General features: G+C 37.7%; 1 protein-coding gene across 8 annotated transcripts; it reads left to right on the forward strand.

Annotated features, from left to right (window-relative positions):
- Nucleotides 1–22,871: 22,871 nt before the first annotated feature.
- LOC132131516 (target of Nesh-SH3-like) lies at nt 22,872–48,903 on the forward strand. Of its 8 annotated transcripts, XM_059543562.1 has the most exons (22): nt 22,872–23,158; nt 28,476–28,651; nt 33,471–33,539; nt 33,803–33,935; nt 34,670–34,851; nt 34,969–35,021; nt 35,770–35,806; nt 36,469–36,540; nt 36,750–36,824; nt 38,572–38,772; nt 40,189–40,362; nt 41,127–41,192; nt 43,527–43,595; nt 43,785–43,898; nt 44,016–44,105; nt 44,228–44,437; nt 45,013–45,118; nt 45,682–45,761; nt 46,528–46,557; nt 47,175–47,333; nt 47,431–47,553; nt 47,993–48,903. In XM_059543562.1, exons 1-22 carry the CDS (start codon nt 22,887–22,889, stop codon nt 48,106–48,108), a joined length of 2,607 nt encoding a protein of 868 aa, XP_059399545.1. In that variant the 5' UTR covers nt 22,872–22,886; the 3' UTR covers nt 48,109–48,903. The 8 variants fall into 8 exon arrangements, with proteins under 8 accessions (XP_059399545.1, XP_059399546.1, XP_059399548.1 ...); XM_059543563.1 differs by lacking the exon at nt 41,127–41,192; XM_059543565.1 differs by lacking the exon at nt 38,572–38,772.
- Nucleotides 48,904–72,089: the final 23,186 nt, after the last annotated feature.

The following is a 72,089-nucleotide window of genomic DNA, read 5'->3' on the forward strand; positions in this document are numbered from 1 at the left end:
GCGTTACTGTTGTGAGGTCATGGTTTCAGAATTACATAAGATGACAGTATCAGGGTCAATGAAAACTCTTTTTAAAATCACATTATGTTCTTAGAAATGTACTCTGTATTAAAGTTGGTTTCTATGTTTTTGAAAAACGCTTAGAATTTTAAGCAAAAGCTTATAATCAATTACTCAAGTATTGAGTAAATAACTCAACCTCCAGTTGCAACTTCGAAGTCAAAGTTGAAGTTAAAATATATATTGAATTGATTCTTCCAAAAATACCACAATACATTTTAATTCAAAAATGAAACAAATGTTTATATTACTAGAGTTGTATTTAAATCATTAAATGCATGAATTGCATTTGAATGTATTTTATTATTAAATCCACTGATTCATTGATCACAGTGATCATCATTTTCCTCACGCGAGAGAATCAGGTGATTCCTGTTGCTTTGAGGTTTAAACAAGAGGCTCTAGTTCAAGGAGGTGTTTTTATCACCCCTCTGGGAGAGCGGTGTCTTATGTAATGTCAGATTATACAGAGAATGTAAACCTTATGGTGGTAACAGGGCACTTTTCATTCAGCAATCACTGTTGTTCATCACTGGTCCCTCAGTGGGTAATATCTGTGGTATCCCAGCATAAATTAGCTATGATCTCACTGCATACATTTCAGTACTGGGGTTTGATGCTCTGCTACAACATTTTAGAAATTTCGGCACACATACAGTAACTGACCAACCTGGTCTACATTAACAACCCAAATGCAAGATAACATTTCAGATACAATAATTCAAGAGACAAAAAATATATATATATATTGTGAGGAACTTAAATACATTATTGCGTAATGGTCTTTAATCTGCTGTGCATTGCTATTGGGGCCTGGCCAGTCCGGGGCAGCCATAATGGCCCCTGCAGACTCCTCTATAAACTGGAAGCTGGAGCGTGCCAAACGTCTGGAGCTCAAGCTGACCATAAAACCCATCGAACTGGCAGCACATTATCCTATCAAAAAGGCATAAATGACGAGAGAACGAGATATGGAAATTATGGTAAAGTAAAGATGTGAAAGGCAACAAAGAGTTTCAACTGATTTTCAACGTACGACGGCAAACAAAATCAGACATTATACAGGTCAAAGTCCACAGGCCATACGTTTTCTCTCAAGATTGACACACTGTATGTAGATCTCATGACTTCAGAAAGCACGGATGCCTGGTCTATACTACCCGATACCCCCATAAATCAAGAATGAACACATCCCAGGAGAGACGTTTCAGTTTGGCACTGATCTGCTAGCTTCTCTTACACAAATCGTGACCTTAAAGAAACAGTTCATCCAAAAATGAACATTCTGTCATCATTTACTCAACCTCATGTCGTTCCAAACCTATATGATTTTTTGTGGAACATAAAATATGATATTGTACAGAACTGTTTCTTCCATATAATTATCCATATAATGTTATAAAAATCCATGTATCTTCACAACGATTATACAAAGCATAAGACAATTTCATGTAACTATCTTCTATCTGGCAAGCCTAACCCTCTTAATTCAAAACAAACATTTCTTTAGATCCTAGCACCAGAAAGGAGTTACACATCTTGAATACATTGTGTATGATGGTAACAGCTCCAAGAAAAGTCTAAAAAAGACTTGACAATGATCTCTAAACACCTTTTGTTTCTGTTCACTATTAAATCCAGACATGAATGAATTCATAACAAAACATCACACCTTTACACTGAGACTGCATGTAATAGATAATTAGCATGCTAAGCTAAGCTAATCATCATTTAAGTTACATTAGGGTGACCAAATGTTCAATTTTCCCAGGAAATGTCCTGGTCATGATTTCTATATTGCCTAAAATATCAAAGTTTTGGCTTTGTTTGTGCTGCACAGACCAATTGTTGTATAACAAAGCACCGTGAGAGCTCTAGAGAGCAGATGGCTTCTTGTGCTTTTGAACTGCTCTCACAGTACTTTGATGTCATACACCGATCTGTATGCTCAGTGCTGCTTCAAGTCAAACACTAATATGTACATGTATTTGCATTGCTTTGTTCTCTGTAGATCCCAACTTCTCCCAACTTTGGTCCCGACGCACCACGACTGGTCAATTACTGTACGTACAATGTCTGCATGTTATTGGTTAAACCATTATTACCTTCATTGAGTATGACAACAGGAAACAAAAGCCATATAGGCAATTTAGGCAAAATAGAAATTCTGGCCAGAACGTGTCCTGGGAAAATAGCATGTTTGGTCACCCTAAGTTACACTTGTTGGAAGTGCATGCCGGTGCCTCCATTTATGCAAAATTATGTTAACTGGTCAAATTTAAACATTATGTTGTTGTTGTGAAATGTCCGGCGAGTGGTGCTAAAAGGTAATGTTGTATTGGGTTTGCAAATTACATACCTACTGTACAGACAATAATCCTAACCCTAAACCTAACTGATAGGATTAACATGAGATAAAAATTAATTTACCAAAGCAACCATGCCATTTCTGAGCTTTCAGCTTACTTAAACAAGTCTTTTAGCTCTTTTATGTTTCACAAGGCTCTAACTGAACACAATGCACTGCACATCATCAAGCTAGCAAACAAGTTTACTATGCCAGAACAGTCATACGAATGGAGCTGGTTATGTGATGCAAACGTTAAAATTGATTTGTTTACAAATCAAAAACACTTTGAGGTTGTGAAATAGTATTGTGGAAAGATATGCACATAAAAAAGCCTTTATTAATGTGCCCCTATAATAATTGTTGGTATTTTACTGCTATAGTGGTCATTTCAACTGGAAACTGCAGTGTATATTATTGTATTATGAATAGGTATGTTTTCTCAATGAGCATATGTTGGATTAGTTATCTAGACTTCAAGGGGGATATTTTAAAATATACATCTATCATATATATATAAACTATGAGCAACTTGGCAAGCTACGTTTCAAACTAGCTTCCCCAACACTAATAGCTGTCCTTGATAAATTTTAACTGAGTATAACATATACCTCATCCTGGGAAACACAATTTTTCTTGACTATCTTTAGATGGAAACCTGGAAATAACAATGAAAACCTTATTGCGCAGCAGCAGGATAATCTAAATCTCATAAGAAAACATCAGCTGTGTAAATACAGTACATACAGGACATCTCTGTGGAATGGAGGTATTACTAAAAGTTGGCTCCAGAGCAAATGTGCTTCTTTTGGAGACCGCCGTTTTCCCCAGCAACAAGTTGTTTTTATTGGCATTTGAAATTTAGAACATTAACATCTTGTGGTTTCTCATATTGTCATATAAGGTTAAATGGTTTTGGTATACAGTATTATTTGCAATATACGAACAAGCCTCTCTTAAAGGATATTACTGTCACTAACATAATAATCTTAAATTTGGATATAGCAACACTTATGAGACTGTTACATGTTAAGAAGAATGTCAAATGGAAATGAACAGTTTGGAGTTGGTAAGATGTTTTTAAAAGAATTGTTCCTTTTCAGGAACTCGAGCTGCGTCGAACGCTTTGGGGAACGTCCCTGACGAGACCGACTCTGAATATCGTGTGCAATCTGTCCAACGGAAGGGCGTGACGTCACGGGCGGGGTGACGTAGCGACCAGGAAGCTATAAAAGCACATGCCATGCAGCTGGCTTCAGCTTCGCGTCTGTTAGCAAGCGCTCTGTGTATGCATGTCAAAAGTCTGTCCCATTGGTCCTATTTATTTTTGTCTGTCTCTTAAGCATTAAAAAGATCGCTAGAACAGCTCAATATGCCTAAAGTAAAAGCAAAGACCAAACATGTGAGGGGCGATTCCAAGCCACGTTATAGATTGTGCGTTCCTCCCTGCCCTCGCTACATTACGAGTGGGGATACACACAGTTTATGCGTGGCTTGCCTGGGATCGAAGCACGCTGAGTCGGCTCTCGAGGGGACTGTCCGCATTGTGAACGATTGACAATGCGGACGCTTCGATCCCGGAGGGCTCTCTTCGAGGAGGGAGCCTTCACCAGCATTCCCCGCGGTGCTGGCCCCGCTTCTGCTGATGCAGAACGGCTGCTGCACTCGTGGGGTTCGCAGGTGGATCTGTCAGAGGGAATGGAGACGGGCCAGTCCTTATCTCCTTCCTCATCTGCCAGATCCGGTGCCCAAACCTTGGGTTCGGAAGCATGCTCGTCGGTTTCTTCCCCCCAGGGTGAGGGATCAGCTCTTCACCTCTCTTCCTCCGAGGAGGTCGATGTGGAGACTGTTGCTGGGGATTCGCCGCCCATGTCGCCCCAATATGAGGAGCTTTTGGAGGTATTTACACGCGCAGTTGATAAACTAAAAATTGAATGGCCTGCTGAAAAACATTCTGAGCCGCAGAGAAGCAAGTTAGATGAACGCTTTCTGCGGACGAGGCAACCAACTCCACGGCGGAGCCTATCATTCTTTCCCGATCTCCACAAAGAAATATAGAGATCGAGGAATCACCCTTATTCGACCCGCCTCTTTGGCCCCGATTCACTATACTATGGCAACATGATGGGGCTGGGAGAGCGAGGTTATAGAGCGGTGCTACGGGTCGAACAGACGCTCGCGGGCTATCTGTCGCCCAGGTCGGCATCATCTCTAAAGGCTCCGACGTTGCCCACCAAGCCTCTCAGAGTTACATCATCGCTGGTGGGCAAAGGTTATGTGGCAGTAGGTCAGGCTGGGGCTTGCCTTCACACCATGGCAGTCCTACAAGCTTATCAGGCTGACCTGCTGGGAGATATCGATGATGGAGAGGGGATCAAGTCTGAAGATATTGAAGAGCTTAGAAAGACCGCTGATCTCTCCCTCCAGGCCACTAAAGAGACCACTCGCACAATTGGGCGGTCTATGGCAGCCTTAGTGGCCGTGGAGAGGCATTTATGGCTGACCCTGTCAGAAATCAAAGAAAGAGACAGGGTCTGCCTCCTGGACGCCCCCGCTTCAGCCTTCTGGCCTGTTTGGTGACACAGTCAATACTGTCGTCGTTAGGTTCCAGGAGGCACGAAAGCAGGTGGCGGCGTTCCAGAATTTCCTCCCTCGTCGCTCTCGTGGTGCATCTGGGCAGGAGATGACCACGCCACATGCCGGCTCCTCATATAGGGAAGCGCAAAAACAGAGTGTCGCCACTCGTGCTCCCCCACGACGGGACCGAGTTGGGGACTTCCAAATCTAAAAAGCCAGATTTAAGAACAGTTATCGAGGCCCGGAAGTCCTTGACAAAAAAATCCTGACGCCAGTGGCTTAAGGATCCTGAGGATAGCCCCTACTGGGGTAGAGCGCGGTCCACCTCATTATACGGTGCCCGCCTCACCTCAGTGCCCTCAGGAGGTTGGTCTGCCAACCCTGCCAGAGTTTCAAGGTGCAGCGGCCTCCAGCGAGCACTGCTCCCAGTTATTTCCGCCCCGTGAGCGTAGCGGAGCTGGTATGCTCGCCGCCCCTTCGGGGGCCTCTTACACCAGAGGTCAGTCTCGAGAGACTGATTCCCTTAGTAGATTATTTAGCAGCATAGAAACTACTGCCAAATGTATCTCAGTGGGTCCTGCGTACAATAGAAAAAGGCTACTGCATTCAGTTCCGTCATCCACTGCTGAAATTCAACGGGGTTACACCGACAGTGGTCGGCCCCCGGCAGGCTCTGGTTATGGAACAAGAAGTGAATACCCTATTAAGGAAGGAGGCCATCGAAGTGGTCCCTCCTCTAGACAGGGAATCCGGGTTTTACAGCCGGTATTTCATAGTTTCAAAGAAGGATGGGGGGTTGCGTCCGATCCTAGACTTACGTCACCTGAACCGCTCAGTTATGCCACTGAAGTTCACAATGCTCACTGTGAAGCAGGTTGTAGCTCAAATCAGATCTGAGGACTGGTTTGTCACGATAGATCTCAAAGACGCATACTTCCACATATCCATCCTTCCACAACACAGGAAGTTTCTGAGGTTCGCTTTCGGGGGCAAAGCTTATCAATATCGAGTACTTCCCTTTGGCCTCACACTCTCACCCCGCACGTTCACGAAATGTGTAGATGCGGCTCTGGTATCCCTCCGTATGCAGGGCATCCGCATTCTAAATTATATCGACGATTGGTTGATTCTAGCTCAATCAGAGCAGATGGCGGTTCGACATCGAGATGTCGTTCTCGCACATATGGGGGAGATGGGTTCGAGACTAAACGCCAAGAAGAGTGTATTTTCTCCAGTTCAGAGAACCACCTATCTAGGCGTAGTGTGGAATTCGACCACGATGCAGGCACGTCTGTCTCCTGCTCGGATCGAGTCGATTCTCACATCAGTCGAGAGAGTCAAAGAGGGCCAGTCACTCACTGTCAAACAATTTCAGAGATTGTTAGGTCGGATGGCAGCTGCGTCCAACGTGATACCTTTTGGCCTGCTGTACATGAGACCCCTACAGTGGTGGCTCAAGTCCAAGGGCTTTTCCCTGAGGGGAAATCCACTTTGAGTTATCAAGGTCACGTGGCGATGCCTTCCTACCTTAGACATGTGGAAGAAACCTTGGTTCTTGAATCAGGGCCCGGTGCTGGGAGCTCCTTGTCGGCGTGTAACGCTAGCGACAGACGCGTCCCTCACCGGTTGGGGTGCAGTCATGAGTGGCCACCCTGCCCGCGGTCTGTGGAGTGGTCGCCATCTGACATGGCACATCAATTGCCTAGAGATGCTAGCAGTCTATCGAGCATTTAAACATTTCCTCCCAGACCTGAGAGGTCACCATGTGTTGGTGCGCACCGACAACACATCAGTGGTCTCTTATATCAATCACCAGGGGGGTCTGCATTCACGCCCCTTGTACAAGCTGGCACACCAGATCCTTCTGTGGTCCCAGGGCAAACTCCTCTCGCTCAGAGTAGTGTATATTCCTGGGAGATTGAATGTGGGAGCAGACATACTGTCGAGGCAGGGGCCGAGGCCCAGGGAATGGAAACTTCACCCCGAGGTGGTGAAGAAGATATGGAGAGTGTTTGGCACAGCCCAGGTGGACCTCTTTGCGACTCAGGAGACATCGCAATGTCCCCTCTGGTTCTCTCTAGTTCATCCAGCTCCTCTGGGACTGGACGCTATGGTACAGACCTGGCCGAGACTTCGTCTGTACGCATTTCCTGCTATCGCTTTGCTCCCGGGAGTTCTGGCGAGAGTACGCCGGGAGGGGGTCCATCTATTATTAGTAGCCCCGGAGATACCGATCAGGACAGACCTACTCTCACAGGCGCAGGGCATGATAATTCACCCTCGCCCGGAGCTGTGGAAACTGTGGGTGTGGCCCCTGAGGGGGCACAGCTCATAGAATCCGGTCTCTCAACTGAGGTTGTTGAGACCGTCCTCCAATCCAGAGCTCCATCTACGAGGAAACTGTACACCCTGAAGTGGAAACTCTTCACTTCATGGTGCAGAGACCGCCAGCTTGACCCTGTTAACTGCCCAGTTGGTACAGTTCTGGAGTTTCTACAAGCTAGGCTCTCTGCGGGGTTAACCCACTCCACCTTAAAGGTGTACGCGGCGACCATAGCTACTAACCATGTCCCTTTCAATGATCAGTCAGTGGGTAGACACCCCCTAGTTACACGTTTCCTCCATGGTGCGCTGAGGCTGAGACCTCCAGTACGATCCCGTGTTCCCCCCTGGGATTTGGTTGTGGTTTTAGAGGCTCTTTGTAAAGCTCCATTCGAGCCAATACAAGATATCTCAGATAGACATCTGACACTTAAAACTGCCCTGTTCCTGGCAATCACCTCACTTCAGAGAGAGAGTTGGAGATCTTCAGGCCCTTTCGGTGGCCCCTACTTATCTAGACTTTGCCCCAGGTATGGCCAAAGCATTCTTATACCCTCGAGCGGGTTATGTTCCGAAGGTTCCCTCTGTTACACCACAACCTATCGTACAGCAGGCCTTCTGTCCTCCTCCCTTTCGGGAGCCATACCAGGAGAAGCTAAATTGTATGTGTCCAGTGCGAGCACTGGACGCATACGTCCACAGAGCTGACCTCTGGAGAAAATCCGACCAATTGCTTGTTTGCTACGGTCCTCCTAAAAAGGGTTCTCCTGCATCCAAGCAGACCCTAAGTCATTGGATAGTCGAGGCTATCAACGTCTCCTATGAGTCCTCTGGTCTTCCACTTCCTTTGGGAGCCAAGGCTTCTCAGCAGGTGTGTCCCTCTTGGACATCTGCAATGCTGCGGGGTGGTCCACGCCCTCTACATTTGTCAGATTTTATGACCTTGACATGCGAGCCACTCCGGGCGCTTCTGTTTTCTCGCCTTAGCTGTGGTCTTCAGATACACACTAGGCAGGGATTTGGAAGTCTGGCAGCGTGGGCACATCGTTCCCCAAAGCGTTCAACGCAGCTCGAGTTCCTGAAAAGGAAAGTCTCAAGGTTACGAATGTAACCCTGGTTCCTTGAAGGAACGAGACACTGCGTCGCAGAGCCATAATCCCGGCACCCCTGCCGGCGCTTTTACCTCACCACCACAGACACACACAGTCCGGTGCGAGAAAACAACGTGTTTCATTTGTTGTGGAACTCCATAAGTCTAGCTTACTTTATTCACATTAAACATCGGATGACGTGATTATTTTCTCTTTAATATAGATGATGCTGAGTCATTAATAAGTCGTGTCCAAAAAATATTATTGTGTACCAATTTACTTTTGTCACCGATGTAGTCTGCACTGTTAGCGATTATAACAGGCGTTTTATACAGGTGTTTACCTAGCTTGTTTAATAACGTCTTACACACACCCATAGTGTACGCATGTACAAGTCTTGTACGTTAGATTAGACTAGTGCGGTTGCGCATTTAGATTTTCCCGCGTTCATTATGATTTAGTCGGTTTCAGTGGCGGCTCGTCGGGTGAGGCAGAGGAGGCACAGTTTCCCCCAAATTTTGAGATGAAAATTAGGAAGATTTAATGTTACTACAATTCACTATTAATTTCAGTTCATGTCTCAGAATGTATATATTTTTGTTTGTAATTTCACAGTTGTAATACCATTACATGAAAGCTCCGCTTTTCTATCGCGAATGTGCCGAATCTGCTGATGTAATTACAACCGCAAAGTGAAAGAGAAGGGGAGGGAGAGGCCAGGGGAACCAATCAGCATCGAGTGTTCACTTTCAGCGCTGAGGAGTGCTGAGAAAAGTAACACAGAGGATGCTAGCCTCCCTTCTGGAATATCAACCAACCATCATAGAGACATAAATTAGATGCTATTAGTTTGAACCTGTTTTTATTCAGTCTATGGTTTGAACGTCTCCCGGTGCGGCTGGGCTGATAATTTACCAAGTATTTATAATGAGTAGCGATATTGAATATATTTTCTTTACGGTTTCTGACTAAAAGCTGCCAAAAAGCCATTTTAAAGTGGTTAAGCAAATAATAATAATAATAACAATTGGCAGGGATCCCCAGACCAATACAATTAGTTTGCCTCCTCTATTTTAAAATTCATGAGCCGACACTGGTCGGTTTATTTCAGTTAATATAGTTTATTCTAATAAAACATCATAGTAAGAGTGCAGTTGTTCTCCAGATATTAGCATAACAAATGTGAATTTAAAATTTAATAAACAAGAAGTTAATATTAAGTGCATTTTAGGCACCATATTGCCTTTTTTAGCACTATTTCACCAACGAAAAAAGTTGAAAACTAAGCTACAGCAGTAACAGCACTAATTGCGTCTTTGAGAAACACACTGAGGAGGTGTTTCCTAACTGAATGAATCCACTTTTTGAACAAATCAATCATTGACGTAATAAATAATTATTTTTTTTTGTTTTTTCCCCTCTTTCACGTCTATACCGATCTCACTATACAGTTGTGTGAGGGTGTATGTCTAAGAGTGTGTATGCCTTCATTTTGCTAGGCATGGCAAATGTTTTTATATATGCATGTTTTAATTATAACTGTGAAGCAACAACATTGCTATTAAATGTACTATATAAATAAATAAAAGTTGAAGTTAAGTTCAAATTCCATTGTATTTTGGTGGCTTGATTGTGTAAACAACTTCAAAAACATTGCAACAAAAAAAAATTGTTTTGAAGAATGTTTTCGTCAATTTAGTCAGCTTTTTCATTGAACCAAAAATAAACTTTGAGAAGAGGGATAATGGTCTCCATGCAATAGTAAGGCTTTCCTCTCTGTAGACATATCCTTAAGTACAATTTTGCCTGTTTTATTGGTGTCCACTTCAAAACTTGCTCGTGAGAAATGTTATGTTTATTGCCCCCTCCCAACATTTAGATGAGATTTTCGCCCCTGACCCCGCCCGTGACGTCACGCCCTTCCGTTGGACAGATTGCACACGATATTCAGAGTCGGTCTCGTCAGGGACGTTCCACAAAGCGTTCGACGCAGCGTCTCGTTCCTTCAAGGAACCAGGGTTACATTCGTAACCTTGAGACGTTTTATGCCAATCAATCAATGCTGCAGTTCTTTCATCAAAAATAAATAATACAGTAAAAACTGTAATATTGTGAAATAGTATTACAATTTAAAAATAATTGAATATATTTTAAAATGTAATTTATTCCTGTGATGCAAAGCTGAATTTTCAGCATCATTACTCCATTTTTCTGTGTCACATGATCCTTCAGAAATCATTCTAATGTGCTGATTTGGTGCTCAAGAAAGATTTCTGATTATTATCAATGTTGAAAACAGCTGTGCTGCTCATATGGATTCAGCTTTGTGGTGCAAGTTCCTGGTATCCAGTTGTTCTGTAGCAAAAAATACAGGTTTTTTGACATGAGCGAAATATTCCTGTGGCTTTTTTAACAGATTTACAGGTAATTAAATATGAAAAGTCACATAACAACAAGCATCATGTCATTTACAGAACAATTCCCTCACTTACCCTGGTGTGTTTTGATTTCTGTGACCTTTCTGCTTGTCAAAAAACATCTTATAAACATCCAGTCGCATATAAAGACTGTTTATCTTTGTTTACCTTCACTTAATGTGTATGTCAGTCTGCAAACACTAATTTCCATGGTCCAATAAACACATCTGTCCAATTGTCTGTTACCTGTAAAGTGTGATAAGTCTTGTATCGATTGTTTTCCATTTTTCAGGTTTCACATCTGAGATCACTGTAAGCATATAATCTCCAGACTTACTTCACTAATGTTACACAATACAAAATGGGGGGAAAAATCTTGAATTGATTCCAAAGAGCACATGTGAGAGAACACCTTCCATGAACCCAAATATGAGGCCTTTAAGACGTTTGCCAATCAGCCACATCCATCCATGTGAAACCGACAGTGGCTAATGTTCTGGTGTGACAGCCGGTTGAAACAGGATTGGGAATTTGTTTAAGTAAAAAGACAAAATCCACTGGCTGGAGCAGGTGCTACACTTGGACATTTCGTATCAATCTTACGGTGGTTGGAAACTACCTACGACTGGCAGGTTGTTCTCTTTGGAACAGGAACAATGAAACTGCAAAAACAAGCGTCCCTCTACATCCTCACCCTGGAGTGATGATAAAAAAATAATAATAATAATTAAAAAAGCACAGATTTGCATCAAAACTGTCGTCGAGCTTCAGCTTCATCATCACTTGGTGCCAAAGTTGAATTATTTCTTCTGACCACATTCAAACAGTCAGAGGGTCTTTCCCTACCAGGTTTCTGTTGTTGATGAAACACTGTTAAATAACCACTGGTGCCTCTACGGTACATTAGGGTTATGTTGGATAAGTGATTAACACCATCTGTGCAGGAGTATCTTTTGTTTATGTCCATAATAGGTGTGAACTGTGACAATGAAGGCCACCATCAAACCTTTGGCAAAGGAAGTAAAAAATGAATGAACCAAAACAAACAAAAACACAATATTTCAGAAAAACTAAACATTTGCAAAATACCTGTTCTAATGTATGGAGCCCTGCACATGACACGCAGGAAAACATATAAGGCTAAATCGTGTGCACTATTTACTAATTTGTTCCCTCAATGTACTAAAACGTGCACACGATTACTATAGCGTTCCCTCGATTTACTATTGCATTCACTCGATTTATAAATTGTGCGCACGATTACTATAGTGTTCCCTCGATTTACTATTGCATTCACTCGATTTATAAATTGTGCGAAGGATTTACTAATTCGTTCCCTCGATTTGCTAAATCGTGCACACGATTTAGCAAATCGAGCGAACGCAATAGTAAATCGAGGGAACGCAATAGAAATCGTGTGCACGTTTTAGTACATTGAGGGAACTAATTAGTAAATCGTGCACACAATTTATTTATTTTTTCTTGCATGGCATCTGCGGGGCTCCGTACTAATGAGCATGTGCTTCTTCAGATTTATAAGCCAAGTGGATTTTGAACAAAAAAAGTACATTTAATTAAGATGCACAATATTGCAGGAAAAAACTAAAATGCTACAGGTGTATGCTCGCAATTTACACGTGCTGTATTTTTCAGTTTCACAGTTCAGTACAATAAGTTTGTACACCTGAAAAATCAGTATAATAAATAAACAAATAAAAAATTATTTAGTCATGTATTAGGTTGAGCAATAAATGATCCAGGACTGTGATGCATTGATAAAGATTTAGATCTATCTATCTATATATATATAATTTATTTATTTTTTCATTTAAAAATGTACACCCACATTTTTCCAAAAGCAGGCAAGCCTAAAATAGCAACATTACAAATACTGGACTGTAACGCAACTATAAAATTTTTGTCAATAATTCCAACTTCATCACAGCAGACATTTAATAACTCACTCATTGACATCCACTTACATACCTTTCTGGATGCACTGCAAGGAAATCTATGGTAGCTAATAGTAATCCAAGCCTTGATCTAAAAGTCTCTCTACAGCTGCTGAGGGGTTAGTCATGGCTATAGATAAGAAAACACACATGATGGGGTGAATTGTCCTTACTTCAAAAAACACTTCAAGATACTGCGTTTCTGTTTTTCTAAAAGGAATATAATAAAGTGCCTCTATTATGCCATTTTTAAGGTTTCTAATATTGTTTTGAGAGTCTCCAACAATAGGTTTACATTCATGCAAGGTTAAAAAAATGTTTTTGTTTTCTCAAAATATGCATTTACTATCACCTAATTTTACAACGATTCTCAAACTAATTGTTCAAAGCAGTTCTAAGATTCAAACCGAGATTTTACTTTCACAGCATAGGACACAGCGTCTTCTTGACTTGAACAAGCTACAGTGTTTGAGGGCAGGGTCAAGTTGTTCGCGGCCGGCTTATTAGATCATACGTGGGTATTATGCAAATGTGTTACCCAGTGAGGTGTAGCTGTGGGATTCTTATTGCTAATGACTCGTTTAGGCTGTTCAGAGCTGATTCTTTCTTTTGGGTGGCAATAACTTTATTTATTGTGCACTCTCGGATTTACAACTTTGCAGATCATTTAGATTCACATACAGCTACATTACACACTGCATGAAAGGCAATATTCAAAATGGCATAATAGGAGCACTTAGGAAACCAATAATGTCAATTCTGCCATCATTTACTCATCCTTGTGTCATGTAGAAGACATTTTGAATAATGTTCACGCTGCTCTTTTCCATATAATGAAAGCATATCACAACATGAGAATGATTAAATGATTAATGAATTTCATACACTAGAAATAGCTAACTATAAATGCATAGCCACTGTTTTACTAGCAGTGCGCACAGAAGCTCAGCTTCATCACAGCTGGCGTTTAACAAGCTTCTGACGAACAGAGCCCATTCACTGACGTGAACCTGCATCACTTACTGGATCCACCGCAAGGAAATATATGATAGCTAATCGTAATCCAAGCAATGAACTACATCTGCAGATCAGCCTACAGCAGCTGAGGAATTAGTCATGCCTGCAGATAAGAAAAACACACATGATAGCAATGAACCATCCATTCCTCAAAACACTCCAAGATAAAAAGTTTTTAAAGTCGTGCCTGGATTTATGATGGTAAATAGATTAAAATCACTTGCTGATTCTGTTTTTTACAGAGAGATTTAAAGGGATCATCAAGCTAGTTACAGCTAGAGCAACTTTTTTTGGTGGCTTTTGTATCTTGACAGGAAAAGAGAAACCTAAACATCCCTTAAAGTCTGCATTAAATGGAAATTCACCCTAAAATTCTTCTCATTGATCTTATTGTGAACAGTATACTGTATGTGGATACATTTTTTTTTTCTGATCTCATAATTGAATGAATCAAAATGTAACTTCAAGTGAAACAACAGACCTCTCTGATTATGTATGATGTACTTTTCCAATTTAATGATGTCCACTTCCATTTAAACCCCACTTTTTTACCATTGACTGCAAGGACATATGAACTTTTTTCTTTTTTAATAATCCGTTTCACTCAGATATACAGTATATTGCAATATGGAAGAACAGATCTGTTGCTACTTCCATGACATTATCAAGCGCCGAAGAACATTAATCAAATGATTTTGAAATAGAATGAATAAAGTAATCAAATTATTCACTAGCAATTTCCAAAAAAACAAAACAAAACAAAGTAGTAATGGTTAAATTTGCACTCTGCATGCAAATGAATGCCAACATACACTTCAAAATTACCATTAAAAACTCTTTCTTCAAGTTTCATCTATGATGAGGCAAATCATTACTGAACACATTAGATTGACCTTCACCCCCCGACACATTATAATTACGAATGATGATGGTCAAATTCAATTTATATATTTTATGCACTGTTAATGAATAACAGTATAAAGTTTGCCAGAAAACACTAATTTAGTTGCTTTATTAAGAGGAAACATTGTGCAACCAGACTACTTTTCCCATAATTCTCTGCTGCAGCATGGAAATCATAAGTATAAGACATCAGTTCCCCCTAATGTGCACCTATTTATGCTGCATTAGCATTTTGGAAAAGTCAAAATGAGAGAAAAAAGTTTAAAATAGTCCAGCAAGTCCATTTTATTCAGACAAAAATCAATGAATGAACATCATGTTGTAATTTCCGAACTCGTAATTAGGAACTTCCCTGGAGCACTTGGAAGATTACATGGCTTATTCCTTAATTCCTTGAATATGCTTTTTAATCTCTCTGCTGTCATAAGCTTCAATGGTGAAGTATGCTGGATAAGTAAAAGCCATTATTGTTTTAATATATAATCTTTTTTTTTAATATTTATTACATCAGCAGTATTTACTTTGCCATTGATAGGTTTTGCATATCATAACTGATCAATTGATCTTAATTTCAAACAAGCAGTATTGACAGTACCGCACATGCTCAAATACTTATAACAGTGAAAATATTAACTGTGAGTGGAAATCATTTACTTTACATCATTTAGTGTTTGCTTCCATAAAGCTCCATAAAACATTTGAGAGAATTCTTGGGTTAAGCGAATGATACTCCACAAATTTAACTACAAACTGTTCAGTGTTATTTTAATTGATAGAGAACTGTTCTGGTGTAACAAGACGTACCCAAATAATTCCTAGAAGTTGTTTCGTAGAAAACATTGCTGTGTTTTTACTACTTTCGAGACTCTGGTGAGGAAACCTAAACCTTTAGTGTTTCTTGATTGTTACGGTGGGCACTTGGAAGAAACTTGTCAACAGGCCATTGGAAACAAGAATCTTTAGCCAATGGAATATTATGTAGTGACAGCTGGTTTGACTGAAACCAAAAATATGTTTAAAAGGTGTGTATCCTTAATGTTATATCCTGAATCAACAGAAGAATTACCATTACAAATAACATGACTGAAATTCTTCAGCATTCAGTATTTGTGTATTGTGTTTTGTAAAATTTTTAGATGCATTCAGTATGTGGACCGTAGGGTTGGGACAGGGAACTTTGTAACTCTGGGTTGGGACTCCTGAAAATCAAAATACTGAAATCCATATCTGATAATTACATAGCACTAAATGGCTGGGAAGTATTATGGGATGGCTGTGGCTTAGTGGTAGTTGGTAATTGTAAGGTTGTTGGTTTAATCTCTAAGTGTGGTGCATGGGATACAATCATTGTACTTTTGTGTAGCCAGACCTTTAAAGAATGTCAAGAGGTCTGGTCCAAAGTGTACGTTATTCTGGAATTTAACAGGAAGGGACGCAAGTGCCTCACTCAAAACTCTTCAACTAAAATAATTCTTAATTGTACATTATCACTTGCAGCAAGGTTGCTTAAAGCTATTTCCATTTCCGCAGTAAGCCACTGTGTTGAGGAATGAATAATCTACAGTAAATGAAAGTATAACAAGTCCAGATGGTCCTCAACAAACTGTCCAAAATATAACTTGCAAATGGAGTTGTTGACAGGACCTACTTTGGGAGCATCTAGATGTGGTGTGATGGAGATTCTAGGTCACCACTGAATAAAAAAAGGCTGAATTTTAAGTAAACAAATGCTTCACTGCTCCAGTTTTGGTAAGAACAACCTCATCAGTTGTCTACCAACAGAGCACCACAAGTAAAGTCAATATTCAACAATCATAAATGAGGAGGCTGAAGCAGATTCGGACAAATTGTTCAAGACCAGACCATTTGGGTTAGCCTACATCTGGAACTAAACTGAAAAACCAGTTAACCAAAAAAATAATTTCCTGAAATTTGTTTATTTTGATTGCCTGCTTACTAGATCCAGTTTTGTCATATGCAACCACTTCTTAATTCAATAATTGTTTTATCTGATTATTATGACTAAAATAGTTGATTAATATCTCTTCCTAAGGTCATTTTCTTTTATCTTATTTTTCTGACCCCTGATTGTAAGTGGGTTTTAGCCACATCATATATATATATATATATGTATGTGTGTCTGTGTGACTGTGTGTGTGTGTGTGTGCGTGTGTGTGTGTGTGTGTGTGTGTGTGTGTGTGTGTATTCTGAAATGAGGTACCTAAGTCTTTTTTTTTTAAATCACGTATTGAATCGTGGGTTGAAGCGACTCCAATAACAAGGGAACTTCCCTTTCAAGGGAACTTCGAACTGCGTCCTCTAGGGGGCTCTATGGGGAACACCTCGTCGTGACCCATGTCTGAAGCATACATTGAGAAAACACCAACTTGTTGGCCGATTACTGCCTCTGATGTCACTACCGGCGCGACTATAAACAGGCACCGGGAGAACATGTCATTCTCTTCTTCGTCTTCACTGACTGTTCTGTTTGAAGCATGCATCTGAAAGAATTGGTAAGAGCGATCTTTCTCTGTATAGCTTTTAGACAATGTGTGCATCAATGTGTCAGCGTTATTTGACACCCGATGACAAACGTGATCTTTGTGTCATTTGTTTGGGTGAAGAGCGCACACGCGATGTCTTTTAGGAGGCAATCTGCGTGCATTGTGAGCATTTTTTTTCAATGAAAAAAGCTCCGCTCTCATTCGTCTCTCTTCCGAAAGATAATAAGAAAAAAAAAGGCAGCAATCTGCTTCCCGCGGTTCAAGACCCGCCATTGCTGAGGCACGGAGGTGAATGAGCTTGTGAGAATACATGTGAATCTGTCTGAATGGTTTAAAGAGGGATTTTGCCTTTCGCACTCATAATGGCGGCGGACGAAAAAGCCTCGGGAGGATGATGTTATATCTTTAACACTGTCTGATACTGAGGTTAGTGCTCTGTCTGGGTTTTTACTCAGGAAAAGCAGGAGATATTTGAGGATGGTGAAGAAGCTGAGGCTGAGCCCTCTCAATCCTCCTGTCCTGCGTATGTAGAGCTATTGGAGGTTATGGATCATGCCACAGCAAAGTTTGGACTTGCCATGAAAATGCGCTAACAAGATGACGCTGTGATGCCACAAAAAAAAAAGATCCTTGAGAAGCGTTATCTTTCTGACCATAGCCCTCCAGCTCAGGTGAGCCTTCCATTTCTGTATGATCTCCATACAAATATCAAAAGGAAATGAAAGAGACCGTTTTTTTCTCGCATCTATTGGTTTTGGCATAAGAGTAAATCTGCCGACATCGAGGTGATGCGCGAAGGTGGCTATGAGAGGATGCCCCCTGTAGAAAGAGCTAGAAAAAAAGAGATCCTCTCTTTAGCTCCCTCCATCTAAGCCCCTTCAGAAATTAATCTGGTTTAAATTGCAAGGCATACGCAGCAGCAGATCAGGCTGTAGCTTTGTTACACACGATGGTGGTGCTTCAAGCCAATCAGGCTGATCTCCTAAAAGACCTGGATGGATGCAAGGGCCTTTCTCCTGATCAGGAAGCCTCACCGCACTGCACCACGGACCTATCTCCATGCTACCAAGCAGGCTGTCTCCGCCATGGATGGGACTATAGCAAATTTCTATGGATAACTGACAGGTCAGAGAACACGTTCTATCTGTACATATTTGAGGTTATTTTTACGTAAATTTAGATACGTATTGAACCTGTAATTATGTCCAGATAATACGTAAACGAAACTGTAAATACGTAAAGGCACATACGTATTGGACAGTTTTAATTTACGTTTAAATATGTACGTTTTGATTGTGAGATCAGGCTGGAACAGGTGAATCTGAATGTGCTTAAAACTCCTCAGTCCAGTTTTTTTATTTATTATTCCTGTCAAAGCGTACTTTCACCTGAATATTTCTTTCTTAAAAAAAACGACCACATATTAAAGCCAAAGCCTTATCCCATTATAATTATGTATAGTTTTGTAAAGATTAATATATATTTTAACGGTATAATGTGTGTAGGGGGTTGGGAGTAATCTGTCTCTAAGCAAAATATAATATAATATAATATAATATAATATAATATAATATAATATAATATAATATAATATAATATAATATAATATAATATAATGCATTTCTATAATTGTATAGAAAGTGTATGTTTTCTAGGCAGTAACTGGTCATTAATCATATTAACCATTTACCATCATATTTTTGTAGTTGATATAAAATAATCGGTTTAAAATTTTAAAAGTGTAAAGGTTTTAGATGTCATCCTTCCATGAAATGTGTCTTGTCAGCTGGCCACATGCGTGTTTTTACTGAGCACACTCCTGTCTAAAGTGTTAAGGCTGCTAAGAGTCTTGGTGTGATCCAGGCCCCTCAAGTGAGAGAAATTAAAGTCTGATGCACTGCAGCCTCTTTAACTATGAACATGTGGAACATGTAACGTCCACACATTTATGCACAAGATGTCCAGAGCATTAATAGGCATTAAAACCCACAGAGTTTCATTTCATCTCATCTGGATCGCTAAAGTTAAGCGAAAAGACACTCTGACCTACATTCACCCAATGATCTTCTTTTCCTCTTAGACATGCAAATAAACTGGTGGAAAATACCCAACATGCTGTTACTGCAAAGGAGCTTTGGACGTTCCTCTTCAGCCGGCTCCAGATGTACAGCTGGTCCTCACAATATTCACTGTTGAGAAACCCCATGAGACATTTGAGCACTGGCTGGTCCCTACAAAGACTGGGCCGTCCTCTCATTCTCACTGACCAAAACAAAACATTAACCTCTATCACGGGCTCTATCCACTCACACAAAATGATTTATGTCCAACAACTTACAGCTAAAAAAATGTAACGGACTGCACTGTTCTAATCCTCACTCAAATATCAGCAGCCCAGGGCAATCTCTAAGGTAACATATTATGAGTTACATGCTGGAGAACATGTCCTGTGATTCACTTAAGCAGAGAGAATACAATGATTGATGGTTTAGGAATAGAGGTTAATGTCCATGAGCACATGCTGAAGTTCTCTGAGATCAATGTGCTTCTAGGTCAGAGAGGAAAACATAGCACTGGAGGGTAGGAACAGACAGATGATGAATGGATGTTACAAAACAGGTAAGTGTTTTTCCTCTGAGGATGATGATGATGGTGGGTAAGAAATTATGGTTCATGTGACTCAGCAGGGAATTTTCAGAGGGGTTTTGGTTTTAAAAAGCCAAATGCGCACATTAGAACCATTCCAGATCATAAAAGCAAATTGTTTCCTGTTTTGACATCAGTGGTTGAACTAACTGGACATGTGCACTAATATTCAGTAAAAGTTTCCCTGTCAAATCAAAAGTGTAACCAGAAAAAAAAAAAAAAAACTTTGTAGTATTTAGCATTTAAAAGTCAGTTCTGCAACTTCTCTTTTTTTCTAGTTAAATACATCTACTTGTAAACCAAGTGTCTGGAGTTTGATGAAAGTCAGCAGAGAGTGTTGTTGAACGTTTGCCCTGGTAATTCAGGGCCGCTTTGAGCTGGGCTTCATTTTAGCATGAAATGTTTCACAGATGGGACCAACAATGCTTCTATGTACACATATCAAACAGGCCTTGAAATCCAAGGAACTGCTTGATGTGTGCAAACCGAATGTCAGAATAAAGTTTAGAATCAGAAATGTGCCATTAACTTGATGTGACATTTTCATTGGCCATTTGTGCCGTAATATAAGCCACGCAGTTCAGATGTTTAGAGCAAAACCAGCTTTAACTTCTCATCCATGTGGAATACAATGGAACAAGCCCAAACCTGAGCAGCATTAATATGGCCTGTGTCAGTGATACCTGTAAGGAAGGCAATTCAGCCTGACAGGTAGGTCATGGAACATCTCATTTATATAATCTGTTAAATATGTATAGCAGGGGGTGCTGGAGGGGAGGCTTTAAATGTTTGTTTCCTTTTTAGAAAAATTTCATAGATTTCGAGTCACACTCCTCTAACTGATGCCATTTGCTCAAGGCTAAAAGACAATGGCTGCATTGTAAAGCTAAGAATGATTTTCCCTTCTAAAAGGCTCAATTTGCAGGCTAGACATGGTGAAGCTGTTATATAAGCCGTGATTTCAATGACATACAAACTGCAAGGAGCCTGTCAAGTCTTTCCTTTAGTTTCAACACTCATCACTTTGATATTAAGTAGGAGAAGCCATGAGCAGATTGTGTGTCATATGTGTGTGTTCTTCTGTTAGTATTGACATGCACCAAAATTTTGTTAGTTGATACCAATTTCACGGTTCTCGATATCACAGCAAAGTCAACAACAACACAACAAATGTGCTATGGAATTTATTTTATATATATTTGAAATAATTTGATCAATTTTTGCATTATTTTTTTTAGTAATTGATTTCACTGAAAAGTATATATAAAATATTTTATATATTATTAATCTGCAGGGGCTAGTATTATTTTGAAACATCCATTATCTTATTTATTCATTTAGGAGCGTGTGCACAATTCAATTTGAGGATTCCAAAGATAAAATATTGTTATTTGCATTGTTATTAGTGATGTTGGCTATGCTGGTCCACCAATGAATGCTGATCTAGTTTAAGATTTCCAGTAAGCTTTATTTAATATGCTTTCAAATGAACTGTATACCCAAGAAAGGTATTGACATACCATGCATTCAAGCTGAAACATTGTACAATGCATGGTTCAGTTAAAAGGTGAGCTGCTTGACCTCAGGGTGATGGTCAAGCAGTTAAAAGGCAGCATGACAATTTGAGGCATGCTCCTAGGGAGGGTTACAGGTCAACATGTTTTCAGGCATGAAAAACAAAGCAGTAATAAATTGATTCTGGTCTACAAGTCTTCTCTAATTTGACCAATCCAGCTCTGTCTTTTGAAGTGACTCATTAAGAATTTACAAGGCAATCACAGAGACCCAGAGTAGTACCATCTGTTGAAACCATATATATATATATATATATATATATATATATATATATATATATATATATATATATTGTGTGTGTGTGTGTGTGTGTGTGTGTGTGTGTGTGTGTGTGTGTGTGTGTGGGGTTAAAGCTCTAGCCAAAGGCATCCCATGGCCTGGTGGGTAAATTAGTTTAGAGGTTTATTAATCCTTGGGGAAATTAGTTCAGACTGTTGTGATGCTACACACATTCAATCAAACCTTAAAAAGCACACATACAAATACTCAAAATACATTAAAAAAATAAAATAAAATAAATAAATAAAATCAACTAATTTTATTACATAAACGTATTGCTTGATTCTGGCAGCTCACTTGGTTGTAAACTGTTGTATTGGTAAAGCAAGCAGCTGTAGACATGTTCACAGCTATGAATGAGTGACGTTTTGTTTGAATCATGATAGGGAGTGGTTTTCCAAAATGGTTCTTTTTTTTGTTTGTTTTGCTTGTAATAGTCTTTAAAAATCTCTTCTTGGAGCACGGGACGTTCTGGAGTAGCGCTCTTGTTTTATGGTGCTCTGTGCTGATGATGTAGTAGGAGACACATGCTAGGCTGTAGTTGCATAATTTTTAGGTTGCTTGATTCATGAATATGTCTTTGTTCACATCCTGTTTGTCAGACAAGGCTCACTGGAGTGAGTGCTTCCCTTTGCACGTTGCATGCAGTGGCACGTGTTGGAAGCACTTGTCATTATAATCACTTTCCACCAAACCACCTCCACAAATGTCCCAAGAGGTGAGGTTATTTGGCAGAGAATGTGTGGCTGGACACCCTTCTAGACAAGATGTAATGAACAGTGGTTAGCAATGGGCACAGGCAGACAAGTGCTGCTGTGATGATGAAATATAGGGATACTATATCTGCACCAGGTTATTTCACTGGAGGAAGGGAAGTTTATGTCATCTTCCTGTCCATTTCATGCCCTGCTTATGTACTTTATCAGTCATTGTCTTCTTGGTACTCAGACTCTCTTTGGGCTTTTTGCCATTGTAGGGGTGCCCCAAGTCTGTGTACTAGGTCCAATCAAATTTTGGAGAGAACACTCGGACACAAGCACAGACTTGCACACCCACAAACACAAAAGCTGCAGGGAAAAATCCTTGATGGAAGAAAATGTGAGAGAGCACTTGGTCGAGCAAGACCAGTAAATGAAAACCATGCTCACCCCCCACAAAAGTGTGTGTGGATTGGTCAGGGTGGGTGTGATTGAGGCATGCATCAGCAATCTCCTCCCTCCCTGGTCACTATACATCCTGGAGGACTCCTCGCACTGTCTATCACTAAGCAGAAGCACACGGTGAGCTCAAGAAGTCCTGACTTGACACTAGCACCAGCAGCAACAGTCTTAGAGAAATCGGGCAGCATCCCTTCTTGGTTGGAGCAGAGCACCATGGCAGGCAGCACTGTCCTTCACTTGGGCTTCCTTCTGAAGCTTGCAGGAATTCTCCTCCTCGCATGCAGCTCAGCACAAAGAGTCAGAGGCAAGTTCAGCACCATGGTGCCGCATACTCACAGTGTCATGCCCTTCAGCATGGGGCACTCATGTCTTTTGGTGATCAGTGTGTTTTTTATGATGCACCTGTTTGTGTTTCAGAATGTCATGCATTTCTGCAGTAGGTCTTGTAAAATTAGGATTGTAATGTGATCCTAAAAATATTTCTGTAGAGTTGCAGGCTAGGAGGATCATTATGATTAACCTGTTGCATTTGCATTGCAAGATGCCCTGAACAAGCCATTGCTTTAATTTTTCATAAATTTTTAAGAACATGCCATGCATTTTGCAGGTGCATTTGGGCATGCATGAGCAGATTAGTAGGGAAATTATATGCAACATGATTACATTTGGGGTGTAGCCAAACTCTGTAAAGGGAAAAAAATGAGGCTGGAGCCTGAAAAGGTGCTGGAAAATGAGGCACGTGCAGTTTGTCCACTGTTGTCCAGAATCCAGCTTCAGAAACCAGCCAGGCACTTGCGAGTTGCAAAATGGCAGTACCTTTTGATAGACTAAAATGTAAAACTAATGGTTACCACATGGTGTATGGAGCTGGCCAAAATCAAGTTTTTTTTTTTTATGTATGCATATGTATGTGTGTGTATAAATATTCCTTGATGGTGCTTGATTGTGTGTGTTTTAGGGCTTGTTGAATGAATACATTGCACCTAAGTATCCTACTCATAGTGCATTTTTGTCTGTGTCTACATATGTTCCAGCACCTGCCTCCTCTGTGCCAGCAGTGTATGTGTGTATAAGCATGTATCTTTGCAAGATCTCTAGCTCCCAGTGTCCCTGAGTGCTTAGATTAGCTATGACATTAGTAATACAAGCTCTCGGTTCACTATCAGTGCTCATTTATCAGCTATTAAAAACCACCTCCATCTCCGGAGGGGAGGAATGTCTGCACTGGCTCAGTGCCCTGTCTCTTGTACCGAGTTTCATTCAGCACAGCTAGTCAACCAGCCCAGGAGCGTTCTGTGTTTATCTTTCGTTAGCCAACTTCGTTTCTTGAAGACAGAGTTTAAATTACCGGGTGGGGCTGAGTTCAACAAGTGTGAAGATGCATTGAAAATTTATCTTCTCATCCCTGCTGTAAAGAAATACACTTATCTGGTCCGGCTGGTCTGGTTTGCTGGTTTTAGGGTGGTTTTGGGCAATTTTAAACTGGTTCCACTTCACTGAAGTAGTTGAACATCAGTTTGGTCAGGCTGCGCAACCAGCTAAACCAGGTAAGATAAGCTTGATCAGGCTGGGAGACCCTCCAGACCATCTTAAACCATTTAAAACCAGCAAACCCTCTTAGGCTGGTTTTAAGTGGTTTTTTTTTTTTTTAAGCATGGATGAACTTGATTGAAAATTGACGCCTTAAAAGGACACAGCAGTCTGAAATGTCTGTATGTTCACATGGCTCAGATGTAGCTTCTACTTGTTACTGTACTTCAACTTGCTGCAGGGCAAAGGTGGCTTAACAAGTCATGTGCAGGCAGATGTACTGTAAAAACAAGCGCTGAAGGCTCACAATGCACACTGAGAACCGAAGCCAAACAGTATCAGAAAAAAAAGAAAACCTTGAATTGTGAAAGAGCATGTGTTTAGGATTGGTGTTGACAATGAAGGGTTGTGTGTAAGCAACTAATACTGGTTGTTTTAATATGAAAATGTGTCTAAGTGAGCACCGGAGTAAAGTCAGAACAAGAAAACGAGGATGAAAGGATTTGGGAGGTGAAAGGAAAAGGAAAGCAGCTGTTGAGTGCAGAGATCAGAACTGTTGTAAATGTGCCTGAAAGAAGAATGATTTGCAGAAGTCTGGGAAAACAGTAGATTTACACTCTCTTCGTGCCCCCAGGTGATTAGTTTCTTCTGAAGTTTAGTGCCATTTTTTTTTTTTTTTTATCATCTCCTTGGATATTTGGGTCATGTTTATCCTGTAATGTGGTGTGCAAGAGCCTGGAGTTCTACATAAGGACTAGATTTCTGGATTTTCCAATAAAATTGCTGACTTAAAGGTTCACCCAAAAACAAAATCTGTCATAATTTACTCAACCTCATGTCATTTCTTTACAGCATTGTTTTTTTTATTTGTTTTTCTTCTACAAATTAAGAAATTGTGAATAATAAGAATACAAATTAAAATTCTATGAAATAATTGACATTCATTTTATGCATAAAAGTCACTTGGTGGCTGTTCATTGTGAAGCCCAAAGATCTCTTCTAATTTTCTTGAAATTGCTTATTTAAATTCATAAACAGGACAAAAAGCAACTGAGCAAAACCAAGTTTGATTTGATAAAGCGAATCGATTTTGAATGCAGACTTGGCAAGTGCTTTGTGTATCATGGCATCTGTCCAGGAGGAATGCTGTGTATCAGACTGACCCTTCCAGAAATCAATGCGTTTGTAAATTATGTTTCAAGTGGAACAAGTGCCAGACGTCCAATTAAAACTGGACCTTATTCATGCACAAGCTAAAAACGAACCATATCTGACAGAACTCAGCTTGGGGCAGGGCACAGGATGGGGGCTGATTATTCTGAGTCTAGAAGTCATTCAACATCAGTGCCAGGAAAGAGCATGCATGATTACGCTTGTCAGTGGTGTCAAATGAGATATACCTTCCCCCTTTGCTTCCCCTCCATATCATTGCTCTTTGCCCAACCTTTGCTATTAATCCACCCTTCTGATTGAAGGTACAACATCAAATCTTTGGATTCAAAAACCCAGGAAAGAATTACTGATTATATGGATTTATTTTCTTTTTCATGCATCTTCAATTCGATAATTTAGCAATAATTTTATTTACTTCGCAAAGTAAGGTGCACATCTTGACTCGTCTAAAAATGTACTATGAGTTGAGTTACTGAATCCTTTAAGGATAAAAGTTTTTCTTTCAAAGTCGAAATGTAAATCTTATTTCGAATAGGTTCTTAAATGAGAAAATAAAACGTAAATGTAATTTTAATATTTCTAAAATTTGGGCACTTAAATAGGAATGTATTACTAATAAAATAATAAAAAATGTAAAATAATAAAAAGGAAATCAACCAGAATCACAAAATGCTGCTTGGTTTGACCTGTATGATCTCCCTGAAAACTGTGACCACAGAGGTCAATCCATTGTCCAGCCCTGCTCCACTGGCATGATAAAACAGCAAAGCGGCTTTTTATGATTCTTGTCAGATGTAAAACTATTACATTTTGGGAACCAAAAAATAAATATATCCCTCAGCTACAGCTTTTAAAATATCTGTGGTGACAAGCCGGTGAGAACAGGTAAACCAAAAACACCACTCAGCCGCAAGTGTCAACCTATCCATGACTCAGAGCCTTGGCCCCAGTCTAAAGCTACAATGAAATGGTTAGGAATTGAAAAATACATCTGAATGAATAGGTGAAGAAACAAGACTGTGCCTGCCTTTTAATTATAGTTAACCAAAGTGATTCGGTGCACTGTTGTGTAGGGAACACCTAAAGTAGAGTTCATTTTCAAGTGTTCTTCACTGAGCTGTTTATTTTACAATGATCCCAGTGATTCAGTGGTTTGTAGTTATTTCCCTTGTACAAATCCAGCCGCTTCCCTGACCACACACGCTTCCCCTTTTCTGTTTGTTTAACTGATTTCAAAAGATTAAGACGACGAGTTACTGAATTAGCCTGTTGACTTTCCACACGCCTATGCTTCAATGTTGGGTGATTCTTCAAAGACATATAAAAAAAAAATACAACTACAAATAAATCTGTCATTATTTACTCACCTTTATGTCTTTCCAGACCCATATGCTGCTATGTTTTTCTTTTTGAACATAACAAGCAATAGCACCCATGCATCTATTTTCCAAAAGTGACCACTGACATCCACAAAACAACAGAAAAGCACCAAATTATCAGTTAAGTCATTCAATAGTGATATGTGTGGAACAGATTGAATTTAAATAATTATTTATTGAAAATCTTCCCCTCTGGTGTGCTGTTGACTCAAGAACCACTGCAACTCTATCAGTTGAGTTGAACTCAAGAACTGGATCAACTCATTATTATTATTATTATTTATTAAGGCTATACGTTTCATTACACTGGCTGTTCCGGTTCACCATCAGACTGAGTAGTTTTTGAATTGAATGTCTAGTTCATCCAAAGAATAAGCTCAAAAGAAAAATTCATTCAGTGTTCCAGTTCTTTCATTCAACTAATTGACTCAATGATCTGGTCATAGCAGTTCTTGAATTACCAACTCACTAAAAGACTTGACTTTCTTATACAAAGCTGTCATATGACTTAAGGTAACTTGAAATGTGTAATTTAGTGCTCTATCATATGAACAATTTTACGATGTATATTGGTGGTCAATAGGAACTGTTGCTGTTTGAAAAGATTTGCATTAATATTTTTCAGAATCTTTTTTCTCTACCGACATCAAATAGTTTTAGGTTGGCGAGTATGTTATGGATTTTAATTTTTTGGTGAACTGCCTGTTTAAAGAGCTTGATTAATGAGAGCTTTGGCTGAAATGGTGCTTCATCGAGACTTTGACAGATAGGGGCGATGAGCTTGACCTGCCAAGCTTGCAATTACTTTTAAAATTAAATACCCACATCACTTTCCAAAGGCCCAGACCAACCAGTTTAAATCAGTTTAAGGAGGACGTCTTGTGGCCTCTTTAACTCAGCATTAAACTGTTCTGATTGATGGAGAAAAGGTGGAAGCGAAAAAAATCTCTGCTTAGCCTGGTGGCTTGTTGGATTTAGAATGGGCCCCAAATGGGCTCCAGACATTTTCCATGCTGCAAATTATCCAATGAAATGGCAGTGAAAGACAACACTGCTACAAAAGGAGGTAATTTATAATGAATTGATTGGCATGGGATTGAATAGATAATGATCAGATAACTTTAAATGTGGGTCTGTGTCAAATTCCTGAAACTGTACAGAGCATCAAAGGCTCATAATTCATCTGACTGTAATGCTGCGTTACTAGTGCATAATATTGGAGGTCCATATGCTACTGTGATTTGAGTGAAGTGATGATGAGCTCAGCTGTGAAATCCATTGTCCTTGATTTACCTCAATGATGATTTTCATGGCACACAGTATTGTGCTCAACAAACTCCATTCAATACATGGGAAACATAAAGACTTACTCTTTAAGTAATTAATCATTTATTCATTGCAGTGTTCTGAAAGTAACTATTTTTGTACAGTTCCTTTTTACTGGCATTGAATGTCAAACACAGAAACACAGAACGTTTGAAGAGCTGCAGGTCTGTTTCTTAACCCAATTAAAAGTATTTCAAACACTTCTTTTTGCAGTAAGAAGACAGAATATGAAGGTTCGAATCAACGCAAGTGGGGATACCATAGTTCTGAAGTTCGTTCGACCCAACCCTGACATCAAACTTGAAGGCTACATTTTAGGATATGGTTCCAGCATGTTCTCCAAACAGTTTATTCAGCTTCCAGAAAATGGGGAACCCTATGAGACCGAGATTGGTAAGTTCGAGTTTAACCACAGGCGAACGTTATTTCACTTAAGAGCCCAAATGAAGCCCACAAAACAATCATTAATGTTGTTTTATGGGTTAGCATGGGAATGGAGGAGTAACCACAAATGTTGATTCCTTGCCCCTTTTAAACCACTGTCTTGATTTGCACACCCATGTTTGTGCCAGCTCTTCCATTATTTGAAAACACAAACTGTAATTGAATCCCAAATGAATGCTATTTGTTAAAGGTTTGGTAACCACAGTATTTGTCATCACCAAAAACCCACACATCACGCTTGACAAGGTAAAAAGGTCACATATTACTCCAAAGAACACTAACCACTTTTTTTTGCCTTTAAAATAACTTCCTGTTGTTCATACATCATCACGTTCCTAGGAGCTACAACCCTGGAGTTCATTCTGAGGAGGATAGGGTCAGGTCAAAGGGACCCCAAAGCTAATGTTAGTTTTTAAAAACCGGCTCATGCCAGGTGCATCATTTTGCTTTTTCAGGTTTAACAAAGTGTGGTTGCTTGTGGATTTAATTGGATTTTACAATACTATATTGGTTATTTGTCAATATTAAAGATTTTTGTTAAATTCGGTATTGGCCGATATTGAATATTTAATTGTTAATAGCCATTTCTCAAATTTTTACATTTTGGATTAAATTTGATGTTATTTAACATGAACTTTAAATTTATAAAAAAGAAAAGAAAACATACTAAAAACAAATTAAACTCAATATGCAAATCTCAATTTGAATATACATGTACAAATTGTACATTATAATTATACATAATTATATATATAATTATATTGGTGTTTTATTTTAACAAAATTGCACTGTAAAACCCGACAAGTAAACTTAACTCAAACCATTTGAGTTAACAGATTGACTTGATTTAATCCATTTAAGTTTTTTAACTTTGCATTTAAGCAATTAAGTGATTAACTAAGTGCTGATTGAGAATTAGTGATGAACAGCTGCTGTTAACAAACAGAATCACTGAAGAAAAGAGAAACACAAGAACTACTACAACTGACTTCAGACACAGCCTTAGATGAAATCAACTGAAATAAAATACATGAAATCTCTCAAGATCTGATTAAACAACCCCACAAACAGCATCACCAGCTCCACTTATTAATAACCAGACGGACTTTATTTCTGTCAGACGTCTACAGAAGATCGTATTGAGAATGAACTAAGGTTTAGATGTTGATTTATTGTTTCATTTGAAGTAACCATGTTAGAGATCAGTGTTTGTATTAGTTAGGCTCTTGACCCTTGACTTCAGTCTTTGTGTTTTCTCTGGCTATTGTAACCACATGTTTCTGAAACATATTAGTTGCATCTCAAAAGCCCAGAAGAAATGCCATTAGCATTTTTTACTTAACCTATTGATGATAATCATCAATTATTTAACTATTCAGAGTGTAACCTCTGATGAAAAGGGTGTTGTGTAATTAGTTAAATAATATAGTAAAAGTGATTCTAAGAAGCAGTTGTTCTGTGATTATCAGTTAATATGACGAACTTTCCAAACACTTTGATCTTCTATGGTGTCAATCAGTCACCACAAACATCAACAATGGTGACCATAATAAAAATAAAAAGAGCAGAGCATGCTGGGAGACATAGATTAGCTTTGTACTATAATAATACCCAGCATGCATTGCAGCATGTTTTATTTTATTTGTCACCATTGTTGAGGTTCATATTCTGATTATTGATGTCTGTGTGTGACTAATTGCCGCCATAGAAGAAAGATGTATGTGCATAAAGTGTTTGATAATTTTATGTAAATGGATTGCGACAAAGCCACCAGCTCTTTGAGAGACTTCCATTAAAATAAACTGAACTAATTACGCAGCACCTCTTTATTCAGATTTTGAACTCTGAACAGCTTCATAATTGATGATTGTCATCACCAGTAAGCTGCATAACAACCAATACCTGTTAGTGGTTTTTCTGGGTGTTTGAATTATAACAAACATGTTTTAGAAACACACAGTTATAACAGCCAGAGAAAACACTAAGACAGAAATCAAGGGTCAAGAGCCCAACTAAAGCAAACACTGATCTCTAACATGGTTACTTCAAATGAAACAATAAATCAACATCTAAACCTTAGTTCATTCTCAATAAGATCTTCTGTAGACGTCTGACAGAAATAAAGTCAGTCTGGTTATTAATAAGTGGAGCTGGTGATGCTGTTAGTGGGGTTGTTTAATCAGATCTTGAGAGATTATATGTATTTTATTTCAGTTGATTTCATCTAAGACTGTGTCTGAAGTCAGTTGTAGTAGTTCTTGTGTTTCTCTTTTCTTCAGTGATTCTGTTTGTTAACAGCAGCTGTTCATCACTAATTCACAATTATCTCTCAGTTAATCACTTAATTACTTAATTGCAATGTATATCTTCTTTCAGTGAACTCAACTGAATTAAGTTCAGAGTACTCATAACTGTTAGTTTTTTCAACTTAAACCGTTTGAGGAAACCGATTGCCTTAAACCATTTGAGTTAACATAACTTGTCAGGTTTGAGTGAGGCTGTGTCTGAAGTCAGCTGCAGTTCCTTTCTCTCTTTTCTTCAGTAATTCTGTTTGTTAACAGCAGGTGTTCATCACTAAAGCTCAATTATCACTCAATCAATCACTTAATTACTTAATTGCAATGTATATCTTCTTTCAGTGAACTCAACTGAATTAAGTTCAGAGTACTCATAACTGTTAGTTTTTTCAAATTAAATGGTTTAAGGCAATCGGTTTCCTCAAATGGTTTGAGTTAACATAACTTAAGGATATCTGTTTACTCAAACCGTTTGAGTTAAGTTTACTTGTCGGGTATTACAGTCAAGGCAATCGGTTTACTCAAACGGTTTGAGTTAAGTTAACTTGTCGGGTTTTACAGTGTGGATGGAATTTTACTTTTGGCTATTTATCGGTTATCGGCTATAACATTAAAATAATTATCAACGTTGTGTAGAATTTTTATATTTGCTCTTTATCAGTTATCAGCCATAACATGAAAATAAGAAATTTGTTATATGTCACCTTTTAATACTGAACACTTATCTGTTAACAGCAATTATGTGTAAATAAATAATCATCAGCTTATTAGTGTCGTACAGAATTTTAAAATCATAAAAAAATGCAATTTAAGATTTAAGACCTAAGTGGACAAGGTCTCAAACTTTAAGTGATGTTTTATAAATACGTTTCCTACCTTCGTTATTCTAGTCTTTCAGCATCCCTCCACCACCCCAACTCCTCACCTTCAGCTCGTTCCTAACCCAGCACAGGGAAGAACACTTTGGGGGAACGCTTGGGTCTGAGCTAATTGCCGAGCTTGGACCCCTCTCCCTGGTCAGTACTTACCCCGGGCTCGGGAGTAAGTACCGAGTTTGGAGTCCTCTCCCCGGACAGCACGCCAAATACGCATAACCCTTTACTCAGTTTATTATATGTACGTGTGAACTCGTGAAGTCAAGGTCTTTGAGGATCAGCTCAATGGAAAGCACTGACACAAACAAAAAATAATAATTACACATTGACGATTATGCACTTATCCAGAAGCTTGCAAACAAAGCATTGTTTGTTCCAAAACAAATAAAATCCTCTAAGTTGTTGGCTTCTTTACATACACAGTCCAACACAGGAACACAGAGTCACATCATTATTCAACAATGTCTAGTTGAATAATGAATCACATCATTATTCAACATTGGCTGCAAGCTGAAGAATCATTTCACTTGAATTTACAGTGTGTGCTGAGATTTCAATATGATACATGTGCACAACAGATGGTCAAATGGCGAAAGCAGTTATTGGCCTCTTCCCAACTTGACATGCCACACACACATACACTTATAAATGTCCAGACTTTTGTGGACTTTGGTACTGCCCATCAGTCCAATGGACTTTTTTTGCCTAAATTAGTTTTCCTGTGTAGATATTCATAACTGCTAGAAAGGCATAAATGACAAACTTATCACCCCAACAAATCAAATTTTGGCAAATGTGCAGTCTAATTATGTTACAGTGGTAACACAGATGTTTAGCAACCTTTGTCATCACAGAGCTATAAACTGTGTGAAAAGCTTCACATTAAACAACAAGACATTTTACTGAACAGAAGTTTACCATAAACGTTCAGAATTGTGGGCCAGTGACAATAAGAGTGTTCTTGTTACAGAAAAAGGCCATTTAAAAAAAAAAATCAATCTTAAACCACATGTAATAACTAATTAGTAAAAAATACATTATACCATTTTTAACAAAATGTTAAATTTAATGACTCGTGGTATAACAAAAAAATCATTTCCTTAATACTTTCAATGTGTAAATATCCTAATCATTTTCAAATATATTTGTTAAAGTAAGTTTATTTTTTACAACCAAAACTAAACCTGCCATGTCATAAAACAGTGGTTCCAAATCCTGGTCCTGGAGAACACCCAGCAATACATGTTTTTGATGTCTCTCTTGTCTAACATACACACCTCTTGGGGTCTTGGAGTCTAATGAGCTGATGAGTTGAACCAGGTGTGTTTTATTATGGAGATATCTTAAATATACAGTGTTGATGGTTCTTCAGGACCAGGATTGGGAACCACCGTCATTAAAGGTCAAACAATCAGATTTTATGAGACACAGAGAGACAGAGCCATGAGAGTCTTCAGGGCTCAAACTTTTGTTGACTTGTGTTGTAGGCTTTATTTATTTTTTGTTTTCAGTTTATTTTCTTCATGTTGGATTGAAGTTCTTGAAAGGATGGTTTTGTCTGAACCCTTAAATAACTTGAGATGCTTGCTTTCACAGATGCTGAGCCCAAGTATCTGGTAGCTGTTCAGCCCATCCCAACCAATGATGTGAAAAAGCACTGCACAGGTAGGGTGCAATATATATATATATATATATATATATATATATATATATATATATATATATATATATATATATATATAGAGTATAAAAGAAAAGTATTGGCAATGGATTAAAAATCAAAATAGTCCATGACAGGGTATATTTAGTGGAAAATACACCACAGATATGCTATTGAGCCAGTGGGAATCTTTGAAGACATCTGTTAGCATTGACAATCTGTTAGCATTGATTTCTCATAACTTTTAATAAATCTGGGCTTGAAACAGGTAAGGTGAACCTGGACAAACCTCTTCACCTGGTGATCGATTCTGTCACACCGACATCTGTACTTCTGTCCTGGGGAACCTACTTAAAGATGCCCTACGAGGGAAACATCATGAACGACTGCCTGGAGGATGGGTGAGTTACACAAACAACATCTGGATTTTACTTTTTCCTCCACCAAGATGTTCCATATGAATGCTCTAAATCCCAGAGGAAGACTTAATTTACTTCACCTCATATTTAGGGACCATTTAACCCGAAAAACATTGGGGGAAAAATATAATGAAATATCATGGCACCCTGTCTATAGTATTTAGGGGTCCCGTCCTCAGATGCCTTACAGTGCAGTGCAGGTTTTCTTCAATGTTCTCACTGCACTGACAAGAGACTGGATTTATGTTGCTTAATCGAGAGACCCATTGCATGAGTGCAATGTTTTTGGAAACCTGCCACTGCAGGTGTGGTGTGTCTACATTTAAATGCTTTTTGAGGATACAGGCACTGTTGGGATGCACTGACATACTTTCAGCCCCCGAACTCGCTCTGGTTTTCATATGCAGAAGTATGTGAACATTTTTCTTCAATAAAGAGAGACTTTTAGAAAGGCCATTGGAAATGTTGACCTGGACCAAAACAATTGGGAACTAAAGTCATGAACCAGTACTCTTAATAAACTTAACATAAGCCCTTCTGTTTAACGCCTGATCACTGTTATGGTGACATAAAACCAGTTTACTAAAATTGTAGAACCTCCAACATGCCAACATTTGATGACTTTTTTTATAACTAGCCAAAACTAGGGTGTCGAAATGACTCTTGAACCTTTTGTCCACTAAATACAGTACTTAACCAATATGTCTTTGAACCAGGCATTACACCATCCGCTATAGAGAAAGGAACAGGAAGTGGATCTACCAAACCTGCCCCACCTCTGATACTGTGATCGACAACCTCAAGCCCAACACACCCTATGAATTTGGTGTCCGATCCAACAAAGACGACCGTAGTGGAATGTGGAGCAAACCAGTGATCCACAACACCAACATGGGAGGTAACATCCATTTAAAGGATCCATCCATCCATCCATCTTTTTTTTTTTTTTTTTTTTTTCGCTGAGAAATTGAAAGATGATCAAGTGTAACTTGCACTGCTATCATTTTGTTTTCAGACAAAAACATGCAGACGACCTTCAAGTCCAACCGACCCTTTGTCAAGACTTTGGTATGTAGTGTTGTTTCATGTCAACTAGCTGTATATACTCTAGTATAGAAGACTTACAGAACAACTGACTTTATCAGGCAAAACCACATGCCATGCACAACATTAAGTGTTTCTCTCATGTTTTTTATGTAATTTAATTTAAACCATGTTCACAATCTCAGACAAAAAATATCTCATTTATCTGTTTTTCTACCACTGTGGTCCTGCAAAACAACACTGGACAAAAAAAAAAGAAAACGTAAAAAAAAAAAAAAGATTATCAAAGATTTGGGGGGGGGGGACTAATTTGACTAAATATGTAATATGTAACCAACAGGAAAGGCCATTAAGAAACCAGCATGGGTTGTCAGTCTAAGCTGGTTTTAGAGGGTTTAGGTGGTTTAGCACCATGCGTGAGCAAGCGTTGCCTTTCATAGTTTCTTGTCCATTATAGTCTGCTTTTAAACTGTCATGGACACAAAGAAATTTGCTTGCAAGCAAACTCTTTCTCACATATTCTCAATCTTGAGTCAAGAATCCAGTTGTTGGCTTAAGTATGTGTTTAAGGGACTTGATTTTCTAAGTACAGACTAGAAATAATACATGTCTGTCAGGGTATTTCAGGAACACTTTGGACATGGTAGATAGACCTTTATTACAGAGCTCCTTTACATGATATGGAGACCGAGAGCTGTTCTTTGTTCTTTCACTCTACACTTCTTTTGTTTTAAGAGAGAAGGGGAAAATGTGTGTAACCCTCTTTTTACAGGTTGCACCCCACACCAGTCTGTTCCCACCTCGACATGGTAAGACCATCTACTACTACTTTTAAGAATTGCCCCATATGTATTAAAGAAAACAAGAGAATTCTGTCATCATTTACTCGCCCTCATGTCATTCCAAACCCGCATGACTTACTACCTTCTGTAGATCACAAATAACTTGACAATAGCACACTGTTTTTTGCCATTCAGTTAAGGCATATAGTGATAAAGGGCTGTCAAATTTGTCAAATGACAAAAGAGCACCTAAAAGGTATCAACCAAAGTAGTTTCGGGACACCTGAAGAGGTTAGGTAGATTTGAGTGTGGGACATACCGAAATTTAAAGGTGAATTGTCACTTCTGCCATTGGTCAAATAAACAGATAACTCCCACCCAAACTCAAAATATTGGTTGAGGCACTGTTGCTATGCTAGGCTGATTGGAACCCTAAAATAAACAAAGAAATGTTTTGATAGCAGAGCAGTGTTTACACTTTGGAAAATTCAACCTATATATGACTTACAGTCTTAGCAAAAAATAAAATAAAATAAATCCAGGTCACTGTACGCTGCATGGTTAAGTAATCTTTGGCTGAATGTTTTTCTTTTAATCTTTGTGTAAAATGATTTTTTTTTTTTTTGGTCTGTGGAGATCTTTTTGAAAGCATTTTCTGTTGGTTTCTTCCTTCACAATCATCTTTCTAGCTCTCCACAACATAAGCCAGCCAGGACCGCCCAAAAACACAGGTGTTAATGGAGGTCCCAAGACATATTTTGGTAATTTTCCCTCTAACTCTCTCTGCACTCTTCTTTCATGCAGGATTTGGTTTTATTCCAGTCACTCGCTTTAAATTGGCATTTGAAGTCACAGTAAAGACATTGAATACTTTCTCCCTCTCAAGAGTCCTGTTGGGGATGCCTGCATGGTTTTTCTGTGGGTTTTTTTTCTTTTTTTTTACAAAAAAACATTGCATTATTTTCCACAGTGCCACCAATGGGCCAGCAAGGAACTGTGGCTGCTCCAAGAGCCAATGAGCCAAAATGGCCGCAGCTCCCATCCGGTAACCGAGAGACGTTTTGTTTTAAATCGCTCTGCTTATTAGCAGTCAGTTGTTAATTGCTTTGCTGGGCATGGGTGGGGATTAAAGACATCCAATGTTTTGATTGGCTGCATGCTGGCATGCCTTGTAAGACATTGAGTTAGAAAGTCCTAATTCCACCGTGATGAGGATTCCTGAACAGCCGGCTCCACAGTGAGGAGCAAGTGTGAAAGTAAGTTTTCCCAGGGATGTGCACAGCAAAAGCCCCTCTGTGGTCACGCATGGTCACGCATTGGCGCGGTTTCTGTAGGCCTGCTCACGCTCCACCCATCAGCACAAGTCAGACTCTCTGTGTCCACCAATCAGCTCTTTCCCTGTCATGCACATCTATGTCCATCCAGTCCCCTATCATTTCATCACCTGTCAATCACATCATGTTTTATTACTGCGGACATATACGGCACTCTGCCTTTATTTTTGTCCTTTCCCCTCTTTGTCCCTCTATGCCACTATGAATTCTTTGTTTATACAGTATGTAGTGGTATAACAGAAAATTATGTCTCAATTAAGGCTTATCGCACTAAATAAAATAATATGACCATGATTTATGGTAAATATGCTATTTACACATGGTTACCATAAGAGAACATTTGCAAATACCAGAGTACCATTGTCAGTCATTATTTGAGTCATTATGTGGTATTACCGAATTGTAGAAATCATCATTACCTTTGTTTTATTTTAGTATCTACTTAGACTTTTTTTTATAGTTACACAGTTTAGACTTTTTTTTAATCCCTAATCTTGTTTTCCATCTTCTGAGCTTCGAACCCATCTCTTTTTTTTCTGATTTCATCAACCCTTTCATTCATTTTCAGTGTTTTTGCACTATGTTTTGCACTTTCATTCAGTCTGCATGAAGTCACTGCACGCAGAGAAAGAATCAGTCCCATGACCGTTCTGGCAGGGAAAGGCAGAATTCTGGGAGTCCCACCTCCTTTCCTGTCTTCCTCTGTCTCTGAACTCTGGCTAAGATTTCTCTGAGCTTTTCCACTTGGAGTCAAACTGATTATGAGACCAAAGTCATCAAGTTAATTCTCAACCCCACTGAAAAAAATCATCAGAATAAATACTCAGTGTTGGTAATAAGCACTCAAGCATATGTACCATCAAGAATCAATAGTATGAAACTCAGTAACTGTTACAAACGTGTTTACTATCAAACATTCTTTACAAAATACTCCATGTGGAGTCTGTAACATCCCTGGAAACGTTCCATTCCACAAAAGGTTCTTGACAGTGAAAAAACATTGATCTTTAAAATGTCCATTCAACATAAGAAAAAACGTGGTTCTGTTGAGAACTATTCACTGAATGGGTCTTTGATAACCTTCTATGACATCACTGCGAACCTCTCCCTTACCCATTTGGATCCTTTAGTTTTAGGAGTGTACAGTCCATCTTGCTGGGACTCTTCTCCAGTCATGGTCTCAATAATCAGTCCTGCTGGAAAATCCAGATGAAACCAGTTTAAGGTGGTCCAAACTGCTGGTAAAAGCTAGATGGATTCTAGATGGATTATCAGTCGTCCTACAACCTGGTGGGACCTCTGATTAACCTGGTTTGAGATGCTAGACCACTTTGGCTAAGTTGCTGATCCGATTAACCATGTTCTATCTTCAATTGGTTGACCAACTAGACCACCTTGAGGTGTAATGACTTGGTTTTTCCAGCATGGAGAGCTCATCTGCTCATTTCTCTTGAACAGATTCAGACAGTCATGTTAGAAATGACTCCTCTCACCTGGTGGAGTTCCCTCCCATCCTTCCCCAATTCCTATCCACTAAGCCCTCCCATCCTTCAGTCACCCCTACCCCCTATTCCTTATCCAGCAGTGCCCGGACACCCCTACATGGACACCCCCAAACCAGGGCACTTAGTGCCACTCAGATGCCACATAGTTCCTCCGGTAATTACTGTTTCCTTCTTGTTCTTTTTTAAAGTTCTTTAAAAAATACTACTTTCAGGATCTGATGGTTGACAGGTAATGAGAAATTAACATATTGCTTCAGTGAGTCACTTTTTACCAAATATATACTTGAGTATTTTATTTTACCATTTGCCGTTCAACCTTTGGCTTTGCGTTCTACCACTGCAAACTTAGTCTAAACACAGGAATATCAGACTTCAAAGCTTTATTCATTTGAATCTCTGCTTTTTGAGGTGGTTTTGGAAAAAAGTAATATGCGGGAAATTAATGGATGTTCAAACCGTATTCCAATCAAATGAAGTAATTCGGTAACTTCAGCCACAAACAGACATTTTTTCACACTCCAGCTCAATGGATTACAGGAAGAGCTGTCTATAGACTATGTGAGCAAGACCGCCAATAAAAACAGCAAGAACCGGTGACATCAGTTCACATAATCCTCTCATTTATTTGCTCTGTCAGGCAAGCTATCACAACTGTCCCATCGGTGTATATCATATCTGTGTTATTGTCTGAAATTAGCTTTCCTGTATCCTCCTCTACACCATGCTTTGTCTTCACAGGACAGGAATGCACTGCTGCACTTTACTGTAATCATCAGCACATCAGATTTAGTCTTACCACAGTCAGAACAGACATTATTTATTGTTAAATTCACACATCATTCAGTTTTCTTTAAACAATAGTTTCTGTTTCAAACCTTGGAAGCTGCCTACTTAGACTTACTGTTAGGCATCATAGGTTTTCCAAAATGCACGCAACATGATTATCGCATGCATCCAATGTAGGAAAGCCAATCCCATGATGCACTGCTATGTATGTTCAGTAATAAAATTAATTCAAGGCGGCGAATAAAGCAGGGCAATTTTTAATTATATATATAATTCCTCCAGTAGCAAAAAGTATCAATTTAATTATGAATTAACTAATTTATACAATGTTATACAAAATTCCCAAGTGTTGTACAATGTTATGCTTATTAAAAATGTTGGGCTGTTAGTTTAGCAGCATGCTAACACAAAAGAATTGGAATTGTAACAGTAAGCTGAGTCTCTTGAATACTGCACATGAGTTGTGAGTTGCTACCTACAGAAAGTGTTCCAAATCATTCACTTAAGAGGGTGATTTTGGTTAGGATGCTGCCTATGTAGGCAGCAAGGCAGTTAACTTGTTTTTTAAAAGAAGCTCTTAAGTTGTCCTTATGGTGATTATACTGTACTGGTACTTTTAGTTCAATTTAGATATCAGAATATACCTGAAACATGACTAGCTAACTTCGACATCTCTCATCAGCCCGCAGATGGCAAATCTTTTTAACACATAACAGTACCTGCCTCAGCATGCAATGCTTCCCAGAGTAACCAAAGTTGCTGCTGTTGTTGTTTTTTAATCTAGATAAGAGCATCCGGAGAGACTCCATCTCTTCTCTTCCACCCAAACCTGTCGATTCAGTCCTAACAGTGACCCCAAGGAATCAGACATCCATGGGCAGATACCATTTCTCTCTCTCTAATGGCATGAGACCTTCTTCCCCCAGGCTTGGTGGTGACTCCTCCAGAAGATATGGGGGTAAAAGACATTACTCTTACCCCTCTTTCTCCAGTCTTTTTCTTTCTTGCTTTCTTTCTTGCTTTCTTTCTTTCTTTCTTTCCTGATTTTCTTTTATGTTTTATTTATTTATTTAGAGAACTTGCCTCCTTTACATCAAAATAATTATATATATATATATATATATATAAATCTTGTTTTTCAACCAAAAGACAATTTTATAAAATTGGATTTAAATAAATGATAATTAGGTTTAATTTCAGTGGATATTTCTGAAATGTTATAAAATTATGATTTAAAATAAATTATGTATAGTATGAATTTTAAGTATTTATTTATTTTTTACTAGAAAAAAAAACAAACTAAAAATACTTAAGAGAATATTTTCCCCCTCTTTGTTCTCCCTGTCAACTATATTTATCCTTCCCTCTTAGCTAAGTTATTTTTGTTGCAGTTCTCTTGTTGCAGTTTCTCTTCAAGAGCCAACTTTTCTCCTTTGCAACATGTGGTGTGTGTGCAAACTGGCCATCATACTCTGTCACTACTGACAGTTTTACTGTCAGTGAAATATGTGTGATTTAGCCCGATGGGCACTCAGACCACCAAGATTTGCACTGATATGATCTGGAAAGCCTTCTCTTCTCCTCAGGCAGTTGAACGGCAGCCTATTACTCTATGTAAACCCCCAGTTTCCTTCAGCTCCTGTGCACCTTAGCAAAACAACAATATGATGCTACCTTAGTCTTCCTTTTCTCCCTAACACCCACTCTTTTCCCCTCCAACAGCTAATGGTGAGCACCATAAGGGACTTTCTCTCCCCAAACCAGTCATGTGGTCCACAACAAAAATCGGTAAAAAGAGCCAACTCGTCCTCTGTTTGTGTTAGCCATCATTAACCTGCAGAAAGTCTGTTTGTGACACAGCCCATGTGCCCATGTTGATATCCTTCCCATCCATAATCTTCTGTAAACTCATGCCTGTCCATCCATCCATCCATTCATTCACCAGTCAAGCCATTTGCTTGCAAATCTGCCATGTTGTCCATTGACATTTGTTGTCGTTTGGCAAGCTTCTGCAGATCCCGTGCTGCCACGAGATTTGTGTTAAAATTGTCAAAGCTTTTCCCCAGATTGGTTCCTTTAATTTCTAAAATATCATGGTGTCGTAGGACATTAATTTTCAAGAAAAAAAACATGTCTTTTTGGAGGACACACAAACCCACCCCATTGTCCTAAACTGTCTCATAACATTCTGTGGCTCTTTTATTTGTGCATTTCAGCAATAATGTTTGAAACTTCTGCAGAGGACTGTAGCTGCTTCTGGTTAAAGTTCATTGTGTGCATGACAACTTGCATGCTTTGATATATTCTTGAGCTTCCATGTGGTATGAGGGCTTTTTAGTCTGCCATATTGTTTATCTGTGTAGCAAAATCAAAAACAGTCTGAAAATATACTATTTACCATTAACTATTAATTCTCATTTCTGTTCTTTTCAACAAAGTTGGCATGGCAAATGATGCTGGAGGGCAGCTTACAGAAAATTGCTTCAGCATTATGAATACAATTTCACAACAGAATTGATTTAGTGCCTAGATGACTAGCAAAATCATAAAATCAAGGTTTCAGAAGAAAAACAGCCAAAGAATATGTGCTGAATGCAATCTGCATAGCATATCGATTCTGACTAGTTTTGAAAAATGCAGCAGATTCCACAACTGGCATACTTTGTAAAGACTGTACAGCACCACTGCAGGTCAGATACTGAAGTGACACTTTAAATTTCCAATAGGATTTTTAACTGCATTGAACATCTGGATATTTGTCTGGTTGTAACACTTTTCCCTATTATTTGATCATTTGATGAGTTACTGCTGCCATGATCAGTAGAAAATATACACACATAAAACAATCACAGACAAAATAAAGTCTGCAAAATGATTGCCACAGCTTATTACTTACAGCTTGTGCAAAAATAGTGAAATACAACAAAATTAGCCCAAACTGTTGACATTCATTTTCTTCTACTGACCAATAGTTGGAGATCCGAGGAGGTCATGGCTAGCTGGCTTTCACTGAAGAGAGGTCCTATGGCAGATTTGTTTGACAGTGACTGCCTGAAATCGTCTAACCACAACAGTTTTAGATCACCCAAAACATCGGGCATCACCACCAAAAATCTCGGCTAGCTCTCTGGAAATTACTTTCCCTCTGCAAAAGTATGACATCTGTTGGTCCTTAGTTTTATTTTCAGCAAAGTTTGGCTTTTTCGCCACCCAGCTTTGCAGTTTTGACTTGTACCACAGGGTTTAGGGAGCTGAGCTTCTTTTGATTGCCCTGTGATGAACTGAAGGTTTCACAACTGGTGCCTTGGATGTAAATTGAATCAGTTTTCCTGGGAAGAGTCCACTTGCTCTAGCCTATTTGCTTTTGGCCCGACTGCAAGATGGCACTGAGAACTGAAGCCTTGAAAGGCAGTTGAAGTGCCAATGTTTAGACTTCATCCATGCAATCAGAAAGAAAACAGGGAATTTTATTAAATTTGCCATTAACTTCACAAGTGAGCTTGACCTCTCAATTTGCTACTCTCGTTTAGAAAAACATCTAAATTGCAGGTTCACAAAAGTAAACAAGAATTTTGTTCAATTTTATTATTTAGAGTATGAGATGCTCCAATTCCCATAAATCAGGAGAAAGATTTTAAAACCTGTGTTTTCGTCTTAGGAAATTTGATGTTTGACCACATTGTGGTTCAGAATGAAGGCATTTCATCTATTGTTCCATATTTTGAGTTAAGTTAGAAACTTTCTGATGTTAAATTTGGATGTATTACTTGATTGTTAGATATTTGACACTATAACAGACATGGTTAATTGACAACTGGTATTTTTAAGGCACACATTTTAGGTTCTTCACTAAAATGTGAGAGAAATTCAACAGCAGTGATGTGTTCCACTTTTTTTATTTTTATAAAACTTAAAACATGAGTTAAGAGAACATGATGAAGATGTGTGAATATTATGAGAATGTGTGGTGTCTATTTTTGACCTATTATAGTGCTTTTGGTATCATTTTTGACTTACCGTGTCCATGTTAGTTAATAGTGGAAACAGATGAAGGAAATGGGAGAGTAGGATATCTGAATCTAGCAGGATTTCACTTCACGACTTTTGCTTCCATCATTACAGGTTCTCCAGCCGCACGCCTTCCTATTCCAGCAAAAAAGCCCAATCTTGTTGGCAATCCAGGAGGATTAGGTGGGTAAAATGTTAATTAAACGTAAATACTTTTGTCCATCTCTTGGAACCCCATAATCTGCAAAATGAAAACTATAGAAATGTTGATGTAAAAATGTGTTTTGATATACTTTTCTCCCAGTTAACACTAAACAACTTGAGAAGATGCTATGTTTAAAAAATATTTCATGCATTCACTTATGTAAACAGGAGACAAGATAACAGACTTGAATCAGGATAAAGCTTCCATCTTGAAACCCAAGCTGCCACCTGTAACAGCAAAGCCAACCAAACCAAAGACCACAACATCTCCCACAGTGAAAGGTTTGTCTTCATTTGATGTTTTGTATTATTCTTCAATGTTATGCTGAAGGTGAAACAATCTGTTAACAATAGTTTTGATATAGTCGACACTGTTTGTTCATATGTTTGGTGTCTTAGCACCCCGATTTGAGACATGGGAGAACTCTTCAGTATTCAGCTCTGTTCCTGCTTCTAAAGTTGATGCCATGGGCAAAGAACGCTACATTGGTAATAAGACTTTCTTAACTGCTGTAGCTGTACATTCCAAGGACTCTGAATGATGCAAATCTGAGTTTCAGAGCCAAAGCAAAGAAGAGCCTGAATTTAAACATAAATATGTTGTTGTCCAGCTCCACATGTGGTCTATAAGACAGATAAGAAGCCAGATGAACCCTGCTCCATCACCACCTCTCTGAGTTACTTCCCTGAGGAGGAGCCTGGAGAACAAAATGTCACCAACCCTCCAAGAACAGCCCCATCCAACCTCACTGTTGTAACCGTGGAAGGATGCCCCTCCTTCATTATTCTTGATTGGGAGAAAACAGATAATGAGACGACAGGTAGGATTGAGGGATGAACTGTGAAAGGAAAACCATGGTCTAATATCGATTGGTTTCTATCTGAGGAATGTAATGTGTGATATATTGTGGTGTTAAAATGAAACTGATCCTTGTCTTCAATTAATCAAAGTGAAAGTTTAGGACATGACTCAAAAACCATTGCCTTTGATGAGTCAAAAACTGACCATTTATTTAGAGTCAGTCAAACACTAGCCATTGACTTTGATCTGTCAAATACTAAAGTTCCACTTTGAATACTCAACTACTAAACCTTGACCTTTGGTCAAACACTATCCCTTGACCTTAATCCGTCAAACACTTACCCTCTAATTTGACTGGTCAGCCTTGATTTTATTCAGTCAAACACTAACATTTGACCTTGATCAATAAAACACTATTCATCTACAATGAGTGAGTAAAACTCTAATTCTCAATTATGATCAGTTGAACACTAAATCTCTACTTTGACTGGTAAACTTTGGTCAAATTCTTACCTTCTTCTAGTCAAGCAATACCTTTCAATACTCAGTCAGTCAGTCCCAAATCCATTTCCTTTTATTTCTTTTTTTTCACAGAATATGAGGTTATCTCAACTACTAAAGGTCCTGATGGTGAACAGGTTTCCATTTTGACCACCAACCAGACTCATACAGCTGTGGAGAACCTCAAACCAGAGAGAAGGTACAGTCTCAATACAGAACTCCAACCTCTCTATTTAAGGAACCCTGCTGAATTTGGTAGATGTATTTTAGTTGATGTGGGTGTCAAATACCAGGGGTATTAGGACTTACACTTCCTGAGGTCTGGACGAGGTGAAAAGGTGAGGTTTGGACACGTGCTCTGTGGTCTGGCTGTAGGGGAGCCACCACACTTGCTAGCTTTTTAATGAGACTGAATTTAGGCTCAAGATCTGGAGACAGAATATAAACCTATGGACTGCATCTCAAGGCACGTGGGCCTTGGTAATGTCTCTACATCACACATGGAGGATCCATTAAAGGGGGCCCACAGACGTTGAGTCTTCAGACTGCAGCATAAATATATCAAGTGTCAGGGCTCAGAAGACGGGAAATAAGAACCTCATTTTGCGCAGAATTTGACAACATCCCACAAGGTTTCCGATACAGAAATCTTTTTTAAATAATTTTGAATTAAGCAGATTCACTGCTGTGTCAGGGGCATATCAATAGAACTGAAATTAATTTACCTAATGTCCCATTACCTGTCTTTATCTTATCTGACAGTTATGAATTCAAGGTGAAGCCCAAGAATGAACTTGGAGAAGGGCCGTCCAGTGAACCAGTGACTTTCAACACAGAGTCAGGTAATGCATTTTCTTTTCTTTTCTTTTCTTTTTTCTTGTAGAATGTCTGTGCAAGTCCGCAAATATTTATGACCTCTTCTTTATCTCTTAGAGATATATCTAATAAATTGTTTGTCATTAATATAATGACTTCAGCATTGTTTGGCCCTATCACTGCCTGCAGATGCACCCCTGGAGTGTTGTCACACAGCCAGCCTTTTCCTGTCTTACAAGCTCACTTACAACATATCATATAAAAAAGGAACAAATAAAGACTCATATCATCACCATGTTTTATGGGAGGGGGCTTTAGTTTTAAACCTTGTCTGGCCTGCATAAGAAAAAGAGACTAGCAACATAATGGAAAGCAGGGCAAAGGCAATGAGGAAAGAAAGAGAGTCCATATGTGCGATGATGGGAAAGAAATAGACGAAAACTGAATGATGAGCTCTTACCGCCAAAGCCCATGAGGCTCAGTCTCTCCCCTATAGCTTTGGCAGATCCGGCAGGTTAGTTCATGCCAGCTGATCTCTCTTCATAAGGGATATTCAAAATCCACTGGAAAGCACAGTATTTTCTGTTTGTTGGAATTTTTTGAATTTTTTTTTTCTTTTTTTCACGTAAGGCATTATGCCCACCCATGGATAGCCAATGCAGAGTTGGCTGATTTGTGTCAGCAACTTTCCTATGGTCTACAGATCATTATGATTGTCTCTACGACCAGGTGGCTCTAAAACAAAACCATAATTTCTGATTTCTCCTAATTTCTCCCTGTTGTCTCTTGCAGCGGATCCGCGGGTAAGCGAGAACGTTTCAGGTACGCGTTTCATCTTTGCACACTATTTCTCTCAGGTGAAAACTTCCTATCTGTTGAATGAATGGATAATGTAAAGAGAGGAAAGTAAGAAAAAGAATGGGTAAAAAAGCTGTGGAGACTTTCTATGAATTCACTTCTTCCATACCAAGTTCTCAGCCAGACATAAGATTTACCCAAGAGTGGCAAATGGATAATACCATCCTCCTCCATTTCTGCTCTCAAATAAGGACCTCATTACTTTCTTGCACTCATTTAGCTGCAAGAATAGGCCAGTTTGATATCAATCTCCCTTGATTTCTTCCTGTGTATTTTCTTTTCCAGATGAAATTTATAGAGTAATGGAACAATTGATATAGGGAGCAAAGTTAGCCAATAGTAAAATGAGGTTATGACAGGAGCTAATAGAAACATAAATTAATTGAGCAGCCCCTCAGCTCTTCATTTCCAGCAGGCCTTTGCTAATATGTGTATAAACAAAAATGGTGTCTGTACTCCAGTTATCTCTTCAGAAGACCACTGAAAATAACAATGTTTTATACAGCCTGTGTCAGAACATAATATATGGCCTTGTCAGTTTATAAAAATAACATCTTGGGGTTTCTCGGCATGCTGTTCAGGTAAAGATGCCATTTGGACCCAGTTCCCATTCAAAACCGACTCCTATTCTGAGTGCAACGGGAAGCAGTATGTCAAGAGGACGTGGTACCGCAAATTTGTTGGCATCCAACTCTGCAACTCCCTACGATACAAGATCTACCTGAGCGACTCCCTTAATGGTCAGTCTTTCGAACACTGATGCATACTGTATATTGGGTTCAAATGAAGCTAGAATAGATCATAAATGGCCAACTCCTTTCATCCTCATCCCTTCAGGTAAATTCTACAATATTGGAGACCAGACAGGTCACGGTGAAGACCACTGCCAGTTTGTGGACTCATTCCTGGATGGAAGAACGGGCACTCAGCTCCCTGCAGACCAGCTACCAAACAGGCCAGGTATTTCAACTACAAGAAACCACAAATATGATGTAATTGTGCTTTCAGTTGACATATGCAATAAATCTGATTATGTACTCAACGTTTTGGTGTTCCAAACCTAGAATGAGAATAATTCGATCCAATTCAAAAAGCTATTCCAAATGATTCATTCTTGAATTGTATTGAGCCGCTTCTGAACTCAGCAAATCATGATCCACTTGTAGAAGTTAAGAGTGCACTATTCACACAAATCTTATCGTATGATATATGTCATATATACTTTTAGCTGCTTTCTTTTTGAAGCTTGAAATCTCTAGTCCCCATGTAAACTAATTGTATGGAAAAAAGCAACTGGCCAGTTCAAAACTGTGTTGAGGGGACATTGTACAGGTTTCAAATACAAGTGTGAGTAAATGATTATTGGTTGGAGTCTAATGCTTTTCTTGATGATTTTCAGGCTTCTACAGGGCAATGAGACAAGAGCCAGTCCACTTCGGCCAGATAGGTGGAAACTCCCATATCACCTATGTCGCATGGTACGAATGCGGTACGCCAATCCCAGGGAAATGGTAGGACCGGAGCAAGTGTCTGCAAGGAACCCTTAATAATAACTCTCATTGGTTGGGGTTGGTGCCTGCTAAGGTCACATGACAGGCTTCTTCTTTCTTTTTTTTCTTTTTTTACTGTTTTCCCCCCACCAATGATGGTGAGTTTGGTCACTCCTCAGCCTATGTCACCAAAGTTAATACCATGTATAATAGTGTATAGGATCAATGTCAGGGAATACTTTTGAGTGCATTTGTGGCATGTAATAGCAGAACAGTGCCTCATATTGTTATTTATCATGCAATAATTAGAACAAAGAAAAATAAATCAATAAATACTTAATTATGAGAAAAACACTTTGGATACATTGAAGTGATAAACAAAACAAAACAATAAAAGAAAGAAAGGTAAAAATACTTGTTTAAATATTGGGAAGCTGGCTCCCTGAAACTATTTTGATATTTTGTGTAATATTATTTATCAAAGTTTGTGGTTTCTTCATTGGCTTTCTTCCAGTGAGAAAGGGCCAGGCTTTTATTAAGTGCTTTAAAGACAGCCTGGGCTTTTGTCTACCACCAGAGGCAGCTGTATTAGTTTAGGTCTCTGATATGTGAGATGATATGTATAGCTGGGACTCTTTGTAATGTTGCTTTTATGGACACATTGTACTGGCTCAACAAGTCAGGTTGCCCACACTAGAATAGACACAATGGACTCAAGACGACGACACGTCTTTGCTTACAACGGGTTGGGATGAACATAATCATTTCCTTTACAAACACACATGAAACATGCAAATAATATTCACTCAGATGCTTTGTACTATGGACTTACATATAGGACTTACATATAGTCTTCCAATGTAAGTCCTGGTATATTTTATGGTCCTAGATTGTAAGGACAGCCTTACACTTGCAATTTGCACAGCACAAATATATTTATATGTATATGGAGAGAGTATTTTTTTCAGGAAACCTATGAGAGAATAAAAAATCCTTCCCCTTTAAGCTTGTGAACTATAATACAAGTTGAAAAAATAAAATAAAATAAAAAACTTTTTTTGAGTGTTATCCCACTGAATACTTTCAAGGAGTCTTGAAGATCGTAATACTTCAAGAAGAGCTTATCTGGGTCCCACACTTTGTACAGTTTTGTCCCTGCCAATCCCTTGGCAGAGTTTCTCTGACTTATCCGTATTTTCATGGAATTTGTTTGTAAGATGAAACTGTTGGTTGTTGTTCTGGATTTGTTTTCTTCTGTATGTATTTTACAATAATAAAAAAAACCCTGAAATTTGTCTCTTTTTTTTTAATCATGTGCATCCGTGCCACTTTTTTTTTTCTTCTTTTATTTATTTTTTTTTGATTTCTAGAGAATACAGTGAAACAGTCTCTCAGGTGGGTCTGTTAACACTTGGGTCTCGTTGACCACTGGGAATTTGACTACCATTAATCTCCACTTAACTTGCCTCTTCTCACCAACTCAAATGATAAAAATAAACATCAATACATGCTTTACTGCATTACTATACTTTTCCAGAGCTAGACAAAGAGAGGGGTTTGCCCTGCCAAACCAAATACAGGGACATTCTTCAAAAACCACAATGCTAGAGAAAAAAAAAGAAAAAAAAAATCCCTCTTGGTGACTTTATTAGCTTTACAACCAAAAGAAAAAATGGGAGAGCGTATAAGAGAGCGATAGAAAGATATAAACATTAGTTTGGGTTGACAACAGAATTAAAGAGCGACATACTGTGTCCAAATATGCACAAATGGCAAAACAATCTGTTTGGTCACAGTTTTCCACAACTTTTACATAAAAAACAATGCCATTATGCAACCTAATGTTGTAGCCAATTCAATGAATTATGAGTGGGTATAGACTTTGTGGGGAAATGGGTCTAGAGTCCAGATAGGGATTTTAAGGGCATGAGGATTTTACGATGACGGAAAGACTTTAAATGGGGTGACAAGGTCCTGAACAGCTTCGACTGATAAAAGGCTGCAGATTATGAGACGCTTTACCGAAACTCATTGATTGCAGGCCACCCTCACAACTTTACCTGGCTGTTTTAGACAGCAAAGCATTAACTCTCTCCCTGCAGACTTTACAGCTTACTTTAATCTTCGCACAGCTGCATTCAAAGTAGCCATTGCATGGTCCATGCCTGGCGTGTCAGCAAGAATGCAGCCAGGAAGAATTAAGCTTCCTGCGACAAGTCCAGTGTCCAATTTAGGTCCCAACACGTGCTGGGAGGACCTCGGGAAAGTTCACAAATACACTTTGGTTTGTTGTTAAAGGGGCTCTGGGTTTACTGACGAGACTTTAGTTACAAATTTGATCATTAGTTTATTAATGGTTGCTCAAGTGCTAAGACCTTACAGGAAAATGCTAAATGTAGTATTGCTCTCATTTTATGTGCATGTATGTGTTTAAATGTCCTCGATTAGTTGTGGTGAGATTAATATATATATATATATATATATATATTTTTTTTTTAATTTTTTTATTATTATTATTATTTTATTTTTTTAACCACAGACACACAGACACACATGCACATCCACACAATAACCAATTCAACATATTTTCAATGATATTTAAAAAGTCACATCTGCTTTCAAGGGCTAACAAAACATGCAAACTAGCCAAACACTGACCCTTTGACACTGACTCCAAGACTTCATGGAAAACCAGTGGATTTGATTGAAGCTTTCAATAGGTAGCACATGGTCTATGAACCACAAGATAGACGAGCACTAAAAAGATTCAGTCCATAACACAGAACTATCCTTCACTAGTTTTGTTATTTATCCCATTCTCTTTTTGAACCTCCACCCCATTTTTTTTCTTTATTTTTTTCTTTTTTGGAGGCGTATAGTATCCATTTGTTTTCATCTTTTTCCTCTTCAAAGACTGAAAACCAGATGTGCAGTTTGTTCACGTGATGCTTCAAAACCAAAATGATGATATTTAAGTGGAAGTGAGAGTGTTTTTCACAAAAACTTACAAAAATGTTTTAATAACAGTGTTTTTTGTTTGTTTGTTTGGTTGGTTTTTTGCTCATAAGCACCACAACAATTTTGTTAATTCCTTGGAACTAAATTCATAAAAGTAATTTAAGAAATGTTCTAAAGCCAGAGGAAAACATGGTGTACCACGTAGTGTTTAAATTGTATTTTCTCACTGTTCTCCTCAAAATGTAACCATAGTCAAACAAAGATCACAAACAAAGATGTTTATATAATATTGTGAATTTGAATTAAATGGGTCATAATAATAAAATAATAGTATTGCTAGTATAATCATTAGTATTATAAACAAATGATTATACTACTAGCACTACTATTACTACTACTTTTATTATTATTATTATTATTATTATATAAAAATGTATTTGTATAGTGCTTTTTGCAATTTACATAACATTGTTACAAAGCATCTTTAAAGAAAATGCATATGTCTACCTCAATTTAGAGTGGTCTTTTATCACAAGTGAATGTTTATTTCACAAATTAACAGTTCAAGATAATAGTCGCATGCTGCTAGCATGTTTCTAACATGATTATTATGTTTCTAGTATGTCGTTAGCATGATTCAGCACACTGCTAACGTTTTAGCATGATTTAACACATTGATAGCATGTCCCAGGCTAGTTGGATGGATGGATGGATGGATGGATTGATGGGTGGATGGATAACAGATAGAAGTATAAAATAGCAAAAACAAATCTGTTAAAATACAATAAATCTGTACATCATCTTATTGTTGGTGTTAATCATTATACTAATAGTAGTAGTAGTAGTAGGAGTAGTAGTGAAAGAGTCACATTTGTGTCCCTTCTGATATTCCAAATGCCCACTAAAGTAAATTATCCCAGTCAGAATCTGGATCTTGTAATGTTAAATGAACTGAGAGCTGGAAGAAATAAAAATAGCAGAGTGACTGGTATCACCATTACGATCCCAATGAGTGTAACTCACCAATAAGCAACAGAGACAAGCACCATCAATCTTGTTTCTTCTCTTTCTTTCTCTCACACGCTTACTTGGGAGCCAGGCATCTTCTCCAAGCAGGCCGTGTCTCCATCCAGCTCCCTCACTCAGGGAATCCCGGCACCGAGAAGATCAGGGTATTTCCTCCATGTGATTTGTCAAATCTCAACCCAGTGGGAGAGATACGTTGACCTCAAAGAAAAACTGACAGTCAGTATTTCCAAAACAATGTCTTGAAAGTCGCCTCCAGCAGAGAAACGGTACACACAAATACAGACGCAATGTTATTCGCTTTTCAACACCAAACTTATTTCCATCGCTCCACTATGTGATTTATTGAAGCCAAAACACATACTCCTATAGCACATTAATCATGTGAAAGAGAAAGACAAGGGAAACCGCTCTTTTTTTCTTGTCTCTTTTACCTCAGATGACTAATAGCAACATGCTAGCTCTGAGTTTAGCATCCACACTGAATGTCAGCGGATAAAGATGCTTTGTGCAGCCAAATGGTACTTCAGCTATGGAATTGAGAGTGGTGGAAGTGACACTGTAAGATTATTTGGACTAAAATGCCTGACATTGCTGTCTTACTAAGGCTCATTTTATATTTAGCAGTTTACAGTGTGTATGCAAAATTGACTTACAGTTAACAATTAGCACTTTATGCCTAATTTGACAAAATGTCATTGATTTCTACACATATCGCATCTTAAGTCTCTTCATGGACACTGTTGTCTTCTTTTTGTCTTCAAGTATACAACCTTTGTTGATGCCAATGGTTGAGTATAACGGATATAAATTATTTTCACACAATCAGTATTGAAATGGTTTCTGATGATTTTACTCTGACTATTTTATTATTTTTTGTGTTTTATATATGTAATAATATTTTATGATAGATTTTCATTTAGTAAAACTAAAACTATTAAGGATCTTCTTTTTTTTGTAACTGAAAGCTGAAATAAAATAAAATAAAATATAAATATTAGGTGAAAAGTTTAAACAACTTATTTAATTTAGTTGCTAAAGAAACAGTTATAATTTTCATTTAAGTATTAAAATTACTACATTTCAAACTGAAATAAAAACTATATCACAATAACAAAATTCCTTAAAAGTTAGACTAAAGTTAAACTGATGTTTGAAATAATAATAATAATAATAATAATAATAAATACTATAATAGTATATAAGTAACACTTACATTTCTCAGACAACAATAAAACAGAACAAAATATATAAATAAAAGGCATTTGAAAAGTAGTACACATAAATAAAAGGCACAATAAAATAAATAAATAATAAAATATTATCGAATTATTCTTCAATAACTCAAAATATACAACTTTTCACAGTGAAATTTGATGTGGGGAATGCAATGGGGGTCCCTGTGTGCCAATGGGCAAGTGTTAAAAAAAAAAAAAAAAAAAAAAACCTTTGTCTTCCACTTGTCAACAAAGGAATATTGTGCTAAGAAAGATCATTTGGTGACCTGATTACTGAGCAAAACAAAATTGCTTCTGACCATCTTTCCATCAGACATACAAGACGATCTTCATTTCAATTTATTTAGCTGACATGTAGGCCAAGAGCTGTCTTTGTAGTTTTTCCTAACGTGCTTTCATTTAAATGACTTACTGCCCAAACTATTCCCTGAAAGCTTGAGTGCCCTGCTAAAAAGATCAGTTTTTATGCTAGTCCAGGTTGTTTATTTGATGCTTTCCATACATCAACATTTTAAAGCATTTCTGTCTAATTATCCAGTTAAAATATAAAAAAATCAGGTAAATTTACTTTACAAAATATAAATGTACTTATAATTGTCACGATTACGTTTATTTAAGTTCCTGTCTTGTCTGTTATGAGCTTTCCATGGTTTCTTATTAGTTAATCCAGCTGTTCCTCCTTAGTGTTCTCATTTATCATGTGTGTACAAGTACTTATAGTCCTATTTCTGTTCAATCGGTGGTCGGTTATTTTAGTTGTGATATGTGAGATATGATACTCTGTCTGCTGTTATCATTCCTCAACAATGTGTGACAGAATAACCAACCACATCGAAACAAATGGAAGGTATGGACTCACCAGCATTATGCCTCCTCCTATATATGACCGAATGCAATATTTTGTGTGCGGAACATAGGTACATATTCGTGTTTCCACACGAACATAGTAAGTGGCGGAAGTCTCCGCGTTCAGCACAAATCCCGCCCAGCAGCTGATTCTAAAGTTTTCAAAAGGCATCACGCGAGTGTGAACATCACTACAACTAGGAAAAAAACGACCGTAATTCATACGCAGCTCCCGTCTGCATTTAAACAGACCTTTGCTCTTAATTCCGATCGGGCCAACCTAATAACGAAATCTGAGAAGGTCTAAAAACTGAAACTGTTGTTGCTGCACTTTACACTTTGGAAAAGTTATATATATATATATATATATATATATATATATATATACATATATATATATTAAACATGTGCAGGCCTACAAGCTGGGATTGGTAATGCTGCACTGTAATCATAGTTATGTATTTATATTTTTCATTATATTTGAGACTGAGAGTATTTTATTTAGTGGAGAACTTTGCAGCAGTATTTTATTTCTTATTCTTTTTATTATATATATATATATATATATATATATATATATATATATATATATATATTATTATATGTATATATATATATATATATACTTAAAAAGTGTTTAAAAAAAGTGTAAACAAATTGTTAAAAAAAATTTATAGTAATAAACAACCTGCAGTTAAATGTTTGCATTTCTTTCCCTTACTGTACCGAAAATGAACCGAACCATGATTTTTGCGTACCATTACCACCCTAATATATATATATATATTACCAATGTTATTGTTGTGAGCTATATTAATATACATTTTGGTAATGTTGTTATTGTTTGTCTTTTCCTCATTATTACTATGCACTTACATTTTTTTAGATGGATAGAAATTTCATTGCTGTGTGAATTTAGTCTTTTTCAAAATTCATGTTTGAAGTGTAGCTATTGTTTGATGTTTTTCATTAATACAGTCATATACACTTCTAGTGTGTTTTTTTGTTTGTTTGTTTTTTGAGATTAAATATTTGACCTAGCAGTGCTATTGCTGTGAATTTAATGTTTTTCAATGTTAGTTTTTATAAGTTAGCTGTTTCCTAAATTCATTAGTGTTAGTATTTTTTAAGTATTAACTGTCCATACTTTGCACTTGAAAAAAAAGCTCTTGTTGGTGAATTAAATATATATTTCGGATTATATATTTTTTTTGTATCTGTCAAAATAGTATAAGATTAGGCTTATTCAATATATGTGATATCAAATAAAATAAAAAAAATAGCAACAATTTTATCTAAACGTAATTCAAAAGTAATCAGATTATGTTATCAAAAATGTGTAATCTAAAAGTTTAGATGTAATCTGTAATCAATAACTGATGACAATTCATAAGTAATCTACCCAGCTCTGTATATATATATATATATATATATATATATATATATATATATATATATATATATATATATACATATATATATATATATACTGTAATATACTTGTTTTATGTATATTAAAGTTAAAATTAAGTACTGTATATCAATGATTGCATATGTATAATCAATATACACTCATAATCAAGATACAATCTTGATCTCATAAATGATTAAAAGACTTGTAGATGTCTTTATTTGAACAAAGGTACAAAAATATGAAAGCTTGTTTCTACCACAGGAAAAACAAAATGTAATTGCGACTTTTTAGTCTCAAAATTCAGTTTACTTCACGCAATACTGAATTTGTATCTTACAATTCAGGCTTTTCTTCTCGGAATTAACAGTTTATGTTTTGCAATTGCGAGTTAACTGTGTTAACATCTAGCAATTTTGCGCTTTTTCCTAATTTTTTATATCTCGCCAATTTTTTTTTTCTTTCAAGAAATGGAAGCATCAGCGCAAGTTCTACTAGGAAGACTTAATGCCATGTCGCATATAACAGTTAGATCTAGCCAATCGGCACTCAACAAAAGGAATATAAATGCCCACTACTCACCCTTCATTGTGTTTGCTGATATTGCCACGTCATTTCCCTCCAACCCCCCCACCACCACCAGGTTGACCCCCTCCATGTGAGGGTAGGCTCCGCCCTGCCTTTGTCTTCATCAGGAATACTTATAAATCTACAACGTCTGATTCAAGCTACGGATGGGGTCTATGCCAAAAATAATTATGTTCTTTGTATTGGTTCTGTAAATAAATACTCTTGAGTTTTATCTCCCTTTCTGTGTCTTTCTAGTAGAATTGTGTTTATGACACAAGGTTGTTTTTTTATGTCACAATTGATTTTTTTTTTTTTAAATCACAATTGCAACTATATATCTCAAAATTCAGACTTCTCTTCTCAGAATTACCAATTTATATAGTTATAAACAACTGCGTTAACATCTCACTTTTTGGGTTGTTTTTTTTTTTGCATTTTCTCACAATTCTTAGGTTTAATTGAGCAATTCTGAGATATAGTTTATATATTTTATATATATGTTTATGTCTAAGTTTATACTTTGTTTCTTGCAATTCTGAGAAAGAAATTCAGAAAATTGAGAAACAAATTCCAAATGGTGAGAATATACATCATGAATGGGCCACAATGAGGGACATATTCATCAGAAATGTTATGGTATGGTTCGCCACTGATTTGAATACTTAATAATGGCTTTGTGAAGAGCAGCAGTGAGATTTTTCCGATATTTCCAATCCACTGGGGTCATTTCAAAGTGACTGCATCAGTCATTATCCTTCCTCCCTCTTTATTTGCTTGACCCCATCAACTGGAATGAAGGAACACTCCACAGATTCTCATGTATTTGGACACCTGCGGTTTTGAAATTACATTTGAGAGAAGGAATAGTTTCCATATTGCACTTCATCAAGAACATATGCTGTCAGTTACCATCATGTGTGTTCAAATCATTTAGCAAGAAGGCCTCCACTAACAGCAAAACTTGGTCCTGTAAAAAGGTCAATGCTGTTAGCAAAGCACTGGCTTTTGGTATGATAAAAAAGGGCATTGGGTTCATTCATACTTCAAAAATTTTAAATCTAACATATGGCACGGAAATCACTGGAGAGAAGGAGTGAGAAATGTAACAATCAGTTTTAAGACCAGGCTTTGTGTCAAATGTTTTGTTCTGTGCAGGAATTTCCTGAAAGACTTTCTCCATCCTGTGCCCGTGTTGACCCAGCCCTACCTTCAACTTCAGTGCGGCTCTGCGCGCCACATGGCTCGTTTTCAAGTATGCAGAAAGCTAAAGTGAAAGAAAGGCTGCTGGAGTTGGCTTCACCACCTGTTCTCTGGCCTGGTCTGAAGGACAAAAGTGGACAGCAATTCTTCACAGGACCTCTGGAGCCAGAAATACAGAGAGGATGATGGAGAACAGTGCTGGGTTACATTACACAAAGTGGTGGGAGTAGGTTCCGAAATAGACAAGGAAGCTGGAGTTATATCATCCAAGTCCAAAATGCAAGCACAGATTTGCTGGTTAATGCCAGTGGATGTAAAACGAAATGTTTCATGGTGTGCTTTAGGAGAATAAATGAAAAATCTGTCAAATTCGTCATCAAAATTGTATGACTTGCCATCTTCCCTGGAACACAAAAGGTGAAATTTTAAAGACAATCTGGTCTGGTCTTCTCTTTTCAAAATAATAAAAATGAATGAGCTCTAAAATAAAATATAAAACTATCAAAAAAGATTTATACGTGAGTGATATATATATATTGTCGTTTTAGGTCATATCATGGTTTCTATTCGATAAAAATTGTTATTTGTTTTTATACTCAAATGAGAACTTCTCATGAAAATTACATCTGCCTAATTCACCACTTAGTTCAAAAGTTAATAAATGTTCTGTGCATATAAATAGCATATTCACATTTTATGCAGAGGAAACTCACAGCTATATAATGCACATTTTCTTTAATGTAAAATATCTTTGTGAGGCAGTAGTGGCCTAATGGTTAGAGAGTCAGAGTTGTAACCCGAAGGTTGTGGGTTTCAGTCTTGGTATTGGCAGGGATTGTAGGTGGGGGAGTGAATGACCCATGCTTTCTTCCACCCTCAATACTATGACTGAGGTGAGACCCTTGAGTAAGGGACACCGCTGCCAACTGCTCTGGGTTTGTGTTCACTACTCACTGCTATATGTGTGTGTGCGCACTTGGATGGGTTAAAAGCAGAGCAAGAATTCCAAGTATGGAAATTTTCCATTGCACAAAAGGTTATTTACAGTGGAAAAATGTTCTTCAGATTATTAAGAAAATGGTTCTTTAAGGGACTGATCGCTGAAATAATTTTTGAGGAACAAAAAGTGGTTCTGCTACTACAACATTTGGATACCCGTTCTAAGAATGTACGCTAAAATATAGTATGAATGAAATTTACATATTTTAATGTGTTTCCATGGCAACCCAGAGTATGTGATTCTTGCGGGTATGTGGTTTTAACACGTCCTATATTTTTCAATGAACCAATGATCCAGCTGCCAAATGTTAACATCTCAATAGATTGGAAGACTATCATTGTACCCTATAACAACTCAAAGAGATAGTTCACCCCAAAATTTTAATTCTGTCATTATTTTCTCACCCTCAATTTGTTCCAAACCTACTGCTATTTAGGAGAACTCTTTTTTTTTACATTTAAAAAAAATTGAAGCAAACCTTCACATTAGCTATTTTCCAGCCATATGTAAATAGACCAATGAAAAATTATTTGCATCCTTTGGCTCTTTACAACTGAATCATTTAGACTCTTCCTGATCTATAAAGTAAAACATCTCTGGAAGCTGAAGCCGTAGATAATCTGACATGATTATTGGACTCACGATGGACTGGAGTGCAACGCTGCAAGTTTCTTAGGTCGCAATAAGAAGTAAAAACACTAAAATATTCTGAAGGAGTTGGAAGATCAGCAGTCCGTGATGAGCCTTCTGAGGTTTCCTGGAGAAAACGTCTCACCTGTCTCTTGTTTTTACTTCTGCCTACCCCACCATCTGCTCTGGTGGAGATTTTCCTTGGAGCCCAAAACAAAAGAAATAACTAAAACGGCATCGGCTCCAAAAGACATCACTTAACTACGGCTGGAGCGGGATCTTACGCCAGGGACCTCGAAGGGGACTCTCGTCCAATTCTCTGTCATGTCCAGGCCTTAAGTGATTAAACAGACAAAAGAAAAGGGAAACTAACCCTCCGAATATCTTTCCACCTGATGAGCTCTGCAGTTGCAGGCCATCATTGTGCCCGCCAACCTGGCTGTCATACAATCATGCAATGCGCCCTTTGAGCGAATGTAATCTCAACTTTTGGCGCAAGTCATAGATTTATGCATAGAAATGACCAATCCGGCATCGCTACAGGTGCAGAAAGGCATAGGGCCTGGTCAGGGTCTCTCCACATATGTTTGCGATTTACCAGGTTGTTGGTTTCTGATCGTTTCCTAATAAAGAAAACAGATTTTCTAAATTGCGCTACTCTGGTCCGGTTCAATTGCACATTAATCGAGAAAAGCTGCAGTCTGGTTCCAAACTGAAGATGGCTGTCTGCAGATCCAATTAGAGGTTTGTCAGTTGGGAAAGAACTTGATGCTGGAATCATAAATAAAAGAACAAAGAAAGGATATGCAGTCGTAGATTCTCTGCCATCGTATACAAAACTGAAGTGGTTGAGTTCGTGACTCTGGAACAAGGGGGGAGTGAATACGCTACCCAACAAAAACATGCTGTCCTGTGTTCGCAACTAGTCCTTGTAATGTTGAATGACAATGTTTATGATTCCACAACATCAGCGAGATTGGGTACATACATTTGTGGTTTTCATTTGGCCACAGAAAGAGAGAGAATGACCATAAGCGAGAGCGGCCTCGCAGCGTGCGTGCTTGTGATGTAATGTAATTACTGCTGATGAATGGCCTGCGTGCACTGCCTCGCCATCCTTAGATCAGTCATCTTTTAAGTGATTTGAATGTTTCGGATAACCCTGTGGTTGATTAAAGCAGCGTACATGAAATTTGGCAGAAACATTTGGTTATATGCAAGGCATAATGTCATTACTACAAAACAAACCGATCTGATTGTTTTGGATTCACACTAATACTAATCTTATTTATTATAATCATTTTAAAATGGCGAAGATGATAATGCTGATGAAATATGTATTTGTTCATAGTATTCATTAGAAATGCATTATTATTATTGTTATTATTTGTATTATTAATGATAAATTATTATTTTTATAAAAAATGTATTAAATGTAATAATAATAATAAAAATAATAATAAATATTTACACAATATTTATTACACATTTATTATTATTATTATTAGTAGTAGTAGTAGTAGTATGAATGTGGTAATAATACACATATTATAATATGATTACATTATAAATATTGTTAGAATATTCAATCTTTTTCACTAATAAATAAAATTTTAAACATCCATAATAGTAATGACTAATAATAATAATAATAATAATAATAATAATAATAATAATAATAATTTGTTATAACACTTTTTATTATTATTGTTATTAATAACAAGAACGCAATAATACAATTGTAATTATTATTCTTACATTAACGTTCTTATGATTATTCAAATATTAAATACTACTATTACTATTACTACTACTACTACTAATAATAATAATATATAGCATGCAACGTGCACGTATTGCACTGGAGAGCAATGCGATGTTCATATCCCAATGGAGAGCATATGCAAACCGTGTCACTACTCTCCAGTCAAAAAAAAAAAACTAAACAAAAACAACATCAAAGAAAACTAAGTGAGCGCATGAGGAGAACAGACCATCAAGCATTGCGTTTGGCAGGATGCATGGACTCTCAAACTGTTCAATGAAGGATCTCATTACAGACATCTCATAGTCATATTGACTACCGGCAAGCAAAAAGCCATGTGTGTGAGAATTCAAAGTCTCAATTTACGAGACTAGTAGCTCTGAGGTGTGAAGGGAAAATGGTTTGTTGATATATACTGGCCAGTCTGATTCATTTAACCCTCCATCAGCCTTTTATCCAAACGTACAGTGAGAAAATTATTTAATTGAAGGTGAAGGGTAAAGTCCCTTAACATTAAAGCGCCTTTGTTTCAGTGTTTGCTATGAATGTCATCTTTGATTTCAAATGATCCTGGTGTTTCACTTACATCTATCTGTGCACCAGATTAATGGCTGACTCTCTCAGGAAGCATTGACACATTTGGCCAACTCGACTGTCTTCATGCCACCATAACCATGAATCAATTAAAAAAATTATCATAGACTCCATGACACTTTACCACTATACAGGTGCTGGTCATATAATTAGAATATCATCAAAAAGTTGATTTATTTCACCAATTCCATTCAAAAAGTGAAACTTGTATATTATATTCATTCATTACACAAAGACTGATATATTTCAAATGTTGATTTCTTATAATTTTTTGATGTTTATAACTGACAACTAAAGAAAATCCCGAATTCAGTATCTCAGAAAATTAGAATATTGTGAAAAGGTTCAATATTGAAGACACCTGGTGCCACACTCAAATCAGTTAATTAACTCAAAACACCTGCAAAGCCTTTAAATGGTCTCTCAGTCTAGTTCTCTAGGCTACACAATCATGAGGAAGACTGCTGACTTGACAGATGTCCAAAAGATGACCATTGACACCTTGCACAAGGAGGGCAAGACACAAAAGGTCATTGCAAAAGAGGCTGGCTGTTCACAGAGCTCTGTGTCCAAACACATTAATAGAGGGGCGAAGGGAAGGAAAAGATGTGGAAGAAAAAAGTGTACAAGCAATAGGGATAACCGCACCCTGGAGAAGATTGTGAAACAAAAATCTGGGGGAGATACACAAAGAGTGGACTGCAGCTGGAGTAAAGTGTCCAGTGTAAAGTTTCCACAGTCAATGATGGTTTGGGGTGCCATGTTATCTGATGGTGTTGGTCCACTGTGTTTTCTGAGGTCCAAGGTCAACGCAGCCGTATACCAGGAAGTTTTAGATCACTTCATGCTTCCTGCTGCTGACCAACTTTATGGAGATGCAGATTTCATTTTCCAACAGGACTTGGCACCTGCACACAGTGCCAAAGCTACCAGTACCTGGACCATGGTATCCCTGTTCTTAATTGACCAGCAAACTCGCCTGACCTTAACCCCATAGAAAATCTATGGGGTATTGTGAAGAGGAAGATGTGATAGGCCAGACCCAACAATGCAGAAGAGCTGAAGGCCACTATCAGAGCAACCTGGGCTCTCATAACACCTGAGCAGTGCCACAGACTGATCGACTCCATGCCACGCCACATTGCTGCAGTAATTCAGACAAAAGGAGCCCCAACTAAATATTGAGTGCTGTACATGCTCATACTTTTCATTTTCATAATTTTTAGTTTAATTTTTTTTATTATTATAAAGTTATATTATTTTCTGAGATACTGAATTTGGGATTTTCCTTAGTTGTCAGTTATAATCATCAACATTAAAAGAAATAAACATTTGAAATATATCAGTCTGTGTGTAATGAATGAATATAATATACAAGTTTCACTTTTTGAATGGAATTAGCGAAATAAATCAACTTTTTGATGATATTCTAATTATATGACCAGCATCTATATATTAGATGCTGTTCCAGACAAAAGGTTAAGGTTTTAGCCATTCAAACAAATCCATATTAATTGTTTTCTTTGCCCAAATGTTGCGATCTATAGGTTTTAATAAAGCACACCAAAGTCGGTGCGTAACTACGCATGCGTTTGTGAAGGGAGATGTTTTACACTCGTCCAGTCCATCTCATGAGGGACTGTCGTAATGAACAGACCAGATCCTGTCACAAGACATCAAACTCAGTAAGCAAACCTTCAACATGACACGTCTATCAGGAACAGCATGTACAGAGATGGAGAAAATCTCTGGACAACATAGAACATATTTTAAGACTACAAGGACCCAGAGCAAATCACTCCAAAATTATCTTTCATGTTGATACTGCAGACATATCTATCCAGAAATAAACATACATCTTGTTTAGGCCCTTGAGTTACAGAATAGGTATTGAGAGTCTTTATGTCCCTCAAATAAATCTAGGCAAAATGTTAATTTTAGTTGATTTCTCTTATTTTTATTGAAAAATATTTCTGGCCTGTTCTCACCCGTGTTTAGATAATATTCAAATTTTTTGTTCATGAAAAAAAAAAATTTTTTGTCCTTATTCACTCTCTATATTTCACAATGTGTCATTAAACTTAAAAGACACTTAATAGATTTAAAGGCTTACGTCAACCCTTGGTGGTGAAAACAACATCAAGAAGGGAATTCTTCAAGAAAGTATCTCCATCTTGTTTTTTTTTTCGTGTTTTTTTTCTTTTAGTTTGTTGGTATATATATATATATATATATATGAAGGGTTTGGTTTCAAAAAGAAATAAATGCCATTTAAAAACAGGTATTGCTACCTGTCCCAACTTTTTTGGGAATGTGTAGCTCTCATGAAATCCAAAATGAGCCAATATTTGCCATGACATTTCAAAATGTCTTACTTTCAATTTTTGATATGTTATCTATATTCTATTGAGAATAAAATCTAAGTTTATGAGATATATATAATATATAAGTTTATGAGATTTTTTTACTCACAATTTGTACAGTGTCCCTACTTTTTTGGAATCACTAAAAAGAGACTAAAATACAATTTTCATTGACTAAAACTAGACTAAATGTCATAATTTTTCGTCGACTATAACTAGTCTGTATGTGAGTGTGTGTGTGTGTGTCGGTAAGACAATACTAAAATGTCAGCCATGTTGCCATCATATTTTTATCTTAAATAATTTCGTAATAAAAAAAAAAATATATATATATATATATAAATAACACCATTATTCTTGCAAAAGAATAACTCTTCGAGAACCTATTTTAATATAAGTTTTATAATATTAAAATATCAACCCATGTTATTAATTAAACAACTCGAATCTGGAAGCTGGATATTTAAAATGCAATAAATATTTGGCTTGAGATGGCACAATGTAATTAGATAGCAAATTGTTCATCTCAGAGAATGTTTAAAATCATTCAAAATACACTTTAAAATGTAACCTTTTCAAACTGGAAAAGACGCCCATTTCATCACCTGACATATGTTTCTCCAGATTGATTCTTTCCAAGGTACTGCAAGGCAAAAACTGTCTTCCTGTTCCTCTTCAGTCCTTTTGTCAGCTGCCAAAGAAAAGACAGGAGGACAGAAACAGAAAAACCTTAGTGAGCTGCTTAAAATAATATATTATAGACACGCAAAGCAAGCATGTCCTTAATTATGTGGATGGGAAAGCAAATGAGTTAACCAGGACATTTAATCAAACACCTGTAGGACAAATTAGCATGAAAGTGGAATGCATTAATCGCAATGTAGGAGTTTGTCCATATATGCAGCTATGAAATCAGCATTTTGCTCACTGTACTAATTCAGTGAAGGTTTTTTTTTTCTATTCATATTAAATGCATCAACTTCTTCCTATATGAATGGGTCCTCAATTAAAATACTGTAAAGATCCTAAAATGAATTCCTTATAGATTAATTTTAACATGTCACTGGGACCTTTTGTATACGGTAAATAAACTGAGTGGAAACTGCATCTTGCCTTTGGCAAGAGTACTACAGACTGAAAAAGTAAACATAATTTTTAAACCCAGTATATACTTAATTATTAGTTATTTAGTCAGTTAGCTGACACTTTCTTATCCAAACACTGGAATAAGAATATATCAGTCCCAGACTGAAAACATCAATTTCCTATCAGTTTCCTGTCAGTCACTACAAGTTATGACGTGATGACATTAGGGGTCTAACTTGGGAGCCCAATCATTTCTGAGTTAAGGAGAAAAATGGCAATGAAAATTGGCTAGTGAATTCTGCATACTGACCAAATCCTAGTGCATACAAGTATTTAAGGCGACAGGGCACATCCACTCATTCGATTTTTTCTTCTGAGCTGAGTGGTTGTATGAAAATCTGTTATACTCCACAAAGCCATTCATCTGATGTGTGTTAGGAAGCTTTTCTGGTTGGTGGTAAGGCGCAAACAGTGGTGTCCCTTTCAACGTTTCCCCTGGGCGCTTCAACTAAAAGAGCAAATCACAGACGATTCACGTCTTTTTAAAGATGCTGTTTTGTCCATGTTCTTTTGGTTGCAGTCGTTTCCTGTCCTCTGACAATGGCCACAAGCTTTGTCTTCTGTGTCTGGTCAGATGTCAATTGCTGCATCAGGGGATGGGCTACTGACCTCTGAAGATAAAGATTTGGTAGTGCTGCCCCCCTCGGGTTTTGTCGCCACTGCCGAATTGGACCCAGAGTTGATGGCCATGGCAGCTATGAGCATCAGACTGGGGGTGAATACACCACCCACCCCTGAGTACTCACGGCTGGTTGATTGGTTTCTCAGTTCAGAGGGAGGCACACAATGGCATTTTACTCTGGTTCCTTTCGATCCCGGAGGTGCATGAGGAAGTGATATAGTCGTGGACGACCCTTATATAGATAGAAGCCGCTCGTATCATACCTCCGTTCTCACCTTCCACGATGGTGGAGTGATGAAGTGGTGCATCCACATTCCCCAGGTAGAGGAAGTGGTTGTGATACACCTTTTCCAGCAAAACGCCACCACTTGGACAAATTGCCCGGACCCCACCCGTTCAGTGGGGTTATCGAGGTGCCTATATTTTGCACGAATATATTGCTATCCTATTGGTGAAGGATGCAATTGAGCCTGTCTCCCCAGCTGAGATGAAGAAGGAGTTTTACAGCCCTAACTTAATCTTACCCAAGAAAAGTGGTGGCCTTCGACCAATCTTGGATCTGCAAGTCTTGAATCAGCTCCCATTTAAGATGTTGATGCTCACAACTCGCCTGCCATCTCCTCCTCTGGAGTCAGACACTGCTCAAGTTACTACATGGCATCCACATTCCAGGGGAGCTCAATCATGCAGTCGATGCGCTCTGACGACAGCTCACATTCCCCAGAGAATGGCAAATCTATCTCCATGTGAATCGGCTGATTTGGATTCAATTCTGTGAGTGATGTCACTTCCTAATACAAACACGCCTCTTAGTTTAGTCCCACACTGATTGACAGCTTTCTGTGTAAGGCATCAGAATCAGTTTTGGCAGGTTATGCAGTGAGAGTGAAAAAGGAGACGTGGTAATTAATATTGCTGTTTAAATATGACAGTAACTGAACTAGTTACACTACTTATTACATTTTAAATAGTGTAACTTGTAATCTGTAACATATTACCTTCCCCATACTGTAAACATAAATCATTTCTTAAAAAATCTGATAATGGAGCCCAAAACATGTATTTATAAAGACTCACCTAAACCACATCAACCTCTATGAACCTCGCTGAGCTGACAGGGCCGTGAAGAATTGAACACAGTCACGATACAAGAAGAAAGCAATTATAATCAGGATGGAATGAACCTCACAGTCATGGCAGGCAACAGTTGAGGAGAGAAGGCCAAAGCCCCACCACAATTTCACCATCATGGACGGCACAAGAATTGTTAAAAACTTTGACAAGCCTGTCCAGAAATCAGACATTAGACACATCACAATTATGTTGCTTACGACAGAATTATGTTATTTCGATTCAATTAGCTTTTTGGGTCCATTTTGATACTACAAATGACCCCTTAGCATTAGCACCCTTGCTTTATCCTCCTTTTTTCTGCTTTAACTTCATATGTTTATACCTGTCAGAGTAGGTCTGCCGCAGAAACCACTCTGGCTTTGGTCCTGCCATTCGACACTCTCCACATCGAGACTCCAGCTCATCAGAGCGCTTAGACAGCATTGAAACGGACAAGAAAACTGTAAGACAAGAACCACAGTGTCATGGCTGGAACATCCAAACTGTTTTTTGAAGACGAATAGGGTTTCCATTTACATGTCAGGTACCAATCTTTGTAATTAATAGTTTTAAATGAATACGCTTTTAATCAGAGTCTCGGTGTTGTGGGTTTGTTCTTGAGCTCTCTTGAGACCACATTAATGTGACCGCGGTGGGGCTCTCATTAATCAGTGTCTTGGTCTGGATGTGGGCCTCGGCTTACGGTCTCGGACAAGACCGCAGTCTAATTCAAGGTGAAAATCACCTCAACCATAAGTCAGCAGGGTATCTTCAACATTCAGCAGGAGTCACTGAAAGTGTCTGGCATGTGGCCATCCATTGTGAAACCTAAAATCATCCCTCTCATCCCACTTTAACTAATTTAGATTTTACAGTACAGTACATTTTAATGTATGGAAAAAAATAAGTATTGAAAATAAGACAAAATGTGATTGTTGGGTATATGAAATTAACTGCATTTTCTTTTTTTCTTTCAGTTCAATCAAACTGACAGGTCTTGGTTTGGATCTGGTCCTTAAGTGTTTTAGTTTTTATATGGATCTGAGCCCCGAGGGGTCTAATATTAGTCTGGGTCTTGGAGGCTCCGGTTTTGGCTCCAACTGCTTTTTAGCATACAGATGACTCCAAAAAGCCCCTCAATGCACAGATCGATAGCCGTGGGCTAGTTTTACTCTTCAAAGGTACTTACAGTATCAAAATACACTGCTGTGTTGGGGTTTGGTGGTAAGTTTCTGGCCCCCTTAAAGATGATAAACACACCCCGGGGCATGAATAAAAAGCAAAGGAAGACATCGCTTGAGCAAGAGAGGAGTGAAAAAACTTAAAAACTTAAATTAAACGTGTCTTTTTAATTATGAAATTTACTAGCAGTTTCGGAGTGAAAATTGTTTCTATATCTAATTGTTTCTATAGCTTCATTAGCGTCATTTTTGATCTCTCGAGTCATATCAAATATGTCTCAAAGAGATAAAATATCATCCCTGTTAGAAAGCAGTGACAAGCACCATAAACAAGTTTATATACTCAATGTTCTGTCAGACAAACAGTACAGGCAGTGTTCGCCATTTCAGCCTCGTCTAACAGGGCATGTTGAATCAGTCTTTAATTACCGAGAGAAAACTGATGAAATATTATGTCCTTTTACCACAGCAATAGGCCTCGGAGACCCACCTAGGCCAAGGTAATGGGAAAAAAAACATTACTACCTTGGCTTCAGACCCCACTGAAAACTCCTATAAATGAACAAACTGCTGCTATAACAACAAACTGCTGCTTCATATAACTCGAACACAAACACCACTTCAAAATACAAACCCCTAATGCTGGTTTTGTAATCGACATCCGATCTGCTGCCGAAGATTTTAGGTGCACAATTGGTGACATAAATGGATGATTTTTCAGTTAAGGGGATCTTTTCTGTTCCCCAGGATGGAATGAAATAAAATGAAATTAAGTGAAATAGTAATTTACATTTTAGGATAGATTATGATGGCTTTTACTTTAAAGTAACCAAATAAAAAGTATTAAAGCCAGTAAGTATTCATTTTAAATGCTAAAATTAAATATTTTATAATATTTTATTTATTTTCTTAATTTTAATATGATATTTTTAATGAACTAAGATATTTTCAAAGGGCCTTATAGTTTTTATTGGGTTTATTTAATTTTAAATGCTGAACTGAAATATTTTAATAAAATATTTTGTATTTATTTAATGAAAATAATATATTTAATATGAACACATATGAAAAAAGTGTTATAATTAGAAAAATTATACTTGAAATTTTACAATCTTACAAAATAAATAACTCGAAAGTACAAACTATATATATAATCTGACACACACCGTATTTTCTAACAACACTTTACCTTTTCTGAACCCACTTAAGCTCTTAAAGTCCCTACTAATGAGCTGAAAAGTTGAATCGTGTGTAAGAGGAGGGAGACTGCATTTCACCTCTGCATTTCAGAGACATGTTCTTTAATGTGACACATAGTAAATACTTGCATGCACAGTTTTAAGGCAGCTTTAATTGCCTTTTTTTTTTTTTGGTAACTTCATAACTTAACTGATGAAATAACTACGACATTGCATGCTCATAGTTTCTTTTGCACTTTAATATAAAATTACAACAGTGTGGGCCACTGCATTTGTGTGCCCAATTAAAGAGCACAGTTGAAAGTTTTTATATTTTTTAGAAATATAATGTTTTTAAATACATAAAAATCCTGAAAAAAAATGTTTAAGCAACATTAAGCAGCATTTCAACACTGATAATAATAATAATAATAATAATAAAAAATAATAATAATAATAATAATACATGTTTCTTGAGCATCATATCAGCAAATTAGAATAATTTCTAAAGACAAGAGTAACGATGCTGAAAATTCTGCTTTTCATCACATGAATAGGTTACATTTCAAAACACATTCAAATAGAAAGCAGTTATTTTAAACTATAATTTTACAAAATATAAAATATATATTTTTTAATTAGTGACATTTCCTGTCTGTAACAGCTGGTGCAGGGTTTAACATGCCTTGGAAATTAATTTAATTTCCTGCTCCTGAAAAGTAATTGATCACAGTGCTCTAACTTAATTTGATATGTCTCCTTTTGGTTCTCACTGATATTTACAGGCGGAGATGCTGAATTAGGGCTTTGTTTGTGTTCTGGTTTGGGTAAGCATATTGTCAGCCAGCGTTTCAGTGAGTATTAATCAACAGAGCAAGATGAGAAGGGGAACAGATTCCCTTGGCTAAAACCACCTGACAAGTGATGGTGTTTAATTTCCTTGTCCCTATTGTTGTACATTTTGTAAATTGTTTTGTAATATATATATATTTGCTTACCCAAACCAGAACACAAACAAAGCGCTAATTCAGCATATCCGCCTGTGAATATCAGTGAGAACCAAAAGGAGACATATCAAATTAAGTTAGAGCACTGTGATCAATTACTTTTCAGGAGCAGGAAATTAAATTAATTTCCAAGGCATGTTAAACCCTGCACCAGCTGTTACAGACAGGAAATGTCACTGCATGTGATATAATTAAGTGTTTCCCAACTTTTCTTCACTTATGGACCTCACAGCCCCTTCCGTAAAGATTGGGGAAATAATATATTATTATTATTATTGTTATTATTATTATTATTATCAGTGTTGAAATGCTACTTAATGTTGCTTACATATATATATATATATATTATAAATGTCCTTGTGGTCAATCTTTATAAATTTTACGCATCATTTTAAATAAAATGTTTTTCTTTTGGATGGTTGTGTGTGCGTTATATATTGTTATATATTATTTTATATTATTATATGATTTATTAAAATACTACTTAAAATGTAAATGTTTTAATACAAATATTTCAAATATTACATTTAAAATGTACAAAAAAAGAACATAACTGTTACGGATCACTCGGGAGGCTGAGGAGTGACAGACAGAATGGTTTATTGAACAGACACAAGCAGAGGAGCAGGTAGTGTAGGGTGGAGTGAGGGATGGATCCGTGCAGGCTGGGTGAAGACGTCAGAGGAGGAAGGTGAACCACACACACGCACACTGGGGATCTGGATCTTCGGAGAATCGCTGGAGATAGGTAAGTAGAAGAAGAGTTAGTCCTTAGAGTTAGCATACAGGTAAGACCTTGTCGCGAACGAGACCAGACATCGATTGAGTGTGTGTGTGTTTGTGTGGTTTTTATGGTGCTGAGGTGATTGGGTGGTGATGAGGATCAGGTGGATGTGCTTAGTTTCCGGTGAGGGCGTGCGTAGTGATTGCGTGGAGGTGGAACCTGGCGTGTTTGTAACAATAACAACATTTGCTCAGACATTGGCATGAAAACAGCCATTGTGAAATATGAGCAACTCTGTATGTACAGTAAATCTAAGCAAATGCTAAAGGCCAGAAATTTGCAATAGGAAAGATTTAATTAACAGCCTAAAGAAATAATTTTTTTTTGATTTTGATGACAAACACTACCCAGTACTTGATGTTCTAGCCAAATTTTCACTGCCACCCAGAAGAACCCCTGATCAGTGATGATTGATGGCTTTTCTCTGCATTTAGCAGCAACAGTCCTGCAGAACAGCTGTGCACAATTACAGCAAATTGCACTGTATCCACAGACTTATTCCTAGAATCACCTCAAATGTCCTTCAGGCTCCCAGGCACAAAAAAAAAAAAAAAAACAAGCAAACAATATGTATTACATTTTAATCTCTGACAGGTTTTCGTTTTTGTGCAGACAATTTTGGCTACCTGGTTGATTAATCTCTGATTTTCCCATCCCATTACTTTACATACAAATCAAAGCAAAATCTTGTGTCCAGTCGAAGAAAACACAGAAAGATTGTGTTGGTTTCCAAAAGGGAAAAGCTGAGAGAGTGGTTTTTCATTAAACTGAGCTAAGGAAACCTTCAGAGAGAAAAAGTATTGCTGCACTCGGTTGATGGAGGAAGCAGGAAAGCTGGCGGTGGGACAGTGTTGTGTGGTCTCAACTGCGGAGAAGGGCTTTGGAGCGAAGGGTGGCGTAGCATTACATCACATCCACAGGGACTTCATTCGCATGACATCATAAACAGAAGTGCTGACTACAGTACCTTTTGAAATTAGGAAGATGAGCTGCATGACATCATGGATGCCTGTTTTTGTCCAAACAATGGAAGTCAATGGAGTCCAAAACCCTAACAACCTCAAAAATATATTATTTTTAACCTCAACAGAAGAAAGTAAGTCAGCTTTGGAATGAGTAAAGTATCATTCACAATGATTCACAATGATTCACAATGATTTTTTCAAGGACTGGAACTATATATAGATTAATGCGAGCGATTACATGCAAAAACTTTTTCATGCACTCATCAATTCTGAGATTATGGGTTATTTGGCTTTATGCCATGTATTTTATTTTAGGAAATTGTTACCAAAAATGGGCAGCCTCATATGAGGACATTATATTTTAGTGAAATTCTCTGAGACTGTACATGCCACAGTCTGGATTGTCCTG

This window comes from Carassius carassius, chromosome 48, assembly GCF_963082965.1.
Source record: "Carassius carassius chromosome 48, fCarCar2.1, whole genome shotgun sequence".
Lineage (NCBI taxonomy): Eukaryota > Metazoa > Chordata > Actinopteri > Cypriniformes > Cyprinidae > Carassius > Carassius carassius.

Coding starts and splice junctions, on each gene's coding strand:
- LOC132131516 (XM_059543562.1), top strand. CDS start 22,887: ATGCATCAGCAATCTCCTCCCTCCCTGGTCACTATACATCCTGGAGGA. Junction 41,193..43,526: donor GTGGTCCACAACAAAAATCG/GTAAAAAGAGCC, acceptor CCATCATTACAG/GTTCTCCAGCCGCACGCCTT. Junction 44,106..44,227: donor GGGCAAAGAACGCTACATTG/GTAATAAGACTT, acceptor GTTGTTGTCCAG/CTCCACATGTGGTCTATAAG.